The following is a 60876-nucleotide window of genomic DNA, read 5'->3' as shown; positions in this document are numbered from 1 at the left end:
ATCGCGCCACTGCACACCAGCCTGGGTGACAGTGAGAGACTCTGTCTCAGAAAAAAGAAAAAAAGAAAAAGTCCAAGATGTAGGCACAATTGGGCAACAGGGGAAGGGGGACCGTGAGCCAAGGAAGATGGGAAATGAAATCCCAGGACCTGGAGGCCAGAAAGCAGGGTCCCCGGATCTTCAGCCAGGAGCTTCCTGCCCTCATCCCACTAACAGCAGAGGCCATGTTCTTAATATCACACTGGGGCCTCCAACACCTACCAAAGGAGCCTTTGGGACAGGGAGCAGCAGCGGGCAGCCCGAAGCGGGTACGGGGCCACCAGATCCCAGCTTCAATCGCTCGTGGGCAGCTGTCATAATTCACTGCGGGGAAGAGCACATGGTCACCCAGGAGCACCTCTCCCTCTGCGGTCCTGCCCAGGATCCCCAGCCCTCCCTAGGTCTCCCCAGGACTGCAACCAGCCCCTTCCTGGCTTCCCTGGGGTGCAGGTGCCTAGCACACTGTGAAGAGGGCTGCCCACCCGTCCCAGGAGCCACACCTTCACAGCCATTGGTGGTGACCTCAGCAAAAGGGTTGTCACAGCGGTCACACTGACGCCCGATGACACCTGGCTTGCATGGACACTGGCCGTCCTCAGGGTCACAGACTCGGGACAAGGAGCCTGTGGGGTAGCAGTCACACAAGAGGCAGATGGGGCTGCCTGGGGGCCGGTAGTGGTTCTCCTGAGAAAGGAGGGAGGAAGGGTGTCACTGGCCAGGCTCTCTTCCCAGGATGCTCATGGGTCCTCTCAGCTGTGGCCCCTCTGGAGGGGGTCCCGACCTCAGGTCCCCTCAGGAGCAGCATTCAAAATAATTGGCCGGGCGCGGTGGCTCAAGCCTGTAATCCCAGCACTTTGGGAGGCCGAGACAGGCGGATCACAAGGTCAGGAGATCGAGACCATCCTGGCTAACACGGTGAAACCCCGTCTCTACTAAAAATACAAAAAATGAGCCGGGCGAGGTGGCAGGCGTCTGTAGTCCCAGCTACTCGGGAGGCTGAGGCAGGAGAATGGCATAAACCCGAGAGGCGGAGTTTGCAGTGAGCTGAGATCCGGCCACTGCACTCCAGCCTGGGTGACAGAGCGAGACTCCGTCTCAAAAAAAAAAAAAATAATAATAATAATTAACACTAGCAATGCTTTGGAGTTGAGCCCATCAGCGAGATGTCACACAATCAGAACAGGCTGCAAACCGCCACCACACCAGGCCCAGAGCCCATGGGTTACACATTGGCCCAGGGTCCCCCTGCACCTCAGACACATGAAGGTAAGTGGTCAACGGCCCTGCCTGTGAGAGCAAAGGCACAAGGCCCTTGACTCTGGAGGAAGACCCATCTCTACAGCCTCCCCTCTAGGGCCCAGGAGATGTGGACAGAGGCCCAAGTGGCCACAGTGGGGGCTTGTTTGGGGCTGTCACCTTGCAGTGGCACTCGCCGCTTGTTTTGTTGCAGTCTGGGTCAAAGCCTTTGCTGACATCACAGTTGCATGGGCCACATGTGGGATGTCCCCACCAGCCACGGGGACAAGGCTGGTCAATTCTGCAGAGAGGGATCCAGGCAGGCATGAGCTCCCCCTGCCACCCCCACCTAACCTAGGTGAGCCCTGTGTGGCCCTTCTGACACTGGCTGTGGATCAGCCAGGCTTTCAGGGCTCTGAGGGACACACAGAGAGGAGCAGCAGCCACTGGGACCTGCTGCCACATGCCCTGGTCTGCTTACCTGGTCTCACAGTATGGCCCAAGGTAATTTGGGGGACACTCGCAGGTATAGCCATGGGGGGCACTGGGCTTGCGGGTACACACGGACTGGTGCTCACACGGGTTCAGGTCACACACATTAGTACAGTTGTCACCATAGTAACCTGGGACCAGAAGGACCAGAGTGGCTCATTCCCCCACCCTCCCCTCGCACCGTCTTCCATGAAACCCACCTTCATCTATTTCTTCCCACATAGCATCCTAACAGCTGGCTATGGCTTTGCTGTGTAGATGACTAAGGCTCAGAGAGGTGATGTGATGCCCCATGCCCCAAGTCACACAGCAGAGCCAGCATGTGGCCCCAGGCACCTGATAACCTGCCTGTTGCCCTGGATCCTTAGCATACCCGGATCACAGCTGCAGGAATAGCTGTCCCAGTCATTGTTGCAATAGCTGTTGGCAGGACACGGGTTTGAAGTCACAAGGGTCAGGCAGGCTACAGCCTTGCTCAACGTTGATGCTCTCCCCACGGCTGGGATCCAGGCTGTTAATCCCCTCCGGCGTATCGCTCACCCGCACACCCTGGGAGGGACAGGAGCAGTGTTGCCTCAGTGGAGCAGGGCGGAAGGTGGTAGGGAAGATGGGAGGGCAGGGCAGGACACTCACCTGCAAACAGCCCCGAAAGCCACGGGCCACACCGCCGGCTGGCCCAGGTACTCCGCCCACTGTTATGTTGCTCAGGTGCAGACCATGCAGCCGGGGGCCCAGGTTGCCCTCTGCTCTCTGCTGCCCATAATCGAAGGACAGAATGGCATGGCCGGGCCCCCCACTGGCTCCCAGTGCCAGCTGTGCATGGTGCCAGTCACCGTCATTGGCCCGACCTGGCTCCAGACGGAGAGAGGAGGCCTGGAGCCCTGTGCCCTCTACGCTCAGCACCACGTGGCCCTCCCGTAGCTGACAGAAGGAGGAAAGAAAGCAGGGTCAGTAAACGGCCTTAATCACTCTTCTCCAGTCCACAGTTCCCCTTTCTGGACCACCAAACCCATCCTGCTGCCCAGCTCAGGCCACAGAGAGGAAAGCATATTTATTTCCTTCAGGCCCAATAGGTGGCAGCATTGACCTTCCCAATGGATCCAGTGGCCTCTATCTGTCCCCACCCCTGCCCAGGACCTGCCCAGCCACTTCTGTCCAGCCCCCTAGAGGCTACCAGGGCCCTATAGCCAGGCCAGGGCCAGCCGGCTCTTCCCTGCATCACCTGTAGGGTGATGGTGCTGCGCCCCCTGGTGACGGCCTGCAGCAGGACACCGTCGGCCTGGCGAGTGCGGAACATGAGGTTGAGGTGCCAGGGTTGGGAGATGGGCAGCGAGAGGCCATGCCAGGCCACCAGGCTGCTGCCCAGGAAGTGCTGTGGATTGGCCATTTCTGGGGAGGCAGGAAAAGGCAGACTGTGACGGGTGGCAGCCGTGGAGGGCCCTGGGGGCGTGATGCTTAGCGGTGGCGGCTGCATGGGAGGCAGAGCCCACTCCCCTCATCAGCCCCGCCTTCCAAAGTACGTACCTGCCCTGGGCCCGCCCCACGCTGTGCCCAGGCCTGCCTCTGACTGGCCCCTTTGTCTCCTGTGTTGCCCTCTCAGGGCTCTGCCCAGACACGCTTTTCCACCCACAGCCCGGCTCAGCGGAGCCCTGCCCAGCGCCTGCCCCAACCCTGCCAATTCCCAGACTGTTGATGGCACCCAGGCCTCAGCCTCTAACAGCCGCCCCTCCTACCCTGGGCGCAGCTCTTGCCCCCGAAGCCCAGGGGGCACTCGCAGCTGAACGCGTCCCACTGGTTCACGCAGGTGCCTCCATTGTGGCAAGTGTTGCTGTCACACACGTTCTTCTTGGCAGGGCAGCCTGGAATGGAGAGAAGGTGTCTCAGTGGACCCGAGCTGGGGCTGTAAAGAGGAATCCTGTGGCAGCGGCTAGAGAGGCCTCTGAGACCCTGCATTCTGGCATCCTCACACCAGGCACGGCCCCTCCCCTCAGCACTGGGATCCCAGCCTGGCTCCACCCTGGGCGCCCATACCAGGCACAGTGCCATTGTTGGCAATGAAGTCAGCCATGTCTATGTGCCGGCTGTCCACCTGCAGGTTCCGCATGCAGCCCACGAAGTGCCGCATTCGGACTGGGAAGCTCTCAGGCAGGTCAGGCACTCCGCCTAGTAGCAGGGGCCCCGTCAGATCCAGAGACCTGGGGGAGCAAAGATGGTGGCAGCACAAGGGAGGGCTGGGAGCTTCCGGTCCTCTGCTTGCTCTGCCACCAGGCCGGAGACAGGAAGGGCCTAGGCAGGTGTCCAAGGGGCCCTGCAGAGCAGTGCTCAGGAAGGGGGTCACCCCCACCTGGAACTGTTCTTGTGGAACACTCGGCCCCCTCCCCAGACTGCCCCACAGGACCTTGCTCTGATTCCCTAGTCTTGACCCCATCCCCAGGGCTGAGCAGGGGCTAAGGGAGGCAAAGGGAGGGAGCCCCCAAAAGCCCACCCTCTCCACCTTCCCTCCCTGCCTGGCCCTGCCCTCACTTCACTCCATCCCTGGCCCTTTTCCCTGCTCACTTCTTGCTGCCACCCTGGGTGCCCTGGGCAGCACAGGAGTAGTTGCCCAGGACAGATCCGAAGCGCAAGGCCACCCCCGTGTCACAGCCATCCACGGTCACCACGGCCACCTTCTGCTCTGATGGGCCCTGCGGGAGCCCTGTCTGACCCAACAGTGGCTGTAGACAGGAAAGAGCAGAGAAGGGGGACACTTGATGCGGAGCCCACTAGGTTCATGGCCAGCACACACTGGGTGCCTCTGTGTGCACCCACACGCCCAGACACACGTACATACATGCATATACACACGTGTGCTTACATGGTTTATGCATGTAACTACCTTCCTCAGTGTCCAAGTCTGCGGCTGCCTAGTGGAACAGGGAGCATCAAGCAGTGCCCAGTGGGGTGGGAATGCCCAGCAAGGTGGTACCTTCCCAGCCGCTCCCTTCCTCTCAGCCAGAAATGCCCTGACCAGCCCACCCAAGCCTGGAGGCAGTGCCATTCAGGGCTGCGTAAGCACCTGAGGCAAGAACAGAACCCCAACCCTCTGTGCCCTCCACACCCACCTTATTGTAGTATTTCAGCTGCACCGTATGCCACTGGCCATCACTGACTCCTCCGGGCACGAATGGGGACACCGTGGTGGTTGACTCCCCTGGGGAAAGGATCAACTGAGCTGGGATGCCAGACGAGGGCTGGGAATGGCAGGGTTGGGGCGCCAGTGGCTGGGGCTGGGCCCAGGTTTGGCTGATTAGAGTATGTGGCTTGGGGTCAGGGGCTGGGAGACTCGAGGTCTTTGGAAGATCGGCAAGGATGGGGGGCAACTGTGATCACCTGCAGAGAAGGTGAGCTGGACCTGCTCCTGGATCACCTCGAGGGCCACAAAGTCATGCTTCTCATTAAAACGCCCATTGTACAACAGCAACCCGTCGCGCTCCTTTGTGGCAAACCTGAACAGGAGTTGGGGATGGGGGCAGGGAATGGGGTATCCACCTTGATGCCAGCACCCCCACCACCTAACCAGCGCAGGGGAGGGAGATCTGCTGGCAGAACCACAGGCAACTCCAAGAGCTCCTGGCTCTGCTGGCAGCCTGCTCTATGCTCTTTCGATGCCTGACCTCTTACTTCATCCACAGAACAGGAGGCACCTCCGACGCCCACCAGGCCTGCTCCCTACCCCCAGCACCCAGCCACTCACGAGAGGGCCAGGGTGAAGTGGAAACGCTGGCGCAGGCCACGAAAGGTGATGAAGGAGCGGGCAGGGAAGCTGCGCGTGGTCACCTGGCAGTAGGGCTTCTCGAAGTCTCCAGATGGGCAATCACATTTGAAACCGCCCACCAGCAGGTTGACACAGGTGCCCCCATTCTTGCAGACACCCGGGGTGCAACGGCCTGAGCGAGCACTCACCTCACAGTGCTCACCTGGACAAGAGGAAAGGCAGGTGAGTACCAAGTACCTGAGGACGGGAGGGGAACTGAGACCCCCCACAACCCAGTGATAGCTCCCACGGCCTCCCGTGACCCTTGTAATACCCCCAAACCTCCCAGGCATCCCCACTTCCTCTCGTGTGCCATTTTCTCTGAGATCTACGGTCCCCAGGCCTTCCTGGGCACCCTGTTTGGCTCACTGAGCCGCTCTCTCCACAGCTCCACACACTGCTCCCCTGCAAGTTCCTTGGCGTTCCCAGCCCCTTCCCTACCCCATTTGGGTTTCATAAGCACATGCCTGCTGGGACACTTGGTCATAAGGCTCCTGGGAGCCTTCGATGTCACACTACCAAGCATGCCTGGGGGTGTCCTGGCCCCCAAGAGGGTAAATGTGCACAGGCAGATGGGCCTGCAGGACAGTGGGAGGGCTGGGAGCCTCCCTCCTCCCTCCTTCCCACTGGTGCTTTTGTCCCTCTCAGGCATTGAGATCAGTTTCCCTCCCTGGGGATGGGACCAGGCTTCCACTTAGATTTGTCTGGATTATGGAGGAGTAAGAGAGAGAAGCTGGGGAGCCCCCAAGAATGGGGCAGAGGCCTTCCACCTTGAGCCCTGGGGTCCAGACTGAGGACCTTTGTGCACGTGGGACATGCTGAAAGTGAGAAACAGCCCTGAGAGCTCAGACAATTCAACAGAGGAGCTGAAAACTCCAACATCAGATGGGAAAATCCACCCTTCTCTCCCTCCCCGTTCCCAGATTCTAGAGATAGGTTCTCAGCTCCTGTGCCTAGTGACTGGCTCTTGTTTCCATGGAAACTGTTGTTCGCCTACTCTAACCCCCCCAACCCCCCCATCATCCTCCTGGACAAAGACTCCTCTCCCCTCCCCCACGCCCGCCCCTCCCCTTTCCCCCACCCCTAGCAGCAGCAAAGAGAAGTCAAGTCTGGCAAGTTCTGGGCAGGAAGATGCAGCAGGGAAGGGAGTGGGGCCTGCCTAGGGCGCAGGGCTTGGGCATCTCGGAAGGAAGGGCCTACAGGGAAGGGAAGGGAAGCAGGCAGTGTCCTGAGAAGATGCAGGAGCCTGAAGGGAGGGGTCAGGAGCACACAGCAGAGGCAGTGAGCATCCCAGGGAGCAAGATGTGTAAAGACCTTGGCTGACAGGCCAACAGGGAAGCCCCCTAGCCAGGACCCTCTTTTACCAGCACCTGGGCAGAGGTGGAGCCATTCTGCCCAGGCCCACACAGGTGCAATGATCTTCTGGAGCACCGCATCTCAGAACCCAACCCCTTCCAGTTCCCCCAGCACTTCTGTGTCTTCCCCTTAATGCCTGGGGAAAAAAGTACTTGCTGCAGCTCAGAAAGGGAATTCGCTCAGCGGTGTAGAGACCAGGTTCTAGGCCCAGCCTCACATCTAAACCAGCTGTGATGAGACCAGGAGCAAGTCACCCAATCTCAGCATTCCCTTAAATCAAAGCCAATACCTTCCATGCCACCAGCTGTTTCCAAATATCAAATTAATTACATTAATCCTCACAACCAACTTATGACCTAAGTATGGTCATTATCTCCATTTCAAATAACCGAGGACCAGAGAGATTAAGTAATTTGTTCAAGGTCACACAGCTACTAGTGGCAACGCTGAGACAGGAACCCAGGCCAACTGGCTCTGGAGTCAGCTCTACCCGCAATGACACTGCCTGTGTGTCCCGTGCCCAGCAGGGAGAAGCACTCCTTGCGCTGCCTTCCTCAGTGGAGTGCTGTCAGGGAGCAGGCCGGATTTATGACCTCCCAGTGTAGCTGCACCTCACTCAGGAAGAGAATGAGGCAGCCGCCATCATTTGTCCTGATTTGTGCCTGCACCAGAGTCAGCCTTCCAGGGCTGCCCCATGGGTCCCCTCCCTTGGCTCACCCGTGTAGCCATCACGACAGAGGCAGGTGTAGCCGCCCTCGCGGCTGCGGCAGCGCCCGTGGGGGCCACAGGGCCGCGAGTAGCAGAGGTCCACCTCGGTCTCGCAGTAGTCACCCGTGAAGCCGGGCGGGCAGCGGCAGCGCAGACCCCCGACGGGGTGGATGGGCCGGAAGAGCACGGAGGAGGAGGCGATAAAGGGCGCAGAGGAGTCGAAGCGCAGCACCGACACACAGCGCATGTAGTTCTCGCAGGGCTCCCGCAGGCAGATGTTGTCGTCGAAGGGCAGCACGCGCTGCGCCGAGATGGCCGTCAGCAAGCTGCGGTTGAGGTACAGGCGCTCCTGCAGGTCCTCGGAGGGCAGGAAGGGCGGCCCACCCCCGGGCCCCGGCGGCTGGCCCACCGACAGGCTCACGTTGAGGATGTGGCCCCCGGGGGCGTCGGTGTCCCGCTGGACGTTGAAGACCACCACGTGGTCTGGTGGCGTGGCCAGGGTGGCAGCCACCGCCTGGATGAAGAGGCCCAGTAGTGGTGACAGGAAGCGCTCGGGTGACATGTCCTCCAGGCGCAGCGTGATGCTGTGGGTGAGCATCTCATCAGTGATGATGGTCACACGCAGCGCGCACTGGGCCGTCACGCTGTGCACGCCGTCTGTGGAGAGGGACACCAGTCAGGACCCAGTCTGGGGTGGGGGACCAAGCCACAGACCCGTGCAGGGGTGTGGGGAAGGCCCTGCACAGGAGCCGGGACTGCAATTCAGCCTTCATATTCCGGCACCACCCACCAAGAAAGCCTCTCCTCTCCAACTGGCATAAGGGTGCTGAGCCAGGCATGTCACCTGTGGGCCAGTCACTCCTTCAGGGCTCAGGGGATGAGATTTGCAGAAATTCTCTTTGCATCCTTTCCCAAAATCTTCTGTCACTGATGCACGGCACACCTCTTAATGTTTGTGAACCTTTCCCTGCCCAACCACGGCTCTAGCTCCCTTCCCCCAGAGTCTGCGCTGCCCTGCACAGGAACCCTATGTTGTCTTTTTCGTACTTTTCTACAGGGCCCAGAGCATCCTGAGAGCCATAAAAATCATCCTCCTACCCCCTCAGCCTCTACACCTCAACACCACGATAATCGCAGTCATGGGTGCAGCAGGGAGTTGTGGGGGTAAACTGGGTCAGTGGGCCACCTAGTCCCCCTCCCACTGAGCCCCATGGCTGCTTGGGCGCAGACCTGCTATCCCCATGGCAACACCCAACACAAAGCATTCTTCCCGCCCAACTCTCTGGGCTGCTGTGGGTAGCCTGGGGGGCCCCACCCCAGGAAACCCAGCTGAGCCACGTTAACCAGTGACAACATCACCCACTGCCCCATGCTGGAGACAGGGTGAGTGGGGGTGAGGGACCAGGGGGACAGAGATAGAAGGGCCTGGGCAGCTCTCCACTCTGAGACCCCAGAGCCCCACTGAGTCAGTCTGTTCTCTGGCCCTAGGGCCTGTAGCTACTCCTCACCCACTTGGCTCAAGCATCACACCCAAATGCCTGCCATACCCCCAGGCAACACACTCACTTATAAACAGCTAAGTACTAACACACATTGCTGGTGTCTCACTCCACCCACACACCCTAAGCCCAGAAATACCACACACACCTGAATGCACATACACATGGGAATGAATTTTATTTAGCTAAAACATGAAAGCTGGGGACCTGGAGATGGAGGAAATGGCTTTGCAGGGCAATAAGGGATAGTCTTACATTTTTTATTTTTTTAAGAGAGAGACTCTCACTCTGTCGCCTCTGCTGGAGTGCAGTGGCACAATCATAGCTCACTGTAGCCTCCAACTCCTGGGCTCAAGCGATCCTCCCACCTCAACCTCCCAAATAGCTGAGATCACAGGTGCTCACAACTATGCCTGGCTAATTTTTGTTTGTGTGTAGAGATGGGGTCTCGCTATATTGTCCAGGCTGGTCTCAAATTCCTGGCCTCAAGTGATCCTCCATCTCAGCCTTCTAGAGCACTGGGATTATAGGCATGAGCTACCGGCACATTCACATTTTTATTTGTTACAATGCCTTACACATAGTAGGTGTTCAGAAAACACTGAGATGTGGATGACAATCTATTCAGTCTCCATAAAGAATAAATGGTCTTTAAAACATAGCAGGGGGGCCGGGCGCAGTGGCTTGTGCCTGTAGTCCCAGCACTTTGGGAGGCCGAGGTAGGTGGATCATGAGGTCAGGAGTTCGAGACCAGACTGACCAACCTGGTGAAACCCCATCTCTACTAAAAACACAAAAATTAGTTGGGCGTGGTGGTGGGCGCCTGTAATCTCAGCTACTTAGGAGGTTCCAGCTACTCAGGAGACTGAGGCAGGAGAATTGCTTGAACCCAGGAGGCAGAGGGTGCAGTGAGCCGAGATCGCGCCATTGTACTCCAGCCTGGTTGACAGAGCGAGACTCTGTCCCCAGAAAACAAACAAACAAAAACCACATAGCAGGGGGAGCCCAACTAGACATAAAAAGTGAATGCTTACCCTAGCAGTAATGGGGCAGGAGCCCATGTTTCTGGGGGGGGTTGTGAGTAGGTGAGGGACATGGGGACAAATTCTGCACCTGTATCGTACCTACTTGGGGTGACTGACTATACCAGTGGTGGCTCAGCTGAAGCGGGGAAGGCTGAAGGCAGACCCCCATCTCAGCCGTGTCCTCGGCCCACTGCCCACCTACCCTCCAGCCTCATCACTTGCTTGTTCTCACCAGCTATCACCAGTAAGCCCGCTTGTCATCACCCACTTCTGTTCCTCCTTCTCTTGTCTCAAAGTTGTTGCACAGGCTGTTCCTTCCCACCTAGACACCAGCCCACAGTCCTCTGTGTCTTCTAACCTGCCCTGAGCTCACCTGCTCCAGGAAGCCTGCCCAGATTTATGTCATCAAGCTCTATTTTCCTCTCTGTTTCAGACTTCCCCGCACGCACTAGGGTGCTCAACTGGCACAGGGCTCTTGTATACCTGGTACTTCTGCTTAATGATTCCTTGACGAGATATTCCCTCCAGGCAGAAAGCAGCCCAAGACTCCACACACAGTGCCCATAACTGATTAAGAGAGGAGAGGGCAACCAAAGCCACGGAGCAGGAGAAACTTTGCCACCACTCAGCCCTGGGAACAAACACTCCTCGCTGTGTCCCCCGCTGCCATCGTCTTAGGCCTTGCCTGGGCCCCTCTCCCAGCATGTCTCTGTTGCTTCCCATCTGGTTCACCATCTGTGGCCACCTGCCTCCTCTGCTATTGTCCCCATCCCCAACAGTCAACCCACTGCTCTCTCCTTTCTGTGTCGCCCTCCCTTGCCTTGACCTAGGTCACCCCTCAGGTGCAAAGGCAGGGTGGGAACAGGGGTGGGGAGTGCATTGCCTAAGCTGTCTTCCTGAACAGAAAAGAAAGAGCTGGGATGGCCTCTGACCCCAGGAAATGCCACCTGTGCCCCAAGCTTAGCCAGGCACACCTGGAAAAGCGCCAGGTCCCGGTCAGCCTCCCAACCTCTCTTCCCCTGGCAGATGTGCCAGTGGAGGCTGGAGGCCAAGAGGGCTCTGCTGTTCTGGGAGCTGCCCAGACCATGGAGAGGAGCTGCTGTGTGTCCGAGCAGAGGAAGAAAGAGGCGAGGAGAATTCAGGCTCCAGGAGAGCCATCGGCCCAGGCTGGGACAGCCACAGCCATAGGGAGGAAGAGAGGGGAGGCACAAACACGGAGACCAAATGGGAAGACAAAGCCGCAGGAAAAGAGCCAGCGATGGGCAAGTGGGAGAGCAGGAGAGCCATAGGAGCAGGGAGAGGGCACCGGAGACAGGCAGTGCTGCAGGGCCCCGCATGGGCAGGGGCGGGAAAGAAAGAAGAGACAAAGAACAAGAGGAGGAAAACAAAGGGGCAGTGGGAGTCAGCTCCCCCTCACCCCGGCCTCCCTGAACTTTGGGGTTGCCGTGGTGACTGCCTCCAAGGGTCAGGGCGGAAGGGAGCGGGTGGGGCCAGAGCTGCCGGGCCAGGAGAAGCCTGAGGATGTTGCCCTGAGCCTTCTCTAGACTAGGGAACCAAGGTCTGGGGCTCTGCCCTGGTGGGAGACCGAAAGCCTAGTGGGGGCGCTTCTCTGCCCCCACCACTTAGTGCCTGGCCACACTCACCAAGGGCAGGCTGGGTGTGGAGGACCAGAGGGAGAGGCTCTCCTTCCCACCTCCTTCCACCGCCTCAAGTGCCCAGGCACAGCTGAGGACACAGGAGCTCCAGCCTCCCACTTCCTCCTCCTGGAGGGGAAACTGAAGTCTCAGGAGGCTCAGAACCTCAGCCACAGTCCCTGAAAAGCTCCTGCTTCCTGGTTCCTGTGGCTACCTTGAGGGGTGGGGCAGGGAGGCATCTGTCCAGCAAGGACCCTGAGTGAGGCCACGCCCTGACTCTCGCATACCCTTCCTTCCCCTTCAGGCCACACTCCCTGGGGTGGGAGTAGGGGCCCGTCAGCTTCTTCTTTTCCTCCCTTCCCTGAAGGTTTGAAGGCTGCCTAGAGGGGGCGTGACCTGACCCACCCCTGGGGTGCAGCTAACAGCATCCCCTCATGAGGGTCTCAGTTGTTCCCAGGCTTGGGGAAGGCACTCAGCAACTTGGGTGTGGTCCTCTCCCTGCTGCTACCTCTGGCTCCCCACAGCTGATAAAAAAAGACAGAATACTGTCACCAACTCCTCCAACTCTCCTCCCCCAGTCCTGCTGTCCAGGGAGTCTGTAGGCTGAGCGCTTGGCCAAGCAGCAGGAATGCCCCAGCCTGGGATCCCGCCAGGCTCCCACGCCCTGGGACTCTGTTCTGTCCTCAGATCAGGTGCCTTGGGGTCTCTGCCCTCAAAGCCCACCAGTCCCCTGGCCTGTCCTGGTCCCTACACTCCATTCCTGGAGCTTGGCCTGGTCACAGCCAGCAGGAAAGGAAGGCCTGGCACCCTAAGAACAGCCCGTGGGGTGGCAAGGGGGCCCAAAAGGCCTCAGCTTGCCCCCCAGCTTCATTGCAGCCCCTCCTCCAAGCCAGACCCGAACCACAGACTCTGAAAGTGGGGTCTGTTTGGACAGACAATGAGCTCTAGCCTAACTTCCTGTGGGAGCTCTGAAGGGGGAGCCAGGCCAGGCTCTTTCTGCCTGGAGGGAAAAGAATGCGCTAGACAAAGTCCATGTCAGCCGATTCTACAGCTCAGCCAGGAGGCAAAAGGGGCCAGAAGAGGACTGCAGGGTCCTGACCCCTGGATAGCGGCAGCCCTGTGCTCCCATGGTCCCCATTTCTGCCAAAGGCTGTATGAGACTGCAGGAATATTTTGATGGGGGTGAAGGGGCCCTGGCCTCGCCTCCTCTCCTGTGCCACAATCCTCTACCCTTCCCCCAGCTCTCCTGGTCCCCCAGGCTTCCACGCGCCTTTTTTCACAATTCTTGGCAGCCATAGCTGGGGCAGGCTCACAACACTTCCCCGACCACGTCACAACTGGTAGACAGTGGGGGCAGCCAACCGAAGCAGCCCAGCCCAGCCTGGCAGAAGGCGGGGCCTGCACCAGCCGCCGGGATTCCTGGGGCTTCTTCCCAAGCTGGCTCTTGCCCCCTCCCGCTCTGTGCCAGGCACTGGGCAGGGAGGTGGGTCTGTAGCTGCTTCCTGGATCGTGCCCTACCTCCAGTGGCTGCCCAGACCCTCCCCGTGAGCTACCCCCACCCCAGCCCCACCTGGACCCTTCCTTACCTGACACCAGCACGCTCATGATGGCCTCCAGAGGCCGGTTGTTGTCCAGTGCGCGGCTCAGCTTCAGCTCGCCCGTGGAGGCATTGAGCAGGACCAGGCTGAGTTCATTTCCCCGCTCAAAGCTGTAAGTCAGACTATCTGAGATATCAGGGTCATGGGCAGGTACTCGGCCAATGGCACCCCCAGGGAAGCTGCTTGAGCGGTTGGTGACATAGTTGTTGAAAAGGATCTCAAAGTTGCCCAGCACTGGTGGGTTGTCATTGCGGTCAAGGAGGCGGACGTGGACTGTAGCCCGGCTCACCAGAGGAGCTGACGTGGCCTGGATGACCAGGACGTACTCAGGCTGGTCCTCATAGTCTAAGTCTACCAGGGCTGTCAGCTCCCCAGAGAAGATGTCCAGCTGGAAGACCTCGGGGATGTTGCCCTCCACAATCTGGTACATAATCTGGGCATTAGTGCCTTCATCGGGGTCAGTGGCTGTGACCCGGGCCACGGCCAGCCCAATGGGGCTGTTCTCTTCCACAAACACATCAAACTCATCCTGCTCAAAGACAGGGGGATTGTCATTCACATCCAGCACAGTGACTGTCACTTCCATGGGCGTGCGGGCTGGGGGCATCCCCTTGTCCACTGCATATGCCCGCAAGACATACTGGGCCACGTTCTCTCGATCCAGCCTCCGCAGCGTTCGCACGATGCCTGACGTGGACTCGACAATAAAGTCACCGTCTCCATCGTCGCCTCCTTGGAAAGTGTAGAAGACTCTGCCATTAAGTCCAGAATCACGATCAGTGGCAGAGATCTGCAGGACGCTAGTGAAGGGTGGCACATCTTCATAGACACTGCCCTGGTAGGAGTCACGCAGGAACTGAGGGGCATTGTCATTCACGTCGTTCACCAGGATCTCCAGGTAGGTGGTGTCGGACTTCTGGGGAATGCCGTTGTCCCGAGCAGTAATGGCCAGGGTATAAGACACTTGGTCTTCGTAGTCCAGCTCAGCCTGGGTGGTGACGGCCCCTGTGTCTGCATCGATGCGGAACTGGGGGATGCTGTCCTCCATGAAGTAGGTGATGCGGGCATTCTCACCTGTGTCCTCATCCGTGGCAGCTGATCAGCACCACTGTGGTGCCTGCTGGCCGGTCCTCATTAACATTCACTGTATAGTGGGAGCTCTGAAAGACAGGACGATGGGTGTTGGCATCGGTGACATTCACCACAATCTGTGCCGTGTCCTGCCGCGTGCCATCAGAGGCGGTAACAGCCAACACATACTGCCGCTCAAGTTTGTAGTCCAGTGGCAGGGCAAGGGATACCAGCCCACCACCACTTTGGCTGGTGATGGAGAAGCGGTTTCGGGTATTGCCACTGGTGATCTGGTAGGTGATGACACTATGAGCATCACGGTCCACAGCTGACACCGTCACCACGCTAGTGCCCACAGATGCATCCTCATTGAGCCGCACTGTGTACTCGGGTTGGGTAAAGGTTGGATTGTTGTCGTTGACATCCAGGACAGTCACGCTGACGCTGGCCGAGGCAGTGAGTGCTGGAGTGCCATGGTCTCGAGCTTCTACCCCAAAGCTGTAGAAATCAACTTCCTCCCGGTCCAGTTCGGCAGCCACAGAGATCCAGCCTGTGCCATTGTTGATGGTGAAGGGGAAGTCAGGTCCCACCCCAGCAAGGCGGTATTCCAGGCGGGCATTGTCACCAGCATCAGCGTCGATGGCCTGGATGTGGAGAACCAGGTAGCCTAAGGGTACGCTCTCCAGGACAGTAGCCTGGAAAGGGGTGCTGACGAAGATGGGGGCATTGTCGTTGATATCCAGGACCTGCACTGTCACCAAGCCAGAGACATTAGAGAGTGGGGGACGGCCACCATCCTGTGCTCGCACCCGTAGGGTATACTCCTTGGTGGTCTCATAGTCAAGAGGGCTCACCACATCCAGAGCTCCAGTCTGGGCATCCAGATAAAACTGTCCCCGAGCGTTGCCACTCATGATGCTGTAGTGCACCAGGGCATTGCTCCCCTTGTCTCGATCCGAGGCTGTGACTCGGAGTACTGGGGCCCCCGGAGTCACGTCCTCCCTCACCTGGACCACATAGCGCTTCTCACTAAACTGGGGGGCATTGTCATTGTCATCCTCCACAGAAAGGAAAACAGCGGCTGTGGTACTCCGAGGACCCGGGTCCCGACCCTGGTCACTTGCCTCTACCGTCAACTGGTAGGATTCCACCTCTTCCCGATCCACAGGGCCACGGGTTCGGATCACCCCAGAGCGAGGGTCGATCTCAAAGACTTCGGAGGGGCTCCCCCCAGGCCCCTCCAGCAAGCGGTACAGAATATTGGCATTGGGAGGGGCATCACCATCCGTGGCCCTGACAGTGAGCACTTCATAGCCAACCTCCAGGTTCTCCCTGAGGCTCTCCTTGTACTCCTGCTGCTCGAACACAGGGTCATGATCATTGGTGTCAGTAACCAAGATGGTGAGTGTAGCCAGGGCACTTCGTCGGGGCATGCCGTGGTCCTGCGCCGTGACCCTGAAGACATGGGTGCTCTTGGTCTCACGATCCAGCTCCTCAGCTGTGGTTACTGCACCAGTGATTGGGTCCAAGGAGAAGAACTGGTTGGAGCGGCTATCAAAGAGGGCATCCATGGTGTACTCAAGTCGACCTGCCTCGCCCTCGTCTGGGTCGATGGCCCTCAGGGATGCAACAGGAGTGCCTGCTGGTTGGTTCTCTGGCACTGTGGCCTGGTAGCTGGGGGGCTGGAACTGGGGGGCTGTATTCACATTCCTTTTCCGACGGCCGCCCATGGACTCTTCTGGTGACCCTTCCCCTGCCCTGAGCCCGGGGGCCTGTGCCAGCTTGCAGGACTGGCATCTGAGCCGTGGGGCTTTTAAGCACGGGTGTTCCTGGGGCAGTGTGAGCTTGCCCTGTGGCGAAAGGTGGCCTCCAATGCCCAGGAGGCGACAACTCCAGGGGCAGCCTTCAGGAGCTGGTGGTAGGGGAATATGGACCCCGGATTCTGGACACCAAACCCTCAGGCCATCGTGGTGGGGTACCAGGTGGCCAGTCAGCTCAGTGCCCGCATCCGTGCAGCGGCTGGTGTAGAGCCAGAGGTTCGACGCTGAGGATGGACAGAGCCAGCCCACAGGGGCGCAGGCCCCAGAGGAGCCGAGTCCCCTGGACCCCAAGGAACGACAGGGCCCCACTTGGTCTCCCAATACTGGCGGCGGCGGCGGCAGCAGCAGCAGCAGCAGCAGCAACAGCAGCAGCGGCGGCGGCGGCGGCGGCGTTGGGAGGGGGGCGCCGGTGGCCGGGCTCCGCATCTCTCCCAGCTCCCGGCCCGCGGCCGGGTCAACACAGGTGGCGGCTCCTCCTTCGGCTCCTGCCGGCCCCGCCGCGCCTCATGCCCAGGCCAGGGCGCCAGTCCCCGGGGGCCCCCCGTGCGCCCCGCGGGGCCTGCGCCTGGATGGCTCGGCGGGGCCCCGCGCTGTGCCCTCCGACGCGCCCAGGCTCCCACCGCCCCTGGAGCCAGACCCGCTCCCTGGTCACCCTGAGCACCGTGGGCTGCCGCCGCGCCTCCACCTGCGCTCCGGGCACTCACCACCTGCGCCCGCGGGCCCCGCGGCGCCCCTGGCCTTGCCGGGCCCCGGGTTCCGGAGCCGGGGTGCCCCCTCCGCCCCGTGGGATCGCCCACCTGCGCCCGCGTAGCCGCGCGCCCCGACCCCGGCCCGGCCCCGGCGGCCCCCGACGATCCCGCCTCGCCCGTTTGCGCCCCGCGTCCCCGCCGCGGCTGCTGCCTGTCGCCGCGGCCCCGGGCCCAGCCCCGCGCTCCCTCGCCTCCCCGGCCGGCGGGCGAGCTCTGCAGAGCCGCGGCGGCGGCGGCGGCGGCTCATTACCATAGACCTGCTCGCGCCGCTGCCGCCTTAAAGCGGCGACGCCGGCCGTGCGGAAGGAGGTGGGCCCCACCCAGAGCACTCCTCCGCGCCGACGCGCCAGGATTCCCTCCAGCAGGACCCTCCATCCCCATTTCCCCAGGCCGGCCTCGCCAGATGGCCGGTGCGAATTAGCGATCGGAAGCCACCCAGCCGATGATAGTCATGGTGGCAGTACCCTAAGTATGCCTAGAGGTTTCCGAAACATTTTAAGGGCTCTCAGAGGCCAAGTTCCCAGTTCATGCCAGTCCTAAGAGCCCTCATTGCTGTCCCCTCCCATAGGTCCCGGGTCAGACTGAGTTAAAAGGGCCCTGAGCAACACTACAAAGCCTTCAAAATCCCAGAGAAGCACCCACAATGAGCTACTGAGCCCACTCCCTCCCTACCGTCCCAACCACCCCACCCCACCAGCGAGGCTGCGGTCTGACCAGCATGCCCCTTGAGGTCCGGCTGCTGGAAGAATGACCCCAGCCTCATGTTGGACACCACTTGGGCTTTTCCAGAGAGGTAAATTAGAAGGGTCAGAGCGGGTGGAAGCCAGGTGGTGTAAACACACTATCACCAGATTCGGAGGCCGGCTGCTGTGGAGCCTAGCTTTAACACAGGCTTCCTGGATCGGAGACAAGGGGCTTGCACTGTCCCCTGAGGTCCTGTCTAGAGAGTCGGCCTCTCACCCCCTTCTGCCTCGCTGTCCGTGTCCTGCGGCTACTCCCTCTTTCCGCCACAGTTTCGTGACCAACGAGGAGGCCCTACCCCGTACCCGGGCTCCAGACCCTCTTCTCGGTAGCTTCACTTGAGAGGGTGTGCGGGATTCCAGGGGACCTTGGAGAGGACCAGACATGAAGCTGGACCACGGAGAATCAGGCAGGAGCCGAGCAGGCGACCCAGAAAAGGCTTCCCTACATCCTGGAGCAGCCAGGGGCCCAGTCAGGTGGTAGAGAGCTGGCCTGGGGGGAGGCCCTTTCCTGGGTCCCAGCCTCCAACCCCACAGCTGTGTGACCTTGCTCAAATTCTGTGCCTCAGTGTCCCTTTTTGTAAAATGAGGGGATTGAATAGGGTGAATGGTTCTCGAATGTTTATTTAGCAGTAGAATCCTTTTCTTCAAAAGAAATCTGAAGTGGAAGGCCAGAATATAGAACAGACCAGTAGTGCTGCTGGGTTGAAGTGAGGGGGTCAGGGCCTTGCCCCTCTTTACCACTCCCCCAACCAAGAAATCCCTGGGCTGCTCTGTGGAACTTGAGGGTCTGGAGGAACCCATCTGAAAAGTACTGGATCAGGTGCTCCCTTCTACCACTGCCCCCTGGTCACAGTGGTGCCACTCTCACTGGGTCACAGCAGAGGATTTCCAGCCCCAGGCTCAAGGAATGTCTGTGTGACCACACAGTGAGGCCAAGGATGAGAAATCAGCTCTTCTCTTTTTCCCTGGGGAAACAGGAAAGGAGATGGGCCTTGACTACAGCAAGAAAGATTAAGGTTAGACTGTGCTGGCAGGATGGAGAGAAGTAGGTAGCAGGAGGACCCATGGCTCAAGGAAATGCCCTCCCCTTTGACCAAACAGGAGCTTTCTTCCTCTGAGCAAGGCCAAGGGCAGCTCTGGAGATGGAGGCGTGGGTTACACAGCCTCCACAGGGCTCTGCCTCTCCAGACTTCCTCAGACTCTGGGGTTTGGAAGGATCTAGGGGCTGCGTGGGCATTTTGTTCTTCACCTAATAGCCATGTGGTGCAGAGAATGCTTGGAAATTATACCATCTGTTAATTATCCTTTGAATTGGGGTTGGGTAATGAGACTCTCATATCTGGTGAAGGCCCAAGCCAACCCGTGGAGACGCTGCAGCTCTCCATTCATCTCTCTCCCTGTGTTGCTAAAATAAGCTTTCTGGGTGGGAGGAAAGAGTAGCCCTGGCTCTGGATCATGGAATGTGGTTCTGGAGCTTTGCACCTTGAGGCAGGGTTGCCAGGGAAGGCATGAGCACAGGAGACCCCTCCAGGTGGCTGGCCTTTCCACCCAAGGGCGGATAGGTTGGGGGATCCAAGGAACGCTTCCCTTCATCCCCAGGCATGTTTGGCAAATAGTTCTTAATCCTCCCCAGTCCTCCCTGCCGGGGCACAGGACAGAGCTCTCTCCCATGACTTCCTCAGATACTCAGATACTTCCAACTCCCAAAAGCAGGAGGGAATTTCCAAGTTTCATATGCATCACTGAGAGTCTCAAATGAGGGAGGGGCTGCCCTGGTGGAGGCCTCCCTGATTCCCAGGGAGGGGCTGCCTGCTTCATGGAGCTTTCCAGTTGTAAGGAAGCTATGGACCTCCCTCCTATGTGTAAGGGACATTTAGGCTTCCTTTCTGCATAGCTTCTAGGTGCTATCAAGGGGCAGCAAGGGCTTGGGGTCTGTTAAAAGAGAATTTATTGCCCTTCTAGTCCAAACCTCCCACTTCACAGTGGAGGCTCTGGGAAGGAAGGAGACCTGCTTGGCTGGCCTTGGGGCTATGCTTTAGCTCTGATGGGATTTCCTTACTCAGCTTGCTTCCTGAGGGCCCCCTGGATAAGGCATGGCCCTGGCTTTCAACCCAACGGGGTCTCATGGGTGAAGTGCTCCAGAAGCAAATGAGACAGAAAAGGCTAAAGGAATTCAGAGGAGAGAGTGGTGAGGGTGGAGGAAATCCCAGAGGGCCTCCTAGAGGAGACAGGACTTGGGCTGCATCTTAAAGAATCAGGAACAGCATTCCTGGAAGAGGAATTCATTAGTTAAGTCTCTTAAGCTACTCATTAAGTGTCTTCTCCATGATTATACCGTTAGTAATGGAAGAACTAGAATTTGGACCCAGGCAATCTGGCCGAGAGCCCACGCTCTTAAGCAGTACACTATGAATGAATGAAATGAATGAATGAATGAAATGCAAGCATCAGCTTGGCTGGAGCTGAGATTGAGGTGGCTCTGCTGTGGCCCAGCACACTGGAGGGGCAGACAGGAGCCACACTGGGAAGAACAAGGTGAGCTCTGCCTTGGGCAGATCCTTGCGGGCTGAAATTCTGGAACCAATGGCCTGCAGGGAAGGAAGGGTAGGGAGAAAGGCCGCTGATGGGAACAGTCATGGTGACCTTCTGTGGGTGGGCAGGGCAGTTTCTCTGGAAGGAGAGAATGGAGAAGAGGCCCTGGCATCCGATCCCATTTCTGGGCTCCGTGCTGCTTTAGAAAGGGCACAAACCAGAAGGAGAGAACCTGGCCATGGGGAGTTCCTGGACTGTGGGGTGGGTGGCGTGAAGGGACCAGGAACCAGCAGACTGGGGGGTGGGGGCGGCCAGAAACCTGAACACCCTTCAGTCTACACTTGCCTGCCATGCCCCGTCCACTGTTCCCCACGTTCTTCAAGGCTGGAGGGTGCACTTCTTGTGGGGGCTCTGTTGTTTCTCAGTCCCCCACTTCAGGTCTATCACAGAGGGGGATACTCAGTCAGGATTTTATGGATTCTTCATGTGGTCACCTCCCCACAAACCAGTCTCTGATTGGCAGCCAAAGTAATTTTTTTTAAACTATTAAACATTTTTTAGGTTTAAAAAATCTCCCCCAGTTTTTTATTTGGGAAAATTTCAAACATTCAGAGAAATCGAAAGAGTGGTGTAATGGTATAAATAATACCAGATATTCTCCGGCTAGATTCAACAATATTTTCTGATTTTATTTTTCTCAGATAGTGTCTCACTCTGCTGCCCAGGCTGGAGTGCAGTGGTGCGATCACAGCTCACTGCAGCCTTCACTGCTTGAAAACAGCCCCAAGCGGCCCTCCCACCTCAGCTTCCTGAACAGCTGCGACTACAGGCGCAGGCCACCAATGCCCAGCCAATTTTTTTTTTTTTTTTTTTTTTTTTTTAGAGACGGGGTCTTGCTGTGTTGCACAGGCTGATCTCAAATCTTGGTCTCAAGTGGGATTACATATGTGAGCCACTGTGCCTGGTGTCTGGATTCAATAATTGTGGACACTCTGCTTTATCTCTCTCAATTTTTAAAGAATGAGAGGAAAATAACGTGCCTGAGCCCTGGGCCCCTCCACAGGTGGCTCCTGAGAGTCAGGGAATGAAGAATTTTTTTTTTTTTTTTTAATTTTTTGGGTGCGGAGTCTTGCTCTGTCGCCTAGGCTGGAGTGCAGTGGTGCGATCTTGGCTCACCACAACCTCCGCCTCTCGGGTTCAAGTGATTCTCCTGCCTCAGCCTCCCAAGTAGCTGGGATGACAGGCATGCACCACCATGCCTGGCTAAGTTTTGTATTTTTAGTAGAGATGAGGGTTCACTATGTTGGCCAGGCTGGTCTCGAACTCTTGACCTCGTGATCCACCTGCCTTGGCCTCCCAAAGTGCTGGGATTACAGGTGTGAACCACCGCGCCCAGCCAGGAATGCAGTTTTGTGGTTAAAGTGAATGAGTTTGGAGCTGCCCTTAGAGTAGCCTAGAGACCCAGCTGGCCTACCAGATGGTGGCTCCAGGCATACACGGACATCTGGTCAGCCCTCTCTGCCATCCATCCACTCATCCATCCATCCATCCATCCATCCATCCATCCATCCATCCATCCTTCCTTCCTTCCTCCTTTCAGGTATTCGTTTTTTGACCAATATTTTCCAAGGGCCTCCCCTTCTTCCCTTTCTTGCACACCCACAGGACTGCTGCTTCGACCAGGAACATGAAGGGGAATTCCTGGTGTCATCTAATATCCAATCCAATCCAAATTCCTTACTGTCTCCCAAAGGTCTTAGACAGCTGCTGTTTTCAAGTTTGTGGATTACATTTGGTCACATGTCACTTTTTTTCTTTTTTTAAAATTACTCTTTCTTTCCTTTTTTGGTGACATCAACTGAAGAGTCCAGTTTTCTTGTTGAAGTGCCATATTCTGGATTTATCTGATTAAAGGATACCTAATGGTATCCTTCACAGGGTACTACTGCACCGCCTTAGATCTGAACATGTGACTTCCCTTTTGAAAACCCTGCCTTGGGCCTCTGTTGTCCCTTGAATAAAATCCAGCATCCTTATATTTATCCACAAAGTCCAGTGTGGAGTGGCCCAGTCTCTTCTCACTCCTCCCCCCTCACTCTGTTCTGGACACGCTGGCTGCTTTCCAGCTGTTGAACATGGCAGTCTTAAATGCCCCCACTTTCCTGGCACGTATGACAACTTGTAATTACATAAAGTATTTACGTGGCTAACATCTGTCTTACCCACTGGCAGTGAGCTCCAGGACCAATGAGAACACATATGTCTTGAATGCCTATCACCTGGCACCTAGCACCGGACTGACACACACACAGTAGGCACGTGGAAAATATTGGTCAAAAAATGAATACGGGGGCTTGGCGCCGTGGCTCATGCCTGTAATCCCAGAACATTGGGAAGCCAACACAGGCTGATCACTTGAAGTCAGAAGTTTGAGACCAGCCTGGCCAACATTGCAAAACTCTGTCTCTCTACAAAAAAAATACAAAAATTAGCTGGGCGTGGTGGCATGCGCCTGCAATCCCAACTGCTTGGGAGGCTGAGATGTGAGAATCACTTGAACCCAGGAGGCAGAGGTTGCAGTGAACTGAGATCATGCCACTGCCCTCCAGCCTGGGTGACAGAGTAAGACTCTGTCTTTAAAAAAAAAAAAAAAGATAAAAGATAAAATGAATGCATGAATGGAGGATGGATGGATGGATGGATGGATGGCAGAAAGGGGTGACCAGGTGTCCTTTTATGCTTGGAGCCACCATCTGGTAGCCCAGTTGGGTCTCTAGGCTGTTCTAAGGGCAGCTGTGAACTCATTCACTTTAACCACAAAACTGCATTCCCCACGCCTGCTGCAGCCAGGGGTAGAGGTTTTGATGTCCCATCCCTGTGAGACAGACCTTCTTTGGGGCTTGTTAAAAGATGATATTGGATGCTTTATCCTAGTGATAGGTTCAACCCACAGTGCCAGTGTACTTTGTCAAGGGTGGCTTAATAGGCCCAGCATTCCATAAGGATGTAGAGCCGTCTAAGATCCAGCTGAGAACACTTTTGGCCTCTGAGCACAGGGCGGAAAGAGATGGAACCTGGGGCTGAGCTTTCAGTGGCAAATCCCCAAGCACCCTCTGAATAATGTGACTGATCTGTTCAGATTGTCAGAGCAGGCCGAGGAGGGAAGCCCTGTCTGGCCAGAGTCATGCTCCAGCCACAGGGATAGGTAACTAAGTGTGAGATGTACACAGATGAACTATGTCCTCAAGGAATAGCCAGTCCCTTGGACAGAGACAAAAGCTGTCACAGAGCAATAGTCACTAATACTTTTGTGTGGGGGTGGAGGAGTGAGGGAGGGCTTTTTAAAGAAGGTGGCATTTGGCCGGGCGTGGTGGCTCGCATCTCTATTCCTAGCACTTTGGGAGGCCTAGATGGGCGGATTGCCTGCGGTCAGGAGTTTGAGACCAGTGTGACCAACATGGAGAAACCCCGTCTCTGCTAAAAATACAAAATTAGCCAGGCCTGACGGCACATGCCTGTAATCCCAACTACTCAGGAGGCTGAGGCAGGAGAATCGCTTGAACCCGGGAGGCAGAGGTTGCGGTGAGCCGAGATCGCGCCATTGCACTCCAGCCTGGGTAACAAGAGTGAAACTCCGTCTGGAAAAAAAAAAGAAGAAGAAGAAGAAGGTGGCATCTGAGCTATCTTGAAGAGGAAGGAATAATTCCACTAATAGGCAGGAGGAAAAGGCATCCAGGCAGGGGAACAGCGTGAGCAAGCGTGGAGAGGTGCAACGCACGGTCAGTGCCAGGACACAGGAGGAAACAAGGGGGTGGTGGGAATAAGGAGCAGAGAGCCGCTAATCTGAACTGGGAACACATTTTGATGAGCTGGGACTCCAGCTGAGAAGTCTGGACCTTGTAAGTTGAGGGGAACCATCTGAGGTGATTTGGCAGGGGAGGAATGATCATGGCTGTGCCATCTGGCAGGCTAATGTGGCACAGTGAGGAGGCTGCGCCAGAAGAAGGGACTGAGGTCCAGCAGACTAGCAAGGAGGCCGCTGCAATAGTGCAGGAGGAGGAGGGCCTGTGCTGGGGCCAGGGAGCAGGCTGTCAAGGGGGCAGACCTGAGTGATGAAGACTCAATGGTGCTGCGAAACAGACTGGCCCCTGGGGATGGAGAGGAGGGAGTTGTCCAGGGTGAGTCCCAGGTGTGTGTTGGGGTGCCTGAATACTAAGAGGAGATGCCCAATGTGTATGCTGGGGGTGGGTGGAGATGCTCAGATGAGAGAGAATGGATTTGAGAGCCCTGCATGTGGAGGTCACAGAGCAGCAGGGAAAGTGGAGGCGGAGGCCAGCATTAGGGTCAGGTGCCATCTCCTGACCCTGCCCACATCTCCAGCCTCCAGTCAGTATCACCCTTACTCTGTGCTCCAGCCATTCAGGCCTTCTTCCTGTCCCCTCATGCAGTTCCCTCTGGAGGAGTTCACCTTCGCTCTGAGGGGGATGGGGGGAAGAAGGGCCGGGAATGTTAATGAGGTAGCAGAGCCTGCAAGTGTCCACTGTTCATTCATCTTTGAGGGACAGGAGCCAGATGGGATTGCAATTTTACAGGAGCAGCAGGACTGCAGGATGGCTGTTTTCAGATGGGGAATATGTAAGCAGGTCGGGACGGAGGGGACACGGGAGGGGAGGTTCAGCAGAGAACTAGCTCAAGAACAAGGACTCAGGGGACGCAGGACGGCGGCGAGATCCAGGGCACAAGTAGACAAGACCTGGTTTTGTAGAGGAATAAAAAAAACAAAAAACAACAACAACAACAACAAAAAAAACGTTTTCTCTGAGACAAGATGGAAGGAGGCAAGGATGAAACCTATTCCAAATGGGAGCGTAATTCTTCAGTTTCTTCAGGGTTTAAAAACCACTTGTCCCAGAAGGTCACACAGTCTTATCAGCAATTTACACCTCAATGAAAATAAACTCCCAGACCATTCTGACAGCAGGTTTGTGTAGGGGGAAGGAAACCAAGTCCTACAGAGGGACGGGGACCAGTCTCCAAAATGCAGGGCTTGTGAACCAGCCAGTCAGAGCAGCAGAAGAGGACCTGCCCCTCCATAACAAGAGGTTCTCTTGGAGGTGGCTAGGGACACCCTACCTCTGCCTGAAGGTCCCAGAGAGGTAGAGACCTGGAGTTCAGGGCTTCTTTCCCGGCAGGTGGATGGGGAGCTGCACATTGCTGGGTTTCTGCAACATGAACCAGCCTGCAACACCCTCACCCCGCCCCCATGGGGAGGGCTTTTTTTTTTTTTTTTTTGAGACAGAATTTCGCTCTTATTGCCTAAGCTGGAGTGCAATGGCATCTCCGCCTCCCAGGTGCAAGTGATTCTCCTGTCTCAGCCTCCGGAGTAACTGGGATTACAGGCACACACCACTGCACTCAGCTAATTTTTTGTATTTCTAGTAGAGATGGGGTTTCACCATGTTGGCCAGGCTGGTCTTGAACTCCTGACTTCAGGTAACCTGCCCACCTAGGCCTCCCAAAGTGCTGGGATTACAGATTGGCTTTTAGGAGGGCTCTTAAAAGGGCAATGTCAGAGGCTGAGGAATCAGCCCCTCCAGGACCTGGCCAAGTCCAGGCTGCAAGGATGCCTCTCCTTTTGTACCTGGGAAGAGCTGCTGGGGAACCCCATGTTGCAAGGTAACTGGGGGAGCGGCCCAGGCCCCTCATCCTGGCACAGGCTTGGACATGCAGCACATTTGTCTGGGGCCCATCCCAGCTCTGTCAGACTCACCCTGGGAGTGCAGCCAGGGCCACCGCCTCCGCGTACCCCGGGGAAGGATGCCGACTTGGGGACAGGAGGCACTCTCAGGACCTGGGGTAAACCGGAAAAGCTTCAGGGGAGGAAAAGCAGGACAGACGGCTAGGAGAATGTTGATTCCCAGGAGTGAGGTTTCAGTATTTGGCTAAGGAGCTGCCCTGCCCACCCTGGACTGTGAGCACAAGCAGGTCCCTGGGTCTTACGTTGGGTCCCCAGTTACCAGCCTCTTTAGAATTTCTGGAGGTCTGGCTCATGGTTGTCTCTCTTGGTGGAGAGGCCAGACTGTTGGTCCCAGTGTTTCCTCACTCCCTGCCTAAAGCACCCAGACCTGCATCTTGGGCCCTGAACACCTGGGTGTGGGAACCCACGGCTGGTGAGGGACCCAGGGCTCTGACTCACTCCACTAGGCCTCTGCAGGGTGTTTGCTAACTGAGGTAACCTGGGTAGCTGAGGTTGGAGATGGGGCAGGTCAAGGTGCCAGGGATGAGGGCATCAGGCGTGGGATGCGGAGGGAACTAGGAGGGTGGAGTCAAGGCTACTGGGCCTGTTCCCAAATGCTCGGCTTCCAGGTGGGTTGGCCCCTCCTAAGCGAAGCTTTCATCAGCCCCATCCCACTGCCTCAGGGAGGGAGAGTGTCTGGTTTTCCCTCTCTGAAGGAAGGCGAACCACACCTTTCCCAACAGTTATTGGAGAGCAAGAACTGTGTTACATTCTTTCTTCTGTAAACCCTGCTCCTAATGGTGTCTGGCCCAGGGTAAGCACTCGGTGGCCATGTGTGCCCTCCTGCTGTTGTGCTCTTGGGCATGACCTGTGGGGAGGGACCTCAGCCACAGCCAGCCTTGCCTTCATTACCATTGACTTCCTCTCCTCTGGCTTCTGGGAGCACGGGGTCCCTTACAGTTACTCTCTACCAGGCCAGTTTGTCCATACAGCCGTCTTCCTAGCCAGGTTCCTACACCAGTCCCCACATGGGCAGGAGGAAGGCTGGCAGGGGAAGCTGGGCTGCCCAGGGCAGGAGGGTCTCTCTGCACAAAGCAGCTGGGAGTCCAGGCAGCCAGCTCCAGCAGGTTAAGTCAGCTGGGTCCCCAGGGACTCAGAGCCCCAGCTTCTGCCCTCCCACAGAGGTCTCGGGGCCATGGCAGAAAGCAGAGCCTCCTACTGGTAAGAAGGTCACAGGCACCAGGAGCCAAAGCAGGTAGGCGTGGGGAGTGGAACAGGCAGCTGTAGGGACTTCTAAAGCAGAGCAGGGGCGTTCAGGGCCCTGTGAGAGTTCCCAGTGGGCTTCTGGAATGGTATAGGGGGTGGGGCAAAACTAGCCTCCTGCTCCCTGTGTAAGCTGCCTTTCTTCAAACCAAATAGTTGAGGCCACAGGAATGTGTTTCTGGTCCTTCTGAATTACAAATGGGAGCAGCTTGCTTTGTCCCCTTGTCCCGGCTTTGTTATCCCAGAGCTGGGGCAATGGGCTATATATAGCCCAGGCGGGCTGCTTGGGTCTGCCTGTGGGCTCCCAGCTGGCATGGCCAGGCAAGACAAGAGAGCCACTGTCACCCTTTCACACACCTACCTCAGTTTTGACAGGGTTTCCAGTAGCAAGATTAATAGGATCAATCCCAAGCCCTCAGTGGAAAACAGAGCACATGGCCCCTTTTTCCTTGGTACCATGCTCCAGCAGGCCCAGGGAAGTCGCTGCTCAGGGACTAAGGAAGCTGAAGTGAGATAAAGGCTCCTAAGTGACAGCCCAGTTCACATTCCAGCTCTCAACCTCCCAAAGAAACATAAAGCACTGCCGAGGAGTCAGGACTTCCAACCTCCACCAGGCCACATTGTCTCATCTCCCTTACCATCCTTGTATTTCTGTCTTCCAAAGGATGGAACAGGCATAATCATATAATCATGTCCCCCACCCTACCTTCTGGGACCATCACAAAGATAAAAGAGATCACCTATAGGGAGTATTTTAACCTCCTAGGAGAGAGGCACTAAACTAACAGAAGCTGTTATTAAAGTAGAGGGTTTGTAGATTGCAGATGAAAGGCAGCAGGTAAATAAACAGCCTGAACATCAGCCTCCCCTGCGAAAGGAACTGGCTATTAGGGCAACAGTGGGAGCTCCACAAAGGGACTACAACATTTTTCTCCTCTCGTCTGCCCTGCTGGCTATCTCAGTCCTTTGGAGGTGCAGCAGCAAGATGGTATGCAGTTGGTCTCCCCATGTAGGGGTGGCTGTAACAAGAGAAACTGCTGTTAATAAGTCCCCAACCTGTGCTAGGGGTAGAAGCTAGGGGGTCTTCTGGATTAAATACAGCCTCTCCCTTTCCAGCGTCCTTTGTAGGGATCAGAAGTGCTAAGAGGCGTTTAAAACAGTTCTAGCTCTAAGCCAGTCCTACCTCAATGATTTCAAGCAGGAACATATTTGTAAAGGAAGATCCTGGCCCTTGCCCTGCAAGCTTGTGTGATTCAGACTCCATTTTCCACCTGCCCCTTGAGCCTTTTCTAAGTGTACCCCTCCCTTCACCTACCTGTTCAAAGGCTCTGTGACTTGCTAACTGGAGGGACAGCCTAATTTGGAAGGAAAAGCAGAAGTGTGTATCAGGGAGAACCGTCAGAGGTGGGGTTCAAGCCCCAGGAAGAAGACTGAGGAAGAGTCCTAAGCCCTCCCCAGAGATGCTTTATTGCATGGTTTCATCAGTCATCAGTGATGGGTTCCTATGCCCATGCAAGGAGACAGGAACATCTGTGTGGTACACGGCACTGCTCCCCTCTCAGCTACACAGTCAGATGGGGGCAGGGCGATGAATGGGTGCTTGGCTTCCCTGCTGTTGGGCAGGCTCTGAGATCTCAGCGGACAGAAATGAAAGCAAACAGGGACGCAGGAATGTTCAGGCATCGGTGACCTCCATGTTCTGCAGCCTGCTTTCTAGGGGGACGTCTCTTGCTGCCGCTTTCTTTTTGCTGCCCTCATGTTGCTTCTTCTGCTTCTTGGATGGCTCCTGGTCAATGGGTGCAGGCTTCACAAAGGGGATCAGTTCTTGCAGTCCTGGGAGGGAAGAGTCAACCAAATGACCTATTGTTTCTCAGCGAGTCAAAGCCCTAAGACCTCTGGGGAGAATTCAACGAGACAATGATCCCTTTGAACAGAGGGGTCCCTTTGATAGGCACCAGTTTCCTTTATTCTTTTCTTCCCTAGTCTGAATCTTAGCAGCGTTTCAGTATCACACCTGCACTGGCTACTTTCTCAGCCAGGCCCCCTGCCCTGCCCAGCCCGAGAGGGCAGACAAGAGTTTCCGGGGCTGTGTCCGAACAAAAAAACCTGGTATACCTGAAAGGGGCCTGCTATTTTGAAGAGTGTGAAGACAGAAAAGAGGAGGGTGATGAGATGAGCTGGGAGTTTTACCTGGCGGCATGAACTCCTTCAATTTCTCAGGCACAGTGATGCCCTTCTCTGTCTGGTAGTTCTCCAGGATGGCGCAGATGGTACGGGTAGTGGCGCACATGGTAGCATTGAGCATATGGACAAACTCCACCTGGGAAGACAGGGTCCCAGAGGGGAAGTCGGGCTCAACTCTCAGCTGTTCTTACGGACGGCCAGGAACCATCCATTCAACCAGACTTCCCCAACCACAACTGTCCACATCAAAATGATGGGTTCGACCCCTCAGCAACTTTTTTCTGAATTTGAATTATTTGGTATTCATTGCCTGTTAGATAACTGCAGAAAGATCCCTCATGTCTCCATGAGTGACAAGTGGTAGCTTCTGGTATTCTGAGGAGTTGGGCCCTTTGAGGGAAGGAAGAAACTACTATTGTGGCCTTTCCTTTTCACCCCTTTCAAGCCCCTGACTTGGAAAAGAGTAGGGCCTGAAAATTGGGTTTGAAGAGAACAGCTTACAACCCAGACCTTCTTGGGTGAGAAGAGGGAAGCCTCCAACTTGTTCTGTGTAGATAAATGGAGATTATTCTTTCTCTGGAGTTAAGAAAAACAAAGCCAGAAAGAGAAAAGCTAGAATTACCTTATAGAAGAGAGCTAGATTCAGGTTTCTAGCTAAAAGAACTCAGTCCTGACTCAGTAGAAGGCATTTTCAGATTCCCTTTTTGGTCTAGATTGAGAAGCTCAGGTTTTCCCATGATGCTGGGGACCAGTGCACCCCAGAGGCTGCGAAATAAGACGGACGGGCCGTGTACTGAAGGCTCTGCTTCCCACCTCCCTGGGGGCCATCTACCTTGTCCATCATCTTCTTGGTTTGCCCATATCGGATTCGAAGCCGGCGAGCCTGGTAATCCGTGCAATTAGAACAGGAGACCAACTCACGGAAGGCTCCTGAGCCCGGAAACCAGGCCTCCAGGTCAAGCTTCTTACTGGCAGCATGATTCAAAGAACCTGTAAGGAAAAACCCCTAGAACTCATGAAGGAGGGATGGTATTTCAGAAGGCTAACCTTTAGCAAGCCTGGAGAATTCTGTAATTCATGTCCTGTCTCCAGAGGTGAAATCACATCCAGATATTCTTAACACCAAATACTCCCCAGTGAGAAGAGGGTAATATTTTAATTAATGTGGGCAATGAGTCGACTTGTGATCTGTTTCTCTGTGTGGCAGCTCAGCTGGTGAGGGTGGCGTCTGTGGGATGCAGGAAAGGGAGGCTGGGAAGAGGCTGGGTCCCATACCTGAGACAATATTCACGATGTGGTAAGGAATGCCCAGGGACTGGTAGAACTCCTCTGCGGTGGTAATCATCTCTTCAAACATCTCCCACGACTTGTTGTCATGCGGTGACGAGTACACAAACTGTTCAATCTGCAGAGAGGGACCCAAAGAGATGGTGACAGCAGTATAGGGTGAATAAAGGACTGCAGTGGGAGACATCCTTGCCATGAAGACCCGTTTCCACACCACTGGGAGGCAGACAAGGTTGGGTCCCCAGCATCTGGGACTGGACCACAAAAGCAAATGCTTATGGCGCGAGCTTCCCATATGCATGCCAGCCCTGTTCTGAGTGCTTTATATATATTGACGGGGATAATCCTCACAATAGGCCACAATAGGCCTGGTGAGGCAGGCACCGTTACTGTTATCCTCTTCGTACAAACGCAGAAGTGGAGCACTGGGTGCTTATGTATTTTGCCCAGTGTTACACAGCTGGTGAGTGGCAAAGCCGCAGCCTGGTTTCAGGGTCCATACTCCATGCCACTCCACCACGCACTTCTCCAGAAACACAGAGGTAAGCAATGAGAGGAAAAGCTGGAGCCAGGATGGGCCTCAGCAACACGGATCCCATCTCTCGTCTAACCCTTCTGGAGAGAGAGAAAGGTCCACTCCTTACCCTGACTCATCTACTCACCTTCTCAAACTGATGGACTCGGAAGATGCCACGGGTGTCACGGCCATGGGAGCCCACCTCCTGACGGAAGCAGGTAGACAGGCCAGCATACTTGATGGGCAGGTCCTCCGGCCGGAGCCACTCATCCCGGTGCAGGGCAGCGATGGGCTGCTCTGAGGTGGCAATCAGGTACTTCTCATCATAGGAGTTGTCATCAGACTTTTCACTGCCTTTGCCAATCACCTGTGGAAGGAAGGAGCTATACCAGTTAAGAGGAAGAGGGGAGGACCTTGGCTAGAATAAGAAAACACAAGAAAGATATCAGTGATAGTGCAGGAAAAACTTTCTTTAATCCCTGCCCGGGAGTGGGGAGAGAATACTAAAAAGATAAAGGAAAGGGTCAGTCCACAGTGGGGTCCCAGACAGAGATCAAAGAAATGTAAATTAAGAGGAAAGAATATTTTCCACTTATCTTTTTTTTTTCTTTTGAGACAGAGTCTCACTCTGTTGCCCAGACTGGAGTGCAGTGGCACAATCTCGGCTCACTGCAACCTCCACCTCCCAGGTTCAAGCGATTCTCCCACCTCAGCCTCCTGAGTAGCTGGGATTACAGGCACGCGCCACCATGCTTTTTTTTTTCGTATTGTTAGTAGACACTAATTTTTATATTGTTAGTAGACACAAGGTTTCACCATGTTGGCCAAGCTGATCTGGAACTCCTGACCTCAGGTGATCCACCTGCCTCAGCCTCCCAAAGTGCTGGGATTACAGGCATAAGCCACTTTGCCCAGCTATTTTCCACTTATCTAATAAAGAAAACTCATCTATGATGAATAATGGTCAATGCTGGCAGGTATGCAATAAACCTGTGCTGGTAGCCACATAAATTAATCCTTGCGAGGTGTTTACTAAACACCAATGTGGAGCAAAAAAGGACACCAGTCTCTGCTTTCTTCGTGCTTATAGGTTAGTGGTTACGATCCTTAAAGAGTATACTTTGCTGTTCAGCTAAAGAAAATAATGCAAAAAAAAAAAAAGTTCAGACAGGACAGAATTCACTGTAACATTATTTATGTAATATTATACAACCATAAAAATAAAGACCATGCAGTAACACAGAAAAACACTTTTGATATAATGCTACATAAAAAGGCTGCCGGGCACGGTAACTCATGTCTGTAATCCCAGCACTTTGGGAGGCCTAGGCAGGCAGATCACCTGAGGTCAGGAGTTCAAGACCAGCATGGCCAACTTGCTGAAACCCCATCTCTACTAAAAATACAAAAATTAGCCAGGTGTGGCCGGGTGAGATGGCTCACGCCTGTAATCCCAGCACTTTGGAGGCCGAGGCAGGTGGTTCACCTGAGGTCAGGAAGTCGAGACCAACCTGGCCAACATGGCAAAACACCGTTTCTACTAAAAATACAAAAAAAAAAATTAGCCGGGCATGGTGGTGGATGCCTGTAGTCCCAGCTACTTAGGAGGGTGAGGCAGGATAATCGCTTGAACTTGGTGGGTGGAGGCTGCAGTGAGCCGAGATTATGCCACTTCACTCTAACCTGGGTGAAAGAGTGACACACCGTCTCAAAAACAAACAAAAAAAAATCAGCCAGATATGGTGGCGATGCCTGTAATCCCAGCTACTCGGGAGGCTGAGGCACAAGAATCACTTGAACCCAGGAGGCAGAGGTTGCAGTGAGCCAAGATCGTGCCACTGCACTCCAGCCTGGGCAACAGAATGAGACTCTGTCTCAAAAAATAAATACATAAATAAAAATAAAAATAAAAAATAATGCTAAGTAAAAAGGCAATTTATGTACAGTGGCAATTGTAAGTATGTGAAAACAACATATATATGAAAAAAATCCCAAAGTGAATATTTTAAGATGACAATCGTTATATTAGGTCAATGGGAAAGCAGGTAATTCCCTCTGCCATTTCTAAATTTTCTGTTATATAGCAATATTTTAATTAAAAAAAAAAAAAAAGGAAGAAAGGTTCCTCTGGGTCAGTGTTTAGAGCCTGGAAAACTACCTTGCTACCTGGCAGTAGGAATGTAGCCACTGTGGGGCCATTCACATACAACACAGGAAAGCTCAAGGGCTGTGCAGCCTAATATGGTATAGCCAGTCACATATGACTATTCAAATTAAATTGGGCTGGGCGTCGTGGCTCACACCTATAATCCCAACACTTTGTAAGGCTAAGGCGGGCGGATTGCTTGAGCCCAGGAGTTTGAAATCAGTTTGGGCAACATAGTGAGACCCTGTCTCTATACAGGAAATTAATTAAAAAATAAAAAATAAAAACAAATTAAATTAAATTAAATTAAAATTTAGTTCCTCGGTTGCATCAGCCACATTTTCAGTGCTCATGTCACACGTGGCTCATGGCTGCCATGCTGGATCATGCAGACTCAGAACATTTCCATCAGTGCAGGGAATTCTATAGGGCAGCGCTATATTCATTCTCACAGAACTGAGGTTTTTATCAGACAAGAAGTACCAGCCAAAATTCTTCACTATTGAAACCTGTGATTCTTCCTGCCTGTGGGTCCAAGAAGTGTCTGGATGAGAGATGGAGAATGCAGGACTCAGGGAGCACTGGCTACCTAACATTTTCCATAATACTCCACATAGGTTTCTCTCTAGTGTTAACCTGCAGTGGATATTTCTAATGTTCTTTAATGATTACCTAATCTTACGGGTTGAAATTAGAAAAAGAAAGAAAAGGTAAAACAGGTTTTAGCCAGTAAAGGAACACATTCCTCCCTTCATTAAAAGAAAGCAGAGGCCGGGCGCGGTGGCTCAAGCCTGTAATCCCAGCACTTTGGGAGGCCGAGACGGGCGGATCACGAGGTCAGGAGATCGAGACCATCCTGGCTAACACAGTGAAACCCCGTCTCTACTAAAAAATACAAAAAACTAGCCAGGCGAGGTGGTGGGCGCCTGTAGTCCCAGCTACTCGGGAGGCTTGAGGCAGGAGAATGGCGTAAACCCGGGAGGCGGAGCTTGCAGTGAGCTGAGATCCGGCCACTGCACTCCAGCCTGGGCGACAGAGCGAGACTCCGTCTCAAAAAAAAAAAAAAAAAAAAAAAAAAAAAAGAAAGCAGAGAGGGAGGAGGTCAAGGTTATACTAATGCTCAGGGTTTAGGGAGAACATTTTGTTTCCCAGTGCGTCTTGAATGAAAACTTAATTTTACCTCATCAACAGAAACAATGGAAAGATTCTTCTAATTACTGAACTATCTCCCTATATAAATTAGATGAGTCCAATAGCAGTTGTCTAACTCTACCTCCACTGTCTGGAGAGGAAATAAGCCAGTAGGAACTAAGTCTCTATTTCTGACAGAAGAGTTGAAAGGGAGGGGCAAAAGAATAGTAGACACTGCTACATTGGACAGCTGTTAGCAGAGACGCTCTAGAAATCTTGAGTGCCAAACACAGAGTGGGATGCTGTTATTGGTGTTAGAGCCAGTTGATCAGAATCACCTTCTGAACCTTGACTTGAATTGTCTGGCTTTCCCTGACATGGTCCATGGTTGAGAAGGAGCCACAAACTGGAAGCCACCTCCATCCCAAGGTAAGTATGTCTCACCCTGTGGAAGCTTCCAGTCTGGGGTTAGGAGTGGGAGGACACGGGAAGCGGGCTAGGAGATCAGTGCCACTACTGTAATTTCCTTTTGTCCAAGCACCCAAGGAATGGGCTTCTTTTCTAAGCTCATGGTGTTGAAGTATACTTGATTTAGATTCATCATACAGATTACCCAGGGAAAGGTAAAAGAGGCTCTGCAGCTGCACTGTCTAATATGGTAGTCATTAGCTAAATGTTTAAGTTAAAATTAATTAAAATAAAAAATGTGCTTCCTCCGTTGTACCACCCACATTTTAAGTGCTCAAGGGTCACAGATATAGAACGTTTCCATCATCGCAGAAAGTCCTATTGGACAGCACCACTCTGCATCACTGAAGTTAAGCTACATAACTTAAGTCATTCTGCCACCTGACCCAGGCTACTCACCTTATAAAGTTCTTCATCAAACTGGCTGAGCTGTGCCACCTCCTGCATGACCTCCTTCCTCATGAAAAAGGGGGTATAAATGGGAGTGTAGCCCCGACTTCCCAAGGTGCGAAGGGCATACTGGATGAGAGCCTGTTCCAGGAACACCAGGACTCCCTAGAGGAGCAGAGACACAGAACTGTGTGACTGTGTTTTGTCACTGTCATGTTCAGCTAGCACTGACACCCAAAGGCACCTGGGCTGACAGAACAGGATTACCCAGGGGCACATAGGAGGCCAAAAAAAAGACCTCAGATCACAGCAACTGACATTCTGAACCTTGAGATTCATTCTGAACACTGAAGCCCAGCGAACTATCCAAACACACAGTTAAGAGAATTCTCTTGATGTTCTCAAAGCACTTTGGGCCTACACAAACCACAGTGCTTCTGACAGTGGATTTTGATTCTTTGTTACTTGTCTGACTATCCAATTATACTGAGCTACTTAAGGCAGAGACTGTTCTGATTCAGTCAGCAAAACATACATTCATTATGGAGGACCACTTAGTGGCTTTTGTTCTATGGAATCCTGATAAGCCCTCTCTTGCTTTAGAAAGAGAATTGCATCTAATTGCCAATACATTTGCAGAAAGGCGAGTACAACTGGTAGATTTGGGGGCCTCTTTAAGTAGGTTATGTCTCTCCGCAAAAAAAAAAAAAAAAAAAAAAAAAAAAAAAATTTGTTTCTTCTTTATAATCCTATCCTCACTGGCTCCCAGCTCTTACCTTCAAGAAGTACCCTCGACTCCCAGCCACCACGGCCCCCTTTTCGCCTTCAAAGCCATCTACCATCACCACCAGGTCCACATGAGAGTACTTCTTCCTGACCGTACAATCCCCCCAAATCCTCTCTACTTTGTTGTCCGCATCCTAAGGAAACAGAGCAAGAAAGAAAAGATACATGTGATTTTATTTTTTTATTTTTAAATGAAATTATTTATTTATTTATTTATTGAGACAGGGTCTTACTACTCTGTCATCCAGGCTGGAGTGCAGTGGCACAACGTTGGGTCACTGCAACCTCAATCTTCCAGGCTCCAGTGATCCTCCCACCTCAGCCTTAGCTGGGACTACAGACAGGTGCGCGACACTATGCTCGGCTAATTTTGTATTTTTTTGTAGAGACAGGGTTGTGTCATGTTGCCCAGCCTGGGCTCCAATTCCTGGGCTCAAGTGATCCTCCTGCCTAGGCCTTCCAAAGTGCTGGGATTACAGACATGAGCCACCGCGCCAAGCTTGATATATGATTTCTTTACAACCTCTGTCTTTCCAAACTTTATTCCACGAACAACTTAGCTTTGTGACGTCATCGCTTAACTTAAACACTACTGTGTCTCATAACTAGAGAAGGCAACTTGCTACTCAATGGAGAAGTAATAACTTACGAAGTTTGAGAAGTAATTCTAGCCATGAAACTGGGAAGGATGATTTTCCAAGAGGTCTACAGTATTCTCTCGGTTTTTTGCTTTTTTTTTTTTTTACCCTTTTAAATGACCTCTCAAATCCTGCACAAGGACAACTCTTCCCAGACAATCGACATTGCCCGGGGTACAGAGGAGAATGTAGATTTTTTTTTTTCCAGGCTCTCATTGGTCCCAGGGCAACATGAGGGCGGACTCGGGGCCCTGACCTCCTGAGTCTGCTCATGGTCTGTGCTCTGCAGCCTCCTGCACACCCCAGCCTGCAGTAAGTTTAATGTTCACCAGGGAATGAATGAAAGAGGCACAGATGGGCCCTGCTCCGGCTGGGGTGTCAGGGAACAAAGGCTGGACTCCGAGCAGCTTTGTGCAGGGGAAGCTCCCGCTCAGCAGGAAACTTTTATCATGCAGATTTCCCTTCGACCTGCAGCTTCTCAGCGGGGTGTGGGTGAGGGGGTTAGGTTGATTTAGCAGATCCCTCCTACCAGACGCCTGCTACCATGGGCAACATGCAGTGGAGGACAGCAGCCCTATTTGGAAGAGATTTCTGTGCCAGGAGTCTCCTCCTACCTGCTGTCTCTGCTACTTCCCAATCAGACAAGGATCTGACTCCTGCAATTCTCAATTGGTGGACAGAGGGAATATACAAAGAACCTGCTTCTGACAGAGAGTGCCAGTGTTCCACAGATCTCCTCCCGTCCCCGCCCCTGCAGAGACAGCAGCCACCTAAGGCTGCCTCCCCCTGCGGCACAGCCACCTACCTCATCGTTACTGATGGGCACAGAAGGGTGCAGAAGGTTCCCAATCTCTCGAAGGTTCTCAAATCGCTCTGCTTCCAGCTTTATCCGCTCCGCGTCACACTTCAGGATGGCTTCGTCAATGAGGAGTCGGACTTTTTTGATTTGTGAGACTTTCAGGTTCTGTAGATGAACAGGCCAGGCCCATAAGCAGGACAGTGAGGCAAGGACAGCACAGGAATAAGATTTGGTTGCCCTAACCCTGTTGTGCTCTAAAGAGAACCCTTGCAGTAGCATTTTAAAAGCTGGAAACGAAGACTTCTAAGAACTGAGATTGATTTCACACACGGATATATACAGTCTTGCTCTACAAATCCATCGGCATTTTTCCTTGGTGGTGCTTGAGGCAGAGATGGATAGTTCTGGCCACTCCTATTGTTCCCATACGTCGCAGAAACGTTAGTACTGCCGCTCTTACGAGAACTTTCCCTTAATCTGTAGTTTCTGATTTTCTTGACTGAACCAATTTAGCACTCTATTGATGTGCTGCATTTAACTGTTCTCCAGGAAGATTATAAATTTATTAGGAGTAAGAGATTTGTCTGAAGCATATTTTTGTATTCTGTATTGCAGCTGTTTCAAACTGTGCTCTTACTTCTTTGAGGCGAGTGCTTTAGCAGTAGGGCCAGGCAGGCTCAGGCCCCCAATCCGAGCCCTTCAAGCACAGCAACTTTGCTTTTTTGGTTTATGTTCTTGCTATATGTTAAGGGTTTCAAGAAAGGGTTCAGTGATTAAAAAACTCAAAAATTACTCCTCTTGCCCAGTGTACTGAATATTTACTGTATTATAGTAAGTTGAAGTTTCTTGCCTTTGTGTAACAAAGGGTAGAAAATGGAGCTATATAAACCAAACACAGTTCCTTTCCTTTTTCTATCCTTCCTACCCTTAACTCTCCCACTCCATCTGTCTCCATTGCCGCTGTCTAATAAATACTCAAATATAGCATATAACAAAAATGGGTGGGGACATTTCCCAGCAGCAGAAATGAAAGGATGTCACAATGCTGTGTGCAGCAGAGTGTGAGCACTTGCTGTCTAGGAAAAAAATTAAGACAAAACAGCAGAGATCCTAACTTAGAAAAGGACTCTAACTTACAGCTAAAGCATCTGCAGTAAGGTCATCGAAATTCAACACATTCTCTGGGACAGACTCATCATCTTCCACTGGCTCTTTTTTCTGCAGGAAGGAAAAAAACCCAACACAAATCAATAAAAGAAAATCTCTGGCACTGTTTTATAAAGTAAACACCAAATTAACGTATTATATAAACGAATGACAGAACTTCCTACATAATTTTTTCTAAAAGATACAACATGTAGGAAAAAAATTAGGACACTGGAAGCCAGAAGTCAAAGTGTCAAGCCCCTATGCTGCCACTTAATAGCTTTCTGATCCTAAAATCAATTAATCTGTCTGGGTCAGAGAATTAACATCCTGAAGAATACGAGAAGAATGTCACTCCCTGTGCGTAGGACCTTATAGGAATCAGAAGAGAATTGATTTGAAATGCTCATGAGCTACAAGCACGGGAGAGGCAGCGCAGTGCTCAGGAGCAAGCCCTGGGGCAGACACACCTGCGTGTGGATTCTTTTCTTTTGTTTGTTTTTTTGACGGCGTCTCACTCTGTCGCCCAGGCTGGAGTGCAGTTTGCGTGCTCTCGGCTCACTGCAACCTCCACCTCCTGGTTTCAAGTGATTCTCCTGCCTCAGCCTCCCAAGTAGCTGGGATTACAGTAGTGCGCCACCACGTCTGGCTAATTTTTTGGTTGTTTTTTTTTTTTTTTGTATTTTTAATAGAGACAGGGTTTCATTATGTTGGACAGGGTGATCTCGAACTCCTGGTCTCAAGCGATCTCCCACCTTGACCTCCCAAAATACTAGGATTACAGGCATGAGCCACTGCACCCACCCCAAGTGTAGATTCTTATCCACCTGCTAACAACAATCCCAGCATTGAGGCTAAGGGGGAAAGATGGATGGAGTGATGACATATCAGACAGCCAAGGAAAACAAACAACCAAAAAGTCACAGGATCTGGAACTAAGTTTAGAACAATCAATGCAATTTGACACAATGGCAGGGGTGTAACCAGGGCTGGATTTCGATCTCTCTAGTTTCTCTTTCTATATGATAATTCTGCTAAATCATCACTTGTAATCCTTGCACAAAACCAGGTGAATTTAAGAAGATCACTTAAAGAGTTAAATTCTTCTTAAATTAAAAAGAGTTGGCAGGGCACTGTGGCTCATGCCTGTAATCCCAGCACTTTGGGAGGCTGAGGTGGGTGGATCATGAGGTCAGGAGTTCAGCAACTGCCTGGCCAAGATGGTGAAACCCCGTCTCTACTAAAAATACAAAATTAGGCAGGCGTGGTAGCAGACGCCTGTAATCCCAACTACTTGGGAGGCTGAGGCAGAAGAATTGCTTGAAATCGGGGGGCAGAGGTTGCCGTGAGCCAAGATCACACCACTGTACTCCAGCCTGGGTGACAGAGTGAGACTCCGTCTCAAAAAAAAAAAAAAAAAAAAAAAAAAGAGTTGGCCGGGCACAGTGGCTCATGCCTGTAATCCCAGCACTTTGGAAGGCCAAGGTGGGCGGATCACGAGGTCAGGAGATCGAGACCATCCTGGCTAACATAGTGAAATCCCGTCTCTACCAAAAACACACACACAAAAATTAGCCGGACGTTGTGGCAGGCGCCTGTAGTCCCAGCTACCCAGCAGGAAAATGGAGTGAACCCAGGAGGCGGAGGTTGCAGTGAGTCGAGATCACACCACTGCGCTCCAGCCTGGGTGACAGATTGAGACTCCGTTTCAAAAAAAAAAAAAAAAAAAAGACTTAAAGACAGTCGCCGGGCGCGGTGGCTCAAGCCTGTAATCCCAGCACTTTGGGAGGCTGAGACGGGCGGATCAAGAGGTCAGGAGATCGAGACCATCCTGGCTAACACGGTGAAACCCCGTCTCTACTAAAAAAAATACAAAAAACTAGCCGGGCGAGGCGGCGGGCGCCTGTAGTCCCAGCTACTAGGGAGGCTGAGGCAGGAGAATGGCGTGAACCCGGGAGGCAGAGCTTGCAGTGAGCTGAGATCCCGCCACTGCACTCCAGCCTGGGTGACAGAGCAAGACTCTGTCTCAAAAAAAAGAAAGTTAGTCAAGGCCATTATAATATATATGAGACTTTAACAAAACTCGCATAAGAATATTTAGCATCTGCTTTGTAAGTAGAAATAAAACAAAGTATAGCCAGGTACAATGGCTTGCAACTGTAATCCCAGCTACATGGTAGGCTCAGGTGGGAGGATCACTTTAGCCCAAGAGTTCAAGACCAGCCTGGGCGGCAGAGTGAGACCCCATATCTAAATATCTAAATATATATTTTTTAAATTAGCCAGGCACAGTGGAGTACACCTGTACTCTCAGCTACTTGGGAGGATGAGGCGGGGAGATTGCATGAGCCCAGGAATTAGAGGCTGTGGTGAGCTATGCTTGTGCCACTGTACTGCAGCCTGGGTGACTTTAAAAAATTAGCCAGGCACAGTGACATGTGTCTATAGTCCTAGTTACTTAAGAGGCCGAGGTGGGAGGACTGCTTGAGCCAAGGAGTTGGAGGTTGCAGTGATCTATGATCATGCCACTGCACTCTAGCCTGGACAACAGAGCAAGACACTGTCTCAAAAAAAGAAGAAAGAAAGAACAAAAGGACTAAATCTCCTAAATGTAAAGTATAGAAATCCTTTAGGTTCATTACACATTCTCATACGATCAAAATGCTAACCATAACTCCACTCACACCCTTCAGTGACTCAGAGCAAAATCATCTTAAAAAGCTAGAAAAATCTGGCCAGGTGCAGTGGCAACATAGGGAGACTCCATCTCTATGAAAAAAAAACAAATTAGCCGAGTGTGGTGGCATGCTACTAGGGAGGCTGAGGCAGGAGGACTGCTTGGGCTCAGGAGGTTGAGGCTGCAGTGAGCCATGATTGTGCCACTGCACTCCATCCTGGGCAACAAAATGACACTTTGTCTCAAAAAAAAGAAAAAAAGTTGGAAAAATCTGAAACTATCAGAATGAGTCTTGATAAGAACAAACAGACTATAGAGGTAGGGAAAAAATGGACTAAATCTCAAGATTTTTGCAATGGCATCATAGGCAGGGTGATATGTTAGCAAGATAGTTACCAGGCTCCCTTGCTATTTGATAGTCCCCCAGGGCAGCAAATTCAAGTTCAGAGCTCAAGGTTTGACTCTGCAACTAAGTTAAGAGTATGATTTTAAGCAAGCTCTTTAATTTCCTAAGCCGATTCCCTTACCCATTAAATAGGGCTGACAAATGTACTATCTGCACTCCAGCTTTGCAGTAAGGATCAAAACCAAAAGGAGATGTCTGTGAAAGTATCTGAATGTTTTCGAGTGCTCTACAAATTAAAGCACTATCATTACCATTTCAATGGCAGCGGGAGTGAACACTGCCTGCATGGCTAGCAACAAAATCAGATCTAGGAATGTTATTGTAAATGACAACACTCACAATCCCATCTTCTTGCTACAAAAAAACACCCAGCTGGCACTGACTGCACATAGGTCCCAAAGAACACCCAGGGAGGAGTATGCATGGGAATTAACATAAGCATGGGGTCTCTAGCATGCAAATGACTAAGTCCCACAGAAAGAAACTGGATGATTATCAATACCACTTTCCACAGCTACAAGTGTTACACGCTGAAAGTGTAACAAAATATTGTCAAAGAGAAAGATGCCGACTGTCATGAAGCCAAGTGTAAGGTGCTAGAATCCCAAGGTCATCTTTTTATGCTCTTTACTGGTGCGGTTCCAAAGTTCTATAATGTTTTTTGTTGCTGTTGTTTAGTTTGGAGGTTTACAACTTAAAAAGTATCTAGATTGTAAAGTGCATTTAATTAATTCATTATTATTATTATTATTATTTTGGAGACAGGGTTTCACTGGAAACCCAGGCTGGAGTTCAGTAGTGCAATCTTGGCTCACTGCAACTTTTACCTCTTGGCTTCAAGTAGATCCTCCCACCTCAGCCTCCTGAGTAGCTGGAACTACAGGCGCCGGCCACCAAGCCTGGCTAATTGTTTTTTTTATTTTTGTAGAGATGGGGTTTCACCATGTTGTGCAGACTGGTCTTAAACTCCTAAGCTCAAGCAATTTGCCCACCTCGGCCTCCCAAAGTGCTGGGACTACAGGCGTGAGCTACTGTACCTGGCTATAATATGTAATGTAATATGATTAAGGGGCTAAACAGGTATTTTTGAAGAAAGGTTAAAAACATCAACTATTCTGGATACCAAAGCAAAAGCTGAGCTGAAACGTGATATTTTTCAGGCATAGGAAGGATTTTTTTTGGATGAAGACCAGTAACATTACTTGCCATTCATTATAACCCACAATTGCTGAACAACTACATGTTCTTGACACTGTGTCAAATTTTCTACATTTGAAAGAAATTTAGTTCTATGCATAACCATTGCTTGGCTTTTAAATTTAAAAAAAAAGTTCTAACAATTCCATTCTATAGGTTTTAGCATTGTCATTTTATAGATGAGAAAACTGAGGCTCAGACATTAACTTGCCTAAAAGTCACATAATGCAGCAAGATTTGAACTCTGAATCTGTACTGTTTTCATTATGGAGCACAACTACACTGAGACGACAAATCTGAAATCTGCCATAAAAAAAGATGACTGATGGAATTTATATTTCTAATGTAAGAACAGAATAGACAACAAACGGCTAGACAACAAAGAATCTTACCTGAACACAGAAGATGGACTTGTGGTAAAGTATATGAAAGTGCCTCCAAGTTCCCTGCCTCCCTATCTTTCCAAAATAATATGTTCCCCTTCAGTAAGAAATTGAACATCTTGTAGACTTAAACACTGAGTTAGAACTTCTGTGAACATTAGCTAAGAGCAAGATCAAGTATCTCCACTCAAGCTCTCACGGCTGTTTGTTACTCAGTTTTCTTACCTTCATTTTCTCTCCGATTGTCTTGCTGCATAGGTTCTTCAGCTTGTTCAAGTTGTCTGCCCGAAATCTACCTAGGAATAAAGAATCCAAGAATATACCAAATAAATGCCCATAACTAAGATACCCCCTTCTCCTGATCTTGACTTAGTACTGATCTCAGGTTAAGGTCTAAATGCTGGCAGAGCTGAAGGATCTGCCTCATGAAGTTATAAACTCTTAGAGCTTTATTTATTTTTTGGAGACGACGTCTTGCTCTTGTTGCCCAAGCTGGAGTGTAGTGGTGCAATCTCGGCTCACTGCAACTTCTGCCTCCCAAGTTCAAGCAATTCTCCTGCCACAACCTCCCGAGTAGCTGGGATTATAGGTGCCCGCCACCACGCCCAGCTAATTTTTTTGTTTTTAGAAGAGACGGGGCTTTACCACGTTGGCCAGGCTGGTCTCGAACTCCTGACCTCAGCCTCCCAAAGTGCTGGGATTACAGGCGTGAGCCACTGTGCCCGGCCTAATCTTAGAGCTTTAGAGCCCCAAATGTAGTTGGCATACAATGGTGACTACTATGGTGTCCCCAGCATTTGGTGACAAGGAAAAGACCATTCTGAGGTTAAAATTAAAAAGTATCATAACATGTATGACACCACTATAGAGTGACACATCTGGAAAACTTGGAACACTCAAGTAACTAACCTGCCCAATTATCTTAAAACTCATTTAAGGAAACTAGGTGCTATGCACAGGACTCTAGAAAGAGTGCAGTCATGATTGCTACCTCTCCATGCTAGAAATGGCTAATGTTACCCTTTTACTTTGATACAACGCTCCTCTGGCAGCCTTGAGAGTAATTTAGTCTCTTATAATTTGGTTTCCTTTGGGGGAAGACAGTGCACTAACTAGTCAACATTATTGGCCCAAATTAATATATTGGTATCATGGATCATCGGTCTAACTCTGATTGGTAAAATTTGGACCTCTTTTTTTTTTTTTTGAGATGGAGTCTCGCTCTGTCCCCAGGCTGGAGTGCAGTGGCCAGATCTCAGCTTACTGCAAGCACCGCCTCCTGGGTTCACGCCATTCTTCTGCCTCAGGCTCCTGAGTAGCTGGGATTACAGGCGCTTGCCACCTCGCCCGGCTAGTTTTTTGTATTTTTTAGTAGAGACGGGGTTTCACCATGTTAGCCAGAATGGTCTCGATCTCCTGACCTCGTGATCCGCCCGCCTCGGCCTCCCAAAATGCTGGGATTACAGGCATGAGCCACCGCGCCCAGCAAATTTGGACCTCTTGAATGTAAACATTGGGGCAATAAATTCAAGCACAAGCTTTCTTGTTGTTGAGACAGGGTCTCACTCTGTCACCTAGGCTGGAGTACAATGGCACGACCTCAGCTTACTGCAACCTCTGCCTCTTGGACTCAAGTGATCCTCCCACCTCAGCCTCCCAGGCAGCTAGGACTACAGGTGTGCACCACCACACCCAGCTAATTTTTTTAATTTTAATTTTTGTAGAGACGGAGTTTTGCTGTGTTGCCCAGGCTGGTCGCAAATTCTTGGGCTCAAGCAATCCACCCATTTTGGCCTCCCAAAGTGCTAGAATTACATGTGTGAGCCATGGCATCCAGCCAAACTCAAGCTTTTAAGAGGCAAAATTGATGACTAGAAATGAGATAGCACCTACAGAGCCATTCTTTAAGGTTTTACCAAGGAGCTTTCCTCTTTGATATCTCTTTAACAAAACTTGATGCAAAATGATATCAGTATTTTCTCATTCACTTATTCACATTGATAAAACTATAGAGATGGATAATAGATTAGTGGTTGCTAGGGGTGACATGGAGGGCAAAGGGAGTAGACTACAAAGAGACAGCAAGAAGGATCTTTGTGGTGATGAAATAGTTCTGTATCTTGAGCATGGCAGTGGTTACGCAAATTTACACATGGTAAGATTGCACAGAACTACACACGCACATGTATAAAACTGGCAAAATCTGAATAAGGTGGATTGTAGCAATGTCAATTTCTTGGTTTTAATATTGTACTAGAGTTATATAAGATGTTATCATTAGAGAAAACAGGACCTTTCTACTATTTTTCCAACTTCCTGTAAATCTATTATCATTCTGAGATTCCTTCCTATTTGCAAGGCACCAGGGTAGGTATTGGGAGCATAAAAGAAAATAAGCCATCCTGGCTAACACTGTGAAACCCCGTCTCTACTAAAAAATACAAAAAAAAAAAAAAAAAAAAAAAACACTAGCCGGGCGAGGTGGCAGGCGCCTGTAGTCCCAGCTACTCCGGAGGCTGAGGCAGGAGAATGGAATGGCGTAAACCCGGGAGGCAGAGCTTGCAGTGAGCTGAGATCCGGCCACTGCACTTCAGCCCGGGCGACAGAGCGAGACTCCGTCTCAAAAAAAAAAAAGAAAAGAAAAGAAAATAAGGCCAGGTGACTCATGTTGAACTGGGTGGGTCGCTTGAGCCCAGGAATTCGAGACCAGCCTGGGCAACGTGGCAAAACCCTGTCTCTACAAGAAAAAAAAAAAAAATACAAAAATTAGCTGAGCATGGTGGCATGTGCCTGTGGTCCCAGCTACTTGGGAGGCTGAGGTGAGAGGATCACTTGATCTCAGGAGGCAGAGGCTGCAGTGAGCCGAGATCGTTCCACTGCACTCCAGCCTGGGTGACAGAACAAGACTATTGCAAAAGAGAAAAAGAAAAGAAACAAAAAGAAAATAAAACGAAACTGAATATTGTAACAATGCTGAATGTTTCAATCAATGAATATAGCATATCCCTTCATTATTTTTAATTTCTCTCAGCAATGTTTTACAGTTTTCAGTGTATGAGTCTTAAATGTTATTTATTAGGTATATCTCTATGTACGTGGTGCTTCTAAACTGTTGCTTGTTTATAGAAGTACCTTTGATTCTGTGTATTGTATCCAGTGATTTTGTTAGTTATTTAATTTTAATAGTTCAGATTCTGCATACACAATCAAGTAATCTGCAAATAATGACAGTTTCTTCCATTCCAATCTTTTATTTCTGTTTCTTGCCTTATTCATACTGCCTGGAACCTTTGGCATGATGTTGATTAGAAGAGGTGATAATAGACATACTTGTCTTGTTCCTAACCTCAAGGGGAAAGCATTCAATATTTCATCATTAAGAAAAATGTGGCCGGACGCAGTGGCTCACACTTGTAATACCAGCACTTTGGTGGGCAGATCAGGAGATCAAGAGATCGAGACCATCCTGGCCAACATGGTGAAAATCCCATTTCTACTAGAAATATAAAAATTAGCTGGGGATGGTGATACGCACCTGTAGCCCTAGCTATTCAGGAGGCTGGGGCAGGAGAATCGCTTGAACCTGGGACGCGGAGGTTGCAGTGAGCTGAGGTCGCGCCACTGCATTCCAGGCCGGCAACAGAATGAGACTCTGTCTCAAGGAAAAGGAAAAGGAAAGGGGAAGGGGAAGGGGAAGGGGAAGGGAAGGACAAGGGCTTTTCTGTATCTACTATCAGATTAAGGAAGCTCCCTTCTATTCTCAGTTTATTGCATTTTTATCATGAGCAATTGACTCTCCACATTAAAAAAAATTTTGATCTATCTCACATAATACACCAAAATTAATATTAAATAAATCTTATACCTAAACATAAAAGGTAAAGAAATAAAATGTCTACAAAAAAAAAAAAAAAAACAGAGAATCTCTTCTAGAGGTTAACACATAACATGATTTTCAAAACAGAATACAAATTCTGTGATTTATCTATTGTGTTTTGGAAACACAACAGACAAATCACAGAAGAAAAGTCAGTAAATTAGACTTCATTAAAATTAGGAACTTCTATTCATCACAAGACTGAAAGAACGAAAAGGCAAGCCACAGAATGGGAGAGGAGATCTGTGGTATCTGTATCTCACAGGTATTCTTCTATCCACTCTATATAAATAATTCCTACAAACCACTAAGAAAAGGACAAATAAAAATTGGTCAAAAGGCTTGAACAGGTACTTCTCAAAATAGGCTATCCAAATGCCATCAACTTACGAAAAAGCGCTCAGTATCTTTAGTCACCAAAAAAATGCAAATTGAAATAACACGGAGATACCACTATGTATCTACCAGAATGGCTAAATGAAAAGGACTGCCAATGTCAAGTGTTGGCAAGTATGCCAAGCAACTGGAACTCTTAGATACTGCTGGTGGGAATATCAATCATTACAACCACTTTGGAAAACTACTTGGTATTATCTGCTAAATCTAAACATGTGCCCACCCTATGATCCAGCAATTCTATTCCTTGGTACATACCCAACAGAAATGAGTGTTTATGTCTACCAAAAGACACACATAAGAATGTACACATATTCTTATCACAAAATGTAAGTATTTGAGGTGATGGATATGTTAATTAGCTTGCTTTTATTATTCCACATTGTATTCATAAATGATAACATTACATTGTACCCTATAAATATATACAACTATAATTTGTTAGTTGACAAACAGTTTTTTTAAAAGAGTCTCTAGAAGCTTATTCATAATGCCCTCAACTGGTAACAACCCAGTTTATCCAAATGTCATGAAGTAAATAAGCCAGTAGAATTGATTGGCATATTTACATAATGGAGTATTATATAGCAATGAAAAGAACCAACTACTGCTACATGTTAGTAACATGGATGAATCTTACAGACATAATCTCGAAAGAAAGAAGCCATGCGGGGCGCAGTGGCCACGCCTGTAATGCCAGTACTTAGGGAGGCCAAGGCGGGTGGATCACAAGGTTAGGAGATCAAGACCATCCTGGCTAACATGGTGAAACCCCGCCTCTACTAAAATACAAAAAAAATTAGCCGGGCGTGGTGGTGGGCGCCTGTAATCCCAGCTACTCAGGAGGCTGAGGCAGGAGAATGGTGTGAGCCCGGGAAGTGGAAGTTGCAGTGAGCCAAGATCGTACCACTGCACTCCAGCCTGGGCGACTGAGCAAGACTCTGCCTCAAAAAAAAAAAAAAAAAAAGAAGCCATATACCAAAGTATATACTACATAAGTCCATTTACATGAAGTTCAAACCCAGGCAAAGGAATTTATGGTGATAGAGGTAAGAATACTATTATTTTCGGAGGAGGGGCTGACTGGGAGGTGGCATAAGGCAATCTGCTGGTGTGCTATAAATGTCCTATATTTTGATCTGGGTGTTACATTGGTGTATAGATTCAGAAAACTCATCAACCTGTATACTAAGATTTGTGTACTTTACTGTATATATGTCAATAAAAATAAGTTTCCGAAGGGTATATACAGGAATAGTATAAATGCTGTAAGAGATTTGTAAGATAATATAAGGAGAGCACTCCACAAATGAGGTGGCACTACGAGAGTAGCTGAGTGGCAAAGAGGGCTGATGGAAGTTTGGGCTGATGGACGTGGGAGCGGCACACCCTGATAAGGAATGTGCCAGGAAGAGGCAACAGTCACAGAAGTGTGAGAGTCTAGGAGTAGCAATAACAAGCTAGAGCAAAGAGCGGGAGGCCCTGTGTGGGCAGCAGTAGACGGTGAGGCCAGGAAGGCATGGGGGACTTTGTAAAGTGTATTCAGAAATTTGGATTTTTATGTTTTAAGGCTGTACTGTCCAATATAGTAGCTTTCAATACCATGTGACTATTAGCATTTGAAATTTGAAGTGAGCACCTGAACAGAGTGGTGCTTGAAGTATAAAACACACTTTGGAGTTTGAGAACTTGTACAAAAAAAAAAAAGTAAAATATCTCAGGAGTTTCAGTAATTTTTTTTTGTTTGTTTCAGATGAAGTCTCACTTTATCTCCCAGGCTGGAGTGCAACGGCGCGATCTCGGCTCACTGCAACCTCTGCCTCCTGAGTTCAAGCAATTCTCCTGCCTCAGCCTCCCAAGTACTTGGGATTACAGGCGCCCACCACCACACCTGGCTAATGTTTTTTGGTTTTTTTGTATTTTTTTTTTTTTTTTTTTTTTTTGGAGACAGAGTTTTGCTCTGTCACCCAGGCTGGAGTGCAGTGGCGTGATCTCAGCTCACTGCAAGCTCTGCCTCCAGGGTTCATGCCATTCTCCTGCCTCAGCCTCCCAAGTAGCTGCGACTACAGGCGCCCGCCACCATGCCCGGCTAATTATTTTTGTATTTTCAGTAGAGACGGGGTTTCACCATGTGGGTCAGGCTCATCTCAAACTCCTGACCTCAGGTAACACACCCACCTCAGCCTCCCAAAGTGCTGGGATTACAGGCGTGAGCCACTGTGCCAGGCTAGTTTCAGTAATTTAAAAATACTGATTATATGTTGAAAATATAATTTTGGGGCTGGGCGTGGTGGTTCACATCTGTAATCCCAGCAGTGTGGGAGGTCAAAGTGGGAAGATCACTTGAGTCCAGGAATTCAAGACCAGCCTGGGCAACAAAGTGAGACTCTGTCTCTACAAAATATTTAAAAATTAGCTGGGCATGGTGGTGCACACCTGTGGTCCCAGCTACTTAGGAGGTTGAGGTGGGAGAACTACTTGAGCCCAGGAGGTCCAGGCTGCAGTGAGCTGTGATCATGCCACTGCATTCCAGCCTGGGCAACAGAACAAGACCCTGTCTAAAAATAATAATTATATATATATATAAAACTTTTGGGTATACAAGACTAGGTTAAATAAAATATATTACTAAAATTAATTTCATCTGTTTCTTTTTATTTTTTTTGATTGGATACAAACAAATTAACAATTACAGACTATCGCCAACTTATAATGGTTAAACTTTATGATCAATAGTAATAAATTCCATGAGATATTCACTTTATTATAAAATAGGGTTTGTGTAAGATGATTTTTTCCCAATTGTAGGTTAACGTCAGTGTTCTGAGCACATTTAAGGCAGGCTTGGCTAAGCTATGATATTCAGTAGGATATGTGTATTACATCCATTCTTCACTTACAAGATTTTCAACTTACGATGGATTTACTGGGACATAAACCCATCCTAAGTCAAGGAGCATCTGTACACATGAAGCTAACATTCTATTCCTATCAGACAGTGCTGCTCTAAAGCATGTCATTGCAAAACTTAAGCCTTCATGTAAAATGATCAGATTTGCATTCTAGAAAGATTATATGCCCTGGTGAGACTGAGTTAACATTGAAAGCAGACAGAAAGCTATTCCACTTGCTGGGGCAAACAAAAAAGATAAGGACCTGTTTTAAAACATGTACAGTAAAGGTTATGAGGAAATAATAGCTTTAGGCTGGGCATGGTGACTCATGCCTGTAATCCCAACAATTTGGGAGGCTGAGGTGGAAGGATCTTTTGAGACCAGGAGTTTGAGGGCAGCCTAGGCAACATGGCGAAACTCCATCTCCACAAAAAATACACACATTAGCCAGGCATGGTGGCATTGTGCCTGTAGTCTCAGCTACTCAGAAGTCTAAGGCAGGAGGATCATCTGAGCCTGGGGAGATTGAGGCTGAAGTGAGCTGTGATCATGCCCGGGTGACACAGTGAGGCCTTGTCTCAAATAAAAAAAAAAAAAAAGATAGGAAACAACAACTTCAATTTTCAATGTATAGTAAAAACAACAACACCACCACCAAAAAAAAACCCAACTAGGATAGTGCTTTTTGAGGGAGGATAAAATTCTTCTGGTTTGCAGCAGATTTCCAGATACATGGAAATCTATTTGCTTCGGGAGTGGGGCCAAGACAACTATGCCCAAGTGTAGGATCATTATGCTACGCTGAATTAAAAAGAAAAAATCACAGTTCAAATCCCTGGAGTTAGAAGAGTTGTAAGTTCCAATGTGGTATTATGACTCCAAGTTATACTGGACTCCTCTGTTCTCCAAGGAACCCTAGTGGTACCTTATAAGTCTACAGGAAGACAAACTGGTACAGTTGTAGTGGAGGGCTTGGTGAAGCTTGCTATGTGTCCTCAATTAGGGAGCATGATCTGAGTTCTGAATGTGGCTCTAGTTATAAGGCCTTGTTCAAGCCAATGAGAGAAGAACTCCATCCTCTGATCTGAAGTTTAAGGTCTCAAAAAACCTTGATATAAATCTGTTAGTGTCCACCTTGGGCAGTTGAGAACTTGGGAAAAAACATAAATTCCATTTGGATACAAAGAGAACATTGGAAAGGTTTGTCAAATAGAAAAGAATCAAATTAATAGATGCATTTGGAAATAAACTACTGGCCCGGCATGGTGGCTCACACCTGTAATCCCAGTCTTCGGGAGGCTGAGGCGGGCGGATCACTTGAGGTCAGGAGTTAGAGTCCAGCCTAGCCAACATGGTGAAACCCCATCTCAACTAAAAAAGAATACGAAAATTAGCTGGGTGTGGTGGTGCACGCCTGTAGTCCCAGCTACTTGGAGGCTGAGGCATGAGAATCTTTTGAAACCAGGAGATGGAGGTTGCAGTGAGCTGAAATGGTCCCACTGCACTCCAATCTGGGCAACAATGACAGACTCCATCTCAAAAACAAAACAAAACAAAAAAAAAAAAAAGAGAAACGACTTCACATTTGGGATTAGGTTTTTTAAAAAAAGAAAATAAACTACGTAAACTGCTTTTCATAAAGAATGTAAAGTGCCCTGAACACAGAAAATATTCACGCCTCCAACAAACCTTTATCAAGGCCTTACCAAGGACCAGGTACAGTGCCAGGCACTGGGATTTTCTGTATAAATGTGTATATGTATATCCTAAGAACTGGGATATACAGATGAATAAAACTCAATCCTTGTCCCTGAAGAACTCACCACCTACCTACTTGTCAGAGAAGGGACAAATCCCTCCGATGTGGGCATTATACCCAAAAGACTAGCTAACACATTCAAAGTCATTTAGCACTGGCTAAGGGCTGGACTGACACAAAAATCTGATACTCCTGACTTCAGATTCAGTAGAACAATGCTCATGCTAGTTTTATCCTAAACAAAAAATGTGGCAAAATTAAATTCCACTGCAACTCGAAACTTTAGGTCAAGTGTGGAATCTCACAATCAAACAAACTACTACAATAGAGGGCCTAAGACATACAGAATCAGCACAAAACTCAAGTTAAACAAATACTCTTTTGACATCCAAGATCCCTATAAGGAAGGAGACTACTACTACTCCTGCTGCCCTCCTCCCCCCACCTTGCCTAGTTCCCAAGACAGGAGGAAAGAGAGAAAGAAACAAAAGTAAGATAAATAGCCAGACAACCTTGGCACCACCACCCGGCCCTAGGAGTTAAAAAAAGTAATAATAATAACATCAATCCCTAACCTAAACTACTTATCTGTAAATCCTAGACACTGTATGAAAAAAAAAAGCATTGTAAAACTTTTTGTTCTGTTAGTTGATGCATGTAGGCAAGAGTCATGTTTCCCACGCTTGCTTGATTTATCACTACCCTTTCACGTGGACCCCTTAAAGATGTAAGCCTTTAAAAAGGCCAAGTATTTCTTTTTCGGGGAGCTCGGTTCTTAAGACGCGAGTCTGCTGACACTCCCGGCGGAATAAAAAACCTCTTCCTTCTTTAATCCGGTGTCTGAGGAGTTTTGTCTGCGGCTCGTCCTGCTACACTTATAAACAGGAGAAAATCAATTTTCCTAATAGAAATCCATCACACTCTTGGATAGCGGCTGCCTTTGCAGTGTACTGTCATCAACCTAGCTCCCAGATGGTTGCAGACTTATTGCATCAGACAAATCGAATCACATGTACTTGACAGCATTCGCCCAACCAGTGACCACTCCGGTTAATATAGGCAGAGATTTACAGGCAGAGGGTTCTATGATTTTATTCAGCTTCATGAAAGATGCTCGACATGACTCCAAGATCCGGCAGTTCTAGGTTCTAGCCTAACTCTGCCAATGTCTTTAAAGGAAAACGTCCACAGATCACAATTAAACAGCCTCAATTATTACAATCTTTTTCTCGCCTCCCCACTCCCCTCACGTCTGATCTACCACAGAAAAGATTTTTCCGATTCTTAAAGGTATGCCCATAGGTCGGGGATGGCCTTCCCAAAAGCTTCAGGGTCATTTCTTTTGGCCAAGAGCGGCCTCCAACGCCCCGAAATGCTTCCCATACGGAAGGAATGAATCTACTCTGTTGCAGAAGTGACACAGTTTCCGGAAGGAGCCTTTGATCCTATCAAAACAAAGGAAAACCACTCTGGTCTTGCTGAAGATGAGAAAAAGACTGGGGGCGACCAAAGATTCGTGATAGAAAGGCCGCCTCGACCCCACAACCTCCCGCCACGGCATGCTCTGGCAACTCCTGGGGCAGGAAGGTTTGACAGCTCCCGATGGGCGTGCGTACGCACACAGGCAACGAACGGAACTGAGCACGCGTGGAAGGGACCTCGCACCGCCCGGGTGGAGGAGAAAGTGGGACGACCCCGGCTACCAGGCTGTGTTTTCGCGGATGGGGAGAACCTCAGAGCCACCGCACCTTGGGAGGGGGTTTGACGAAGGGTGGAAGCTGTGGCATCAGGAGCGGTGGCTGGATTTGAGAAAGCTGGGTTTAGGATCAAGGAGGTAACCCGCTCGTGCCGGTACTTACATCGTCGCCACTCGCTGTCTGCCTTCACCAGCTGGTCCACTAGTCCCGGGTCCTTGAAGCGCTTCTCCTGCGTCTCTCGGATGAGGGCTGGGTCCCCTCCTTTATCCACCCGAAACAAATCCAGATCCAGCACCATCTTCTTTCCTCCCGGGCCAACACTCAGGGAAGCGAGGATCGCGCCGCAGCACTCAGCCTGTGACCGCAGCACTGCGCCGGCGCGCTGACCCGCCCTTCCTGCGCAGGCGCGGCTGCAGCCCGCCGGCGACCCCTCTCGACCGGAAGCGGCTTGTTGGAGGCGGGGCCGCGGAGGGAGGGGAGGGGAGAGTGGGTAGGCGTGGGACTATACCTCTGGTTCCTTTGCCCCGGCTCTGCCCTTCTGCAGGAACTGTGATCGCCCCATAAAAGTGTGAATGCCTCAGTTTCCTCCTCCTGTCTCAGGCTAGGCAGAGAGAGGCCTGGCCCCGCATCCCTAGCTTAGAGGTCGGTGCCGTCACCAGATGCCCGTTTTCCTCTCACTAGGTTGGGTCCTTCTACTGGGCTCTTTACCTGAACCTCGGCAGTCTTCTCCATCTTGATACAAGAAGATGGTATATGTAGTCCCAGGGCTACCTCAGCTTAAGATTCGTGCTCTTGTGCCTTAGAAATGGGATAACTTTCTTAATCTGATTATTGAATAAACCAAATCGTCCCTTTACCAACTCTTAAGAGCACAGCTTTGGGAAAATGCGGTTGTCTTTTAGAGAGAAACAAGAGAAAACTTTTCCAAAGGGACACGGCAGATTTGAACGCAGTATAAGGTGTTGAGGTCATGTCTTGGGTCCATTTGAAAGCGTCTTGAGGAACAATTTGTATCAAACTTTGATTTTATAATGTTCAGGCCTTTACAATGAAATATTCTGGTTGCTGATTGAAGCCAAAATTATCAAAGAATCTCCCTGATAACAAGAGATTATTTGAAGGATTTGGGAACAGGTGATCTGTTACCCCACCCCCACCCCCAATCCTTCCACTTTGCAGAAACTTTGAAGCCTCACTCCCAATGCCTTCTCAGAGCTAGATGTGCTAAGATCTTCTTGATCTTATACCACCATCATGGACTCCTGAGAGTGTGACATAGCTATCATATTATTTATAATATGAAATATATTTGGCCTTTGTCCCTGGTTCCTGACACAACCCCTAAAACCCTTGAATTTCCTGGGTTATTCATAATGAGTCCCTTTGACAACACCTGAGTTTATAATAAGGAGGTGATTTAGGGTAGGGGCCCTAGATAACCTCAGGATGGGGCCAGTCACCAGAGAGACCAAGTGATTGGAGGATTGGAACTTTCATCCCCACCCTTCAACCTCCAGGAAAGGGGGAGGGGAGGGGCTGGACATCAAACTCTATAAACACTCGAACAACAAGAGTTGATGAGCTTCAGGGTTGCTGAACATGTGGAGATGCCAGGAGGGTGTATTGCCCAGAGAGGGCATGGAAGCTCTGCACCCCTGACACCTTGCCCTATCCATCTCTTCATCTGGCTGTTCATTTGTACACTTTGTACTGTCCTTTATAATAAACTGGTAAATGTTTCCTTGAGGTCTGTGAGCCTTCGCAGCAAATTAATCAGAGCAAAGGAGGGGGTAGTGGGAGCCCCAGTTTATAGCTGCTGAGTAAGAAGTGTAGGTGAAATCTACTACTTGCAATTGGCATCTGAAGAGGGGCAGTCTAGTGGATTCAAGCCCTTACCCCATGGAATCTGACACAACCTCTAAGGAAGGAGACCACTACTACTCCTGCTGCCCTCCTCCTCCCAACTTGCCTAGTTCACAAGACAGGAGGAAAGAGAGAGAAACGAAAGTAAGATAAATAGCCAGACAACCTTGGCACCACCACCCGGCCCTAGGAGCTAAAAAAAGTAATAACAATAACATCAACCCCTGACCTAAACTACTTGTGTTATCTGTAAATCCTAGGCACTGTATGAAAAAAAAAAAAGCATTGTAAAACTTCTTGTTCTGTTAGTTGATGCATGTAGGCCCCAGTCACGTTGCCCACGCTTGCTCGATTTATCACGACCCTTTCACGTGGACCCCTTAAAGTTGTAAGCCTTTAAAAAGGCCAAGTATTTCTTTTTTGGGGAGCTCGGCTCTTAAGATGCGAGTCTGCCAACGCTCCCGACTGAATAAAAAACCTCTTCCTTCTTAAATCTGATGTCTGAGGAGCTTTGTCTGCGGCTGGTCCTGCTACATTTCTTGGTTCCCTGATCGGGAAGCAAGGTGATTAACGGATGGTCGAGGCAGCCCCTTAGGTAGCTTATGCCTGCCCTGTAGAGCATCCCTGCGGGGGACTCTGGCCAGATTGAGTGATGCGGATCCTGAGCGCGCTCCCAGGTAGGCATTTGCCCCAGTGGAACGCCTCGTCAGAGCAGTGCACAGCAGGCCCCCGCGGAGGATCAACACAGTGGCTGAACACCGGGAAGGAACTGACACTTTAAGTCTGTACAGCTGAAACTTGGGAAGACTGGTCTTTGGAACTTGCCCACTCCATTTGAGTTGAACGTGGCCTGATCACCCACGGTGTGCCTGTACCAGCACTTTGGTTTTTGTTTTTGATTTGACTTGAATTAATTGCTTGATACTTTGGTTTTGGTTTTTGACTTGACTTGAATTAATTGCTTGATACTTTGGTTTTTGTTTTGATTTTGACTTGACTTGAATTGCCTTTATTGGCACTTCGGTTTTGGTTCTGATTTTGACTTGGCTTAAATTGCTTGACGAACAGGTGTGCCTTTAACAACACTGGTTTTAGTTTTGATTTTGATTTAGTGGAAATTAGACGAGTGAGTGACCTTTTACCCTTTCCTTCCTGTATTGTGAATGTTGTTTTGTGTCGAGAGAAAAATAGGTCAAACACAAAGTAAGCCCACTTCGCTAGGAACTGTGTTAAAACATTTCAAAAAGAAAAATTAAAAAAAAAAAAGGGGGCCGGGCGCGGTGGCTCAAGCCTGTAATCCCAGCACTTTGGGAGGCCGAGACAGGCGGATCACGAGGTCAGGAGATCGAGACCATCCTGGCTAATACGGTGAAACCCCGTCTCTACTAAAAAATACAAAAAACCAGCCGGGCGACGAGGCGGGCGCCTGTAGTCCCAGCTACTCGGGAGGCTGAGACAGGAGAATGGCGTCAACCCGGGAGGTGGAGCTTGCAGTGAGCTGAGAGCCGGCCACTGCACTCCAGCCTGGGCGGCAGAGCAAGACTCCGTCTCAAAAAAAAAAAAAAAAAAAGGAAAGTCATCAAATTATCAAAACTTACTCTATTAAAATGCATGTTACAGAACCTTAAGAAAGGTTTTGCAGGAGATTATGGAGTTAAGTTAACCCCTTAGAGGTTAAGATCTCTGTGTGAATTAGAACTGCCCTCTTTTGGTGTTGGATGGTCCACCGAAGGAACTATAGACAAGGAACAATTGGCCATGTATTTAAGGTGGTGACAGGGCTCGGAGGACAACCAGTGTACCTAGATCAAATTCCTTTATATTGACTCATGGTTAAACATAATACAGACAAAACCAGCAAAAATTTAGCCCTATTTAACAGCTTATTGCAAAAAAACCAAAAGTAAAAGTAAGAGCAGCTTCGCCAGCAGACATAGAGTTAAAAAGGGAGTCCCAGAAACAGCAAGAGAAACCAGTTTTGCAGGAGCCGCCAGAGATCATAGAAATTCTTTCTCCATATGTCCCAGCCTACCCCACTTTACCAAGGCCAACAGCCCCCTCAGAAACGAGATTCAGGAGCTAACACACCCCGGGTCTCATCTCGAAGGGGAGAATCGGAACCTGGAGAGGCCAAAGAAGGAAGTCAAGATAGTCAAGTGGGCCTTCTCAGATCTGGTCTTGCTTGAGCTATGCAAATGCCTCTCAGGGAGACGAGAACCTGTCTATTACAATGACCAGGCCCATATCTGGGGGGGCAACAGACTTTCATCTATCAGCCCTTTTCAACCACTGATCTACTAAACTGGAAACACCCTGAATCCACCACCTTGCTCTCGGCAGCTAGAGCCCTGTCGAGCACGACTGTGTAGAGGTGTTGGATTCAAGTTTACTCTAGCAGATCTGACCTCTGGGACCAGCCTTGGGCATCAGTAGACTAGGAGCTATACGTGGATGGGAACAGCTTCATCAACCCACAAGGAGAGAGATGTGCAGAGTATGCGGTGGTAACCCTGCACACTGTCATTAAGCTGAGCTCATTGCTTTAATTCGGGCCTTAGAACTCAGTGAAGGTAAGACTGTAAACGTTTACACTCTCAGTATGCCTGTTTAGCCCTCCAAGTGCATGGAAAATTATATAAAGAAAAGAGCCTGGTAAACTCTAGGAAAAAGGGAAAAAAGACCCAGAGAATGCAACTCAGCTTCAGCATTTGCAGAGGTACTGAGAAGCACTTCTGCAGAGGCTAAGAGTTAGTAGAAAAAAGCAAGTAATATAAAAAAAAAAGATTTCAGAAATGCTTCAAGGAGCTGACAAAAACCTAAGTCAGTTTTATAAGAGACTCTATAAAGCATTCTGGCTTTACACCCCATTTAACCCTGAGGCTGCTGAAAATCAGTATATAGTGAATACTTCATTTGTAAAGCAAGCCCAGGGTAACATCAAGCAGAAGCTGCGGGCATGAATACCATCTAGTCTAGAAAAGTGGCCACCAAGGTGTATGTTAACTGTAACCAAGGAACAAAACTGGGAAAGACAGGAAAAAAGAAAAAGACAGACTAAGAGTAAGAGTAAAAAAAGAGAAATTAGCCATGTGAGAGGACGTGGATGGTGGACGTGGATGTAGATATGAAAGAAGTCAAGTTAGGCAAAGATTCAAGAGCCGGATAAGGCAAGAGAGAGATTATCGTGCGAGATGCAAAAAGAAAGGACCCTAGAAGGGTAAATGTTCAAAAAGGCAATAAAGGAAATGGCCAAGGCCGCAAGACGAAGAGGCCATTGGCGAAGGGCTGCTGCACCTTGGAGGAACCAAATACTGATCTGACAGGAGCTGAAGAATGTAAAGACTAGGGCAGACTATGCACCTTCTCATTAGGCTCCCAGGAGCCCATGGTCACATTAGAAGTTCAAAGCAGCAAGATTCTGCTGTATCTGAATTCCAATTTCTCACTGAAGGCTAAGCCACTAGATAGAGTTACAAAGGGCCTGGGTGGGGGCGGGGGTGGGGGGCGGCAGGGGCAGAGAAGAAACCCTCCTCTAAGAAACTTAAATAGTAAAAAGAGCCATACCTTCTGAAAACTTGCTTATAGACTTTATAGAACTGCCCCATGCTGGAGACTGTCGGTACATGCTAGTGCTTGTTTGCTCATTTAAGATAAAATCAGGTTTTTGCCTATGGTCCTACTCCGAGTCAGGTGCACCCCCACCAAACAAACTAGGTATTTGCCCTATAAGATTTTGTTCAGTCGGCCACCCCCAAATCATAGGTCAAATTAAAGGTGACCTCCAGAAACTAAAGAAATTAACCTTAAGAAAGCAAATGCAGGCTTTAAAAATAGCCATACAAAGTGTTCATAATTAAATAAATGAAAATGCCTATAAGCCTGACACCCCTTTAAATCTAGTGACTCTGTTTAAAGTAAACTCTAATTTTTCTAGGACTGATATAGGATGGGCCCTATACTGTAATCTTGTCCACTCCCACTGCTGTTAAAGTTGCAGGTGTTGTGTCTTGGATCCACCACAGTCAGCTAACACCGGCAGCTCAGGACAAGTGGACCAGCCAGCAGGACGCAGATCATCCAACCCGGCTGATCCTGAGACGAGACCAAGCTGCTGCTGAGGAAGACAGCCCTGCTCTGGTCACTCTGGAGGCTGACCAGTCTACCCGCGGCTGAAGCTTGAGGAGACAACAAGCCCTATTCTAGTCACACACCAACAGCTGACTAGTCTACGCACGGCTGAAGCTTGAGGACTCATCAAGCAAGTAAATGTAGTTAAAAATCTTAAGACTAATAGTTTTCCTGTAATACTGTTTTCCTATTGTTCTGTCGCTGTATTCAACCTTTTTCCCAGGTAAGGACCTCTTTTGTCTCTGCTGTACATTGTTTTGTTGTTGTTACCCCCCATAACCATACTAGAAGAAACACCTACATAAGGTGTCCCCACTGTACACATACTACTTAGGAAACCCAGACCCGTCCAGCCCAGCAACAATTCCGAGTCTTACAGTCATTCTTTAAACATATAAACCAGAAGTTACCAGAACCTCTTCCTTTAGCAAAAACAGAAAAAGCCTATTTGCTCAGTTGGCTGAAAACATTGCTGGCAGCCTGGATGTTTCTTCATGTTATGTTTATAAAAGGGTTAACATAAGAGACCAATGGCCTTGAGAAGCAAAAGAGTTAATGCCTCAAGATAATTTTACTTTAACTAACTCTTTCCCCAAACAGATGCCCCAAGTTCAAGCATCTGGCTCTTAAAAACTTCTGTTATACGGCCGGGCGCGGTGGCTCAAGCCTGTAATCCCAGCACTTTGGGAGGCTGAGACGGGCGGATCACGAGGTCAGGAGATCGAGACCATCCTGGCTAACACGGTGAAACCCCGTCTCTACTAAAAATACAAAAAAAAATCTAGCCGGGCGAGGTGGCGGGCGACTGTAGT

At 50.4% G+C, this 60876-nt stretch overlaps 2 protein-coding genes across 3 annotated transcripts in view; both read right to left on the bottom strand.

The window, feature by feature from the left end:
• The window catches only part of CELSR2 (cadherin EGF LAG seven-pass G-type receptor 2), a 26359-nt gene extending 9292 nt beyond the window's left edge, over positions 1 to 17067 (bottom strand). Inside the window, 17 exon segments of the mRNA XM_030934870.1 lie at positions 262 to 363; positions 540 to 723; positions 1456 to 1576; positions 1757 to 1898; positions 2141 to 2210; positions 2212 to 2316; positions 2401 to 2688; positions 2990 to 3156; positions 3501 to 3626; positions 3799 to 3962; positions 4324 to 4481; positions 4869 to 4957; positions 5137 to 5252; positions 5501 to 5723; positions 7634 to 8281; positions 13369 to 14473; positions 14475 to 17067. Of these exon segments, the coding sequence (XP_030790730.1) occupies positions 262 to 363; positions 540 to 723; positions 1456 to 1576; positions 1757 to 1898; positions 2141 to 2210; positions 2212 to 2316; positions 2401 to 2688; positions 2990 to 3156; positions 3501 to 3626; positions 3799 to 3962; positions 4324 to 4481; positions 4869 to 4957; positions 5137 to 5252; positions 5501 to 5723; positions 7634 to 8281; positions 13369 to 14473; positions 14475 to 16697 (6031 nt within the window). The 5' untranslated portion in view covers positions 16698 to 17067.
• An 11094-nt stretch (positions 17068 to 28161) lies between these two features.
• Positions 28162 to 54465, bottom strand: SARS1 (seryl-tRNA synthetase 1). Of its 2 annotated transcripts, XM_010355362.2 has the most exons (12): positions 54236 to 54465; positions 43676 to 43746; positions 38779 to 38859; positions 37648 to 37806; positions 36195 to 36338; positions 35428 to 35583; positions 31429 to 31650; positions 30755 to 30884; positions 30312 to 30469; positions 29990 to 30055; positions 29486 to 29615; positions 28162 to 29128 (listed from the first exon to the last, which is right to left on the bottom strand). In XM_010355362.2, exons 1-12 carry the CDS (start codon positions 54369 to 54371, stop codon positions 28971 to 28973), a joined length of 1611 nt encoding a protein of 536 aa, XP_010353664.2. In that variant the 5' UTR covers positions 54372 to 54465; the 3' UTR covers positions 28162 to 28970. The 2 variants fall into 2 exon arrangements, with proteins under 2 accessions (XP_010353664.2, XP_010353671.2); XM_010355369.2 differs by lacking the exon at positions 29990 to 30055 and having other exon boundaries at positions 28702 to 29128; positions 54236 to 54443.
• Positions 54466 to 60876: the final 6411 nt, after the last annotated feature.

The sequence above is a fragment of the Rhinopithecus roxellana genome, chromosome 8 (assembly GCF_007565055.1).
Source record: "Rhinopithecus roxellana isolate Shanxi Qingling chromosome 8, ASM756505v1, whole genome shotgun sequence".
In the NCBI taxonomy this organism is placed as follows: domain Eukaryota; kingdom Metazoa; phylum Chordata; class Mammalia; order Primates; family Cercopithecidae; genus Rhinopithecus; species Rhinopithecus roxellana.
Note: the sequence above shows the minus strand (reverse complement) of the source record. Positions and strands in the feature narration are given on the sequence as shown.

Excerpts from the sequence above, each read along its gene's own strand:
- SARS1 (XM_010355362.2), bottom strand. The coding sequence starts at position 54,371 with ATGGTGCTGGATCTGGATTTGTTTCGGGTGGATAAAGGAGGGGACCCA. Across the intron at positions 43,747-54,235 it reads AGACAGCGAGTGGCGACGAT|GTAGATTTCGGGCAGACAAC; the intron begins GTAAGTACCGGC and ends CTTTATTCCTAG. Across the intron at positions 29,616-29,989 it reads CCCTCTTCTCACCCAAGAAG|GTGGAGTTTGTCCATATGCT; the intron begins GTCTGGGTTGTA and ends CTGTCTTCCCAG.